Here is a 72089-nt window from a genome sequence, read left to right as displayed (position 1 = left end):
ATATGTATATGTCTTTATTTAATCATTCTCTTGTCTATGCAAATTTTGTACAATAATTCATTTGTGTACAAATATACAAAATTCTTATTCTAATTATCTTTTCTTATACAAATATTTATTTGTACCCCTACAGGTTTTACTTCACTTTATGTGAGTAAACTTATACTACCTGGATTGCGTCATATAATTTTGGTCAAAACTATATATACGTCGATAATTCTTGACCCGTTTAATATCATGATCCTTGCTTTCTCATATTAGTTTATTGCATATGCAAACATTTTGTATTGTCGACAATAATTCATAATATGATAATTTTCTCCCATATTGACATAACTTAAAGATATCTCATTATTTTCAACATACTTGTCAAACATGTATATGATTTATAGGTACCTATATAACCACTTTAAGGGCTTTAATTATTATCAACTTTGTTATGTCTATAACTTCTTTAGGGAGTCTCTTCTGGAGCACCATTTTTATTTAATGCTCAAATTATCAATACTTTATAACATTAAGGTATCTTTATGAGTGCCCTTTACTTACAACATCTTCAGGACGAACCAAATGAACATTTGTTTTCATAATTTTTACTTTTTGTTCACTTATGCTTCAAGCGTTATTAGACTCATTCTGACTCAATTTAAATAATATTGATTTGCAGTTGACATACATATATGTATGATTTTATCATTTTGAACTTCTAGTTCTTTCTTTGTGCAAGGATCATCTTTTAAAATATTTATCGATCCAACTGCAATTCTCTCCCCCTGATCGAGAGAATATTTTTAAAAAATAATTTAACCTTTAGGGATTTCAAACTCATATATATTATTGGGTCATTGGTTCAATAAATTGTGATTATAAACTTATTTTATTTTCAAGAATGAGTCATATACATATGTATGGTTGAAAATATACAAGCTTATAATTCTTGTAAGTTCATGATCATACGATCTTATCACATCGATAAAAAATTATGCAATAAAAATCTAATAATGATTCAATAATGAAAAGATAATATAATTAAACACTCATTATGAAAATAATATAATTTGTTCTCGTACATCTTGGACCAAATAAATAACTATATATCAAAATAATTTTTAGAAGATATAAAAATTTCAACTTATAAATAATTATGAAAATTTTGAGAAATGAATGCACTAACATTCTAATGAGTGACGCTTTTATAAATGATATAAACGTAGTAAAAAAATTTAACAATAAAATTGCACGAGTTAAAATATTTATAAACAAAACATCTGAAAACTAGTTGAAGTATATATTTTTTCTTTTAAAAATGCAAGATATTCAAATTTATTTTCATTTCCCGTATACAAAATATATATACATATTTTCTTGAGCACCATATAAGAATTAAAAAGAATCTTCTAGTTCTTCGTCTAAATTTAGGGAAATTTAAATATTTTATTACATATGATTGATCATTCAATTAAAGAACTTCAGGTTCACTATACTTTGTATTTCACTAAAATTTCCAACATATACATAACCACTATAAAAGTTTCACTTTTGTTCATATACTAGATAATTAAATAATTTCAATATCCTTCAAAACATATAATAGCATTGATTCTTCAAGAATCAGATTTCTCCATTTGATTTTTGTTATATATTATGTTTAACAACTTTATATTTAACAATTTTCTCTATCAAATGGTGTGCTTGCTTAAAAGCACAATTTTTTTTCAAATATAAAAAACTTTATCATTCATTCAAGTTAATACACAATGATAATAATCATGTTTATTGTAGCCAAATAGGTATAATCAAAATATGAATATATCACTTATATTTCTTTCTCAATTCTTTCCAACAAGTGGTCAAATTTATTAATGAAATAAATCATTCCTTATTCTTATGACTTGATATAATATGTAATTAAATGTACGACCGGTACATATTATAAGTCATTTTTGGCCACATTCACAATTATATAGAAATTGTACAAATGGTACATAAAATATGTTTAACTTTAGCTAACAATTGTGTTCAGGTTTCATCAAGAATATTTTCAAATAATCTTTGTGACTTTATAACACTTTGAGGAATGTAATTATAAAATACACTTTGATCAATGACAAAGTTCACTATAATACTAATAATTTAGACATTCACTTCTAGGAATGTGCAATGAATAATTGACATAAGTAATGAATCATTCTCTTTAAGGAATAACATTGAAAATACCGTACTTGCTTCTCGCAAGAAATATTGCATATATAATAACATGACTAATAATACTAATACTCTTTAAAATGAAATTTACTTTCTATCATTCTCTCCAGGGAATAACATTTAAATGTACAACAAAATTGATATACATGTTAACTTCTTTATTGTACAATAAAGACTCATCCAAGTCAATATCAAAGGTAGTTACACTTGAATTAGTTTATTCTCTTCATATTTGTTTTTCAATCTTGTTCATCATTATTTCGTATTTTAATGTTTTGATGCAATTTCTTAAAACTTTTGGGAGTGAAAAAAAAATCAATCACCAACCGCATCAATCACAATAAATTTCAATGCTCTTTAATTGTGTTCGTATGATTTTGTATAATAAACTAATATGTGAAATATCCACTTCAAGGAATTTAACTAAAATATCACAACTCTTTAGCAATTATATTTCTTTTTCAATATTGTTAAAGAACACATATACCTTAATAAATAATTATAATGATGAATATCATTTTCAATTTGCATAATCTTCAGGATATATGCCAGATCTTATTAAGGATCGATCATAAATAATTTTTTTTCTTCTCAATATGCCATGGGAGTTTACAATTTCTAATAGAAACATAATTATAAAATACATACTATAGTGAAATCAATATCAAACATGTGATATAATATTAACACATTTATAAATATAACCATATTTATGATAATAAGTTATTAAACCATCTCATACAATCACAATGGTAAAATAGCAACTCATATATATACAAGTCTTATCAAAATATATAATATGATAATGATATAAACATACATTCACAACAAAATATTTTTACCTCAATGAAATATGATGACTAGAGTTTTGATGATGATTTTTGATATCAACATATGATGGTGGCTGAAGATTGAATCATCAAGTTCAGATTCAATGAATGATTATGGCTAGAGAGCCGTGATAATATTTTGAACCAATAAACAATGGTAGTTAGAGAATCGTGTTGATAACGTGTTATAAAACTATTAAGAATACTGAAATGTAAAATATAAAGAAAAGAAATTAACAGAAAAATAGAGAGATGAAAAGAGAGAGTTAAATTTTTGTGTGTTATTTCAATAGGGGGAGGACTCCTATTTATACAGATACATAAGCCCTAAAAAATCGGGTAACTACTTTGAATACAATCAAGAATTAATGCAAATATAATACTTTGGGTAACCTAGTAATTCTTTATTATTATGGACATTAATATATATAATATTTATAACAATATTTTAGTTTAATATAATATTTCACCCAATGGATGCAAATTACCCAACTAATTGTATTTAATAGAAGTAATTTTTTTGCTGCAAGAAAAAAAAATAGAAGTAATTTTTTAAAATTTGAAAACCAATGCGAATGTAACTTTGTAGGTTGCCAAGTTGAAAAAACTATAATTAGTTTGTCATCTGTGAGTTTCATTGTCGAAAAGGATTTCAAACCCATCCTAACCAACACAAAAGTAAGCTCTGCAAAAAAAAATTAAAACCCACTTCCCTATCGATTCCAACATCACTGAATTATCAGGAGTAAATTTAGAAAGAAAGCTAAAAAAGAAAAAGAAAAAAAATAAAGCTAAAGAAAAAACAAGAGAAAATTGATATTTGATTGATGACTAAATTCACTAACTCACCTATTGATTATCACATTTCCTTATTTATTCCAACATCATTGAATTATCACATGGTTGATTTCGTCTTTAAAATGTCAATTTTATGCAGCATCGCAATAAAATAACAAATTGATAATTGATTGGTGACTTACTAATCTCATCTAGTGACCCAAACATTTTGATATTTTTTCGTGATAGGATTAGTAATCTCAATCTTCAAAGACTTAATCGTATAATTAATTTTGTTACTACTATATCAATTTTAGTTGTACCATTGATTTTGTCTCTACAATTAGTTATCTTGATCATCAACATTGATTTTGCCCCTAAGATTCCCATTTTATGCATTACAATGAAAAAATATTACATTGGTGGACGGTTGGGTGACTAAAGACTCTGACCTAACTTGTTGACCCTTTAAAGTCAACGCTTTGACACTAGTGCTACGATTAGTGATCTCGACCGACAAAGGATCAGTCTTATCATTGATTTTGTTATAATATTCTCATTTTATCCATCGCCATAAAATATTAACAAATTGATAGACCGATGGGTGACTAAATTCATAGATCTCACTCATTTACCCATACAAGTAAACATTTTTAACATTTTAATGGTACGATTAGTGATCTCGACCATTAAGAGACTAATTGCACTATTTATTTTATCTCTACTATGCTCACTTCATGTATCTTCATGAAAAAATAAAACATTAGTGGATTGTTCGATGACTAAAGCCTTTGATTTTATCTGTGGACCCTTAAAGTCCATGCTTCATTTATTTAGTGTCACGATTAGCGTTCTTGGCCAACAAAGGATTAATCGTATCATTAATTTTGTCTCTAATATATATATATTTGAATAGGTTACATATAAATTGTTATTTATTAACCTCTCGAAAGGATAAAATTTACATACAAAGTAAACTACTTAAACATCCAAAATTATGTCAAATAATTAACTATTTCACAAAACAATACTTTATATTTCTTCCTAGAGTCATTCACTAATATCTATGGACATTGCATGTGTTATATGTTGTGAAATCTGTTTATAAATCTCATATCACTGGAGACAAGAATATATATGTAGGGAGTCGCTGTTGTGTGTTTTTTTTTAGACGCACCGATACATTTTTTTTCTATTTTTATCATAGATCAGTTGTTGGTATTAAAAGAGCAAATTAGAGATATGCAGCGAGGAATAGACCATTTCTAATAATTATTAATATTAATCAAGATTATACATATATCTCTTCTATATAATAAGTGTGTAGATAACGGAAATTCTTGGTTTTAACGGTTTTTTATTTTTTTTTCCATTAACTTTAACAGAATATTCTTATATTTAACGGTAGATTGTAAACATGACTTCAATTTAAATAAAATTAAATAAATAATTAATTAATTAAACAAATTAAAATAAGATATTTTTGAGATATTTTACAATGATAATTATTTAAAAATAATAAAATCATATATTTTATAACTTAAATAAAATTTAATTGAACTTAAACTTAAACTTAATATTATATTAAACATATAATATATAATTTTTTATTATTACTACTAAATTCAAAATTAGAACAAAAATTAAATAAATAAATAATTAATTAAACAAATTAAAATAAGATATTTTTAAGATATTTTACAATGATAATTATTTAAAAATAATAAAATCATATATTTTATAACTTATGTTTAAATTAAAATAAAATATCATTTATCAAATTCACCAAAGGACATTGCAAGATACATTAGAAACTAAAAATAGTTGATGCATGTATACTAATGTCTACACTATGACTTTTTATATTCTTATTTTATTTCTAATATTAATTTCTTTTTAAATATTGTTGTAATTTATATATATACTAGGTATAAAATGCGTGCAATGTACGTTATATTTTATATTTTTTAGAAACGATGTAATATTCAAAAAATTAATTGGATAATAAATAACATGATTATTAAAATGTACAATATTATTTAAGTAGAAAGTTGTTGTCTACGTGAATAATTATTTTGAGACACATTTTCAAACAGTGATTGCTTCAATAACATATAATATTTTAAACATATAACTAGTTAAAACCAACTTAAATGAAATAATTGAGCTCGAAAAATTGGGCAAGAAGGATTTCGACGAAGCCAGTTAACAATACAGTCGACATGAAACAAATGTAAACATTGTGGCATATGTGCATAGCTCATTCTCACTTCAAATTCCTCCAAACACACAGGACAGGTTTGCCCTATCTGTTCATCACCTTCTCCAACTATGAAAGTAATAAAAATCAAATCCACAATCTCCATATTATTCCAATATGGAAACCAATCCTCAATTGCCATGTATGTCTCACAGTCTCAAAGTTCTATCTATCTTATCTATCTTTAAACATTCTTTTTTAAATAGTCACGAGACTCTGGTTAATACCCAAAACATAAAAGTTAGACTATGTTCAATAATAATGATATTAATAATTTATAAAAATTATTTTTTTAAAATAGTTATAAGTAACAAACTTTAAAAAGCACAACTAACAATTATTTAATTTAAACTGGTTGTTTGGATGATGCTGAACCTATGGGTTATTTATTTCTGATTTTATTTTCGATTTTGGTAAAAATAAAGAGTGGTCCCCTCTAATACTATATGAATGTCTAGCCACATCATATTCTTTACCTGCATTGAAAGTTTTTCTTAACTTATTTAAAATTCTTACTCCTAATTCACTACTCAGACCAAAAAGTCACTGTAGAATTTCATTCTCTCATATTGTTTGGCCAAAAATTTATAATAATAGGATGATGATTAAAACTATGTAATAGAATGTAGATACATGCATTACATTAATTTAATCTAGCCAATATTAGTAATTCTGTAAATGAAATGAAATCTTAGGCATTTAGGTTATGGTATCTAATTAATTATTTAAAAATCCATTTAAGCATACTTAAATATATTTTGCTTACATAAATAGTAAAATGTATCTTGCACAACTATTTTTTTCAATAAAAAACATCAGCATGAAGTACAGTACATCAACTAATCAAATTAATAAATTATTAATGAAAGAGTAGATATTATAAGTTGTTTTGATTTACTTAAAACTAATCTATAAATAAATTCAAATATTAGTAAATTTAAAAAAATTATATATATTTGTAAGGAAAAAAAACAAAACTAACAATTTTATGAAAAATTAATATATAAATTAATTATGATTTTAGTAATTTTAGATGACAATATTTTTAAATAAATTTTCTATATATATAATTATAAGTAACATAATTTAAAAAGAATAACAACAATTATTTATAAGAATTTTTTTAGTTCTTTTACAATCCTATAAAAGCTCCATCTCTCCAATTATTTCTCATTTTCTTATTACGTGGATTGTTTCTCTAAAATCACATCTCTCCTAATTAATTAAATCAATAATATATAATATTATTTCTAACCCATAACATTTACTTTTGTAATTATATTCAAATATTCTTTTGTAATAAATATTATATTCAAATATTACATTTTTTTAAGCAACATAAAGCCCAAGCCCACATTTTGTTAGGGATTTGTTTCTTCTCTTCTCTTACACGGTCAATTTCCTATAACAATTACACAGAGACTTTCACCACCTTTTTTCTTGCGATATCTCAATATGACTGACACCATTTCTATTTCCTTGTCTCCCTCACTCTGCCACCCTCTCTAGCTCGCCGCCTCCCTCACCCAGTCCGATGTACCCTCTCTCGTCATTGACCTCCTCTCGAAATCTCTGTCCAATGGCACCACAACATGTTAGTTTTTGCAAGTCTTTTTCCTCTTAAATCAAAAAATCAGTCGACCTCTCTCCATCAATTCGACAGTGTTGCTCGTAATCAAGAAGCATTAGGTTGTTGATGTAGTAAGTTTATTTCTCTTGTTCTAGTTTGGTTTCTCTGCTCGTGTTTTTGGGCATTTTTTATCTTTTCCTTTCTTTTTGTTTTGGTTTTGTCAGTGTATTCTTATTCTGAATTTTTGTTTTCCTAATTTTTGATGTTTTAGTGTTTTCTTTTGTTGAGTAGTTTTCTTTTTTTGGTTGTTGAGATTTCTTTGTTTTCAGGGATTGAGTTCGGGCTCATGTCTACTGTCACGGCCATATGCACTTCTCTCCATGGATTTGTGAGTATATCTTTCTTTGTATCTATCTCTTTGTGGTTAGTTTTGCAAATGATATGGGGACTTGGAACAAATTTTTATACTTTTTAAATTATTTTATCTATCGAACTAAAATTAATATCTTTTTAGTATATTAAAAAAAATCACTAACCTTTTGATTGTTCCTTCAAACTTTTAGAAAAGAAATCAATGCATTTCTTTAACACCAATGAGGAGAGAAAAATAGTTCGATGCATGAGTATTATGTTTTCTGAATTGATGATTGTACTTTTGTAAAAAACAATATGAGATGTAACTCTTACCTTTGAATTTAGTTTTCTATGTTTATGTAAATAAGAATTAGTTTTCTATGTTATATATATATATATATTAAATCACATACAATCATATTAGAGATTACCTCTTGTAGCCTATCAAGTGTCCTTAAATCTTTTTGTATAAGACCAACGATCTTCCTATCCAAGTTCTGAAAACTCACACCTTGATCTTCCATACCAATCCTCAAACACACAAGGACGTGTGTGGGCACGTAGGATTCAAAAAGTTGATTTATCACTCTTTTGATGTACTCAACACATGAGATCTAGAGAGGTTAAATAGAGAGGAGAGGAATTGAATAGTTTCAGGTTTAGGGAAACTATGTAACAATAATTTCTTTTTAGGTTTATAAAGATAATTAACCTATTTAATTAATCTTTATTTTATTAAAATAAAACTGATCAATTATAACCGCATTTAATTATTTAATTTAACTCATATTTAAAAAGAATAATTAAATAAATAAATTATTTGAAATTCAAACTCAAATCCCAGGGATAAAAAAAAATCCCTGTGTGATGCCACTTTAGGGTTTTCCCTACTTTTCTCATTTGTTTATTTAATTAATATTTAAGACAATATATTTATCCTAAAATATATATGAGTTAATTCAAAATTAATTTTATCTTAAAATATGAGTTTTAAATAAATAAATAAATTTCTTATTCTAAATAAGATAATTATTAATCTCTCTTTATATATTAATCCAAACAAGATTAATATTTATTTTAACCTATAGTTTTTCAAAATAAAAATATATAGTTAAATAATTAATTAATTCATAATTTATCACCCTACAACAAAAACGAGTTTTAGAGGCGACATGCCCTAAAAGTCGCCCCTGATGAGTCGCCCCTGACAAAATGTCCCTAAAAGGGAACATTAGGGACAACTCAAAGAAATGTCGCCCCAAAGATTTGAAAATTTTGAATCATTTTTGTCAATATGTCGCCCCTGATACTCCAGTAGTCGCCCCTAATATTTAATTATTAAAGGCGACGTGTCACCCCTAATACCATGATATGTCGCCCCAAATGTTTACACGTGGCATCTATATTAATCGATGTGTCGTCCCTGATATGTCACTAGTCGCCCCTGATATTTGATTATCATGGGCGACAGTGTCGCCCCTAATACTATTTTATTTATAAAAAATAATTAAATAAATTTTTAATTAATTATTTATCGAAATTATTATTGAAAATTTAAATAATTGAAAACAAATATATTAAAAATAAAAATATTATATTAAATATTCAAATTAGTTTATTAAAATAACAATTGTACATATTCATAATACATTAAGATAACAAATATTCATATTGTTCATATAATTTAACAATAATTAATAATAAAATAAACCTAATCTCCTAAATCAGCTGTCTCGTCCTCCCTATTGTCTTCTTGTTGCAGTTGTGGTTGTTGCGATGGTTGCGGTTGTGGTTGCTGCAGTGGCGGCATCGGCCAAGGATATTGGGGAGGTAATTCGGACGATCCAGCTCCATACATGTAGGGATACGACGGTTGGGAGGACGGTGGAATCGGCCACAGATAAGGTGTTGCTCCGTACATTTATGGAGGTACCATATGTTGAGACGGCGCTGCCCCGTACATGGAAGGATGGGTTGGAGCTGGAGGTTGAGAAGACGAAGCTCCAGAAATATTGTCACTATCAGGCACAGGCAGCATATGAACGTTTGGTGGATGAAATGAAGGTACAAAAAATTGAGATAAGAAATTAACTTGGTCAGTCAATTTCTGTAGATTATTCTCCAATTTTTCTATATATTCTCTTGAATGATGAGGAGGAACTTGAGACTCGCTGAAGTGAGAGTGTTGGGTAGATGATGACCCCGACCCCGACCCCGACCCCGACCCCGACCCCTTCAATTTGCGGCCCACTCCTCGCTCATGTCCACACCTTTGGCCTAATACTTTTTGTAGTACCTCCTCCTGATCAACTGCTGTCGAACTATCATTATTAGAAGCATCAGTGGATATTTGCTGAGTTTGTAACTCAAAATTAGCCTTCAGTTTTTCCTGTTTTCAGAAAATGTTAGACACTAACATTAAATATAACTCTATTAATATTAAAAAATATAATTCAAACTTACATAATATTGGCGAGCATCATCGTTCACGAAATCATTTGTTGCTTTCTTCCAATGATATTCCTTCCATGACTCAATAAGGTCCGGGTTCGTCTCAAAAATATAACTCAAATGTTAGAGAACATATAATTTAAAAGAACATAATTTTGATAATATTTTATCTTTCACTTACTTTTTCGAAACGGATGGCTGCCAGCGATTTTGTACCCTGCGTTGTAAAATATTTTTGTTTCTTCCGATTTTCCTTATTCTTTACGGAGCGCGCAATAAATTTTGGACTTGTAAATAACTGACAAATCTGCTTCCACTCCTCCTTGTTAACATCATTGGTTGGGTTGTTTAGAACCCTGTCCCAATCCTCCGGTCCATTGTAGTATTTCTCAAAGTGTTCGTGTCTTAGTGTTTTCCTATGACGGTATCGGTCTTTCATCTCTCGATCGATACTATCTAAACACTTTAAGAAATCCTCGCGGCCCGTTATTTGATAATAGTACTAAATTGAAAATTAAACATATTAATAATATATGTACTATATTAAAGACAAATTTTTTAAAAAATATTTAATACTATTTTTACCTGGATTATGCCAAGGACCTGATCCTTGTATTGTTTAGGCACTGATTCCCATGAATCGAAATATTCGGGAACTTTCGTTTTAATTTGGGTTCCCACGAGGCGGACAAAAGCAGCATGCTCGCCCCCAACAACCTTGTACGTTCGCGGGCAAAACGTTACTTCCAGTGGTTTTCTATTTTTACGCCGCCTCTCATCTAGATCTTTTCCAATAGCTGTGCCACGACCATTTTTCTTAGTTGGCATTCCTGTATTTTTTTATTAATAATACATATAATATTAGTATATACATGATAAACATATGTGAGTAAATAAAATAACAAAAAAATTACCTGACTCGCATGTAGTCGAGATCCTAGTAGGATCCGGTGGAGGATCACCGCCAGCGTCTCCACCATGAGCTCTAGCCACATCTGCTGACATCTACTAACACGACAGTAATTTAACCTATCTATTTTAATATTTAATTATTATTTATAATTAATTTATTGAGTATTATTTCAATTGATTAGGTAATTTGAAACATTCTATTTGGAAACGAACTTTTTATTTCTCAATATGTATAATACATTTAACACTAGATACAAAACTAAGTAGAATAGTCACTATCCTCACTAATTACATCAACATCTATCGGACACACATCATCAGTATTATCATCACTAAGGTCGACAATTAATTCATCCTCATCTTCTGCTTCTTCTACGCTGTCTGCCATATCATCTTCATTGTCATTAATAAATCCATCATCTTCTTGAACAACTAAAGAAGGTCGATGGGCCGTGTTGACTTGAGTCGCTGGTACATCAGATTGCTGAACAACCAACTCTCTGAGATCCACAGTCAAAACAAAATTCGATGAGTTAGTGTCATGTACAACATCAACCTCAGCAATCATATCTGAAGCATCTGGAAAGTCCCAAACTTGCCAATGATTCACCTCTTGGACAACTTTCCAATCTCGTCCTCTAACGAGATCATCGATGTAGAATACATGTTTTGCTTGACTAGCTAGTATGAACGGTTCATCTTTATACCATTCACCACTGACGTTGATACTAGTAATATTATTTACAGTGATGGTTTTCTTTTTTTTCAGATCTGTATTGAACCATTTACATCGAAATAATACCACCGAATAAGAACCACTAAAAGACAGCTGGAGTATTTCTTCAAGTTGCCCGTAATAGTTAAAACCTTCTGTTCCAGCAACACACACTCCACTATTTTGTGCAATTCGATTCTGATCTCGATTGTATGAAACAAATCGAACTCTGTTCACTATACATGCTTGGTAGGAGTAAGCCAATAGATCTGACCCAGATGCTAAAGCTAGTAATTCATCAGCATGCTCTAATGACCCAAGTTGGTGCAAGTCATATATCTAATAATAAAGAAATATATTAGAATGAGAATGTAATTTGTAGTATGCAATTTGCTAAGTACAAGTTACCTTCTTATGAAACCATGAACGAAACTCTTTCTTATGTATCAATTTATGATTGGCAGCCAGATCTCTGTGTTGCACCTTAGTTAGGTGTTCCCTGTTAATTAATTAACAATGTCAATATTGTTAATTAAGGAGTAGATTGAACAAAGAATAAAATGAATATTAATTTTGTACTTATTCTAAATACACTTCAGTTTCTGGAGAATTATCCAATATGAACCACCCAGCTTTATTCCGAGTATTTTCATCGAGGGGCACGGGAATTCCCTTACTAAGAGGACGACATTGAGATTCAAACACTGTGAGGTGTCGATTCACATACGGTGCATCTTCGTTACGATCAAGCTGATTAAATTTTGTTTCCACACCTTTGAAATACATTAAACAAAATGTCAAAGCCTCATCTGCAACATATCCTTCTGCTATAGATCCTTCAGGATGAGCTTTATTCCTGACATAGTTTTTTAATTTTTTCATGTATCTTTCAAAAAGATACATCCACCTCATAAGTACAGGTCCTCCCAATATTGCTTCATCAGGCAAGTGCAAAACCAGATGGATCATTATGTCAAAGAATGCTGGAGGGAAAATTAACTCCATCTTGCATAAAATTATAATCAAGTCATCCTTAGCTTTCTCCATATCTAAAACATTCAGTGCCCTAGAGCACAATTATTTGAAGAAATTACACAATTCAGTGATGGTAGTGGATATAGATTCTGGTAAAAACTTGCGAACACCTACTGCAAGTAATCGTTGCATTATTACATGACAATCATGGGACTTCAACCCAACAATGTTTGAGTCATTGTCTGTGACTTTTTTCTTTAGATTAGAACAAAAACCATCGGGCAAATTCACTCCTTTCAAAAATTGACAAAAATCTCGCCTCTGTTCAAAAGTGAACACGTATGGAGCATGCGGTTTCATTAACCTTTTATTGGCATCCTCGTAAATCCACAACGACTTCCTATCCCCCATATTCTTTAAATCATGTCTTGCGTTAGTGGTGTCCTTAGATTTATCATTATCTAACAAAGTCTCAAGGAGACTGTAGCACACATTCTTCTCAACATGCATCACATCTAGGTTGTGTTTTAACTGATTTGAACGCCAGTAATCAAGTTCATAGAAAATACTTTTTTTCCTCCAATTACTTTCCTTTGCACCTCGCTTGCACTTCACCCCCCCAAATCTGTCATGTTTACCAGACACTTGAAGCGGTAAAGCATTGACTTGATCTAAAACTTGTTGACAAGTAAACTGTTGTGGAGGATTTCTTTTCTCAACTTTGCCATCAAATTCTTTGTCCCTTCTATACTTATGATTACTCCTCAAGAATCGCCTATGACCGACATACGATGTCTTACCAATCACTTGAATGGAAGTGGTGTCTTCATTGCACGTTGGACATGCTTTATACCCTTGCCCGCTCCAACCAGACAAGCTACTACGAGCAGGAAAATCGTTAATTGTCCACAGAAGGGCTGCACGCATCTTGAACAATTCATTCCTTGTGCCATCTCTTGTGTCGACCCCGTTAATCCACAATTGTTTTAACTCATCCACCAAGGGTCTTAGAAATACATCCATGTCTTTACCCGGTGATTTTGGCCAGGAATAAGCAGAGTTAGCATAAAATACTCCTCCTTCATGCATAGCCAAGGGGGGAGATTGTAGTTCGTCAAAATCACAGGCCACATGCTGTATGATAAGCTCATGTTGCCAAAAGGATTAAACCCATCAGCAGCCAAGCCTAGACGAACATTTCTAGGATCTTTTGCAAAATCAGGATGGGTGGCGTCAAAGTCTTTCCATGCGGACTCGTCAACCAGATGACACATCACTCCATCTTCTATTGATCTCCCAGTATGATGCCATAACATGTCATTAGATGTATGCCTTGAACTGTGCATTCACTTTAATTTGGGAGTCAACAGAAAGTAACGCATCACCTTGTGTGGAACCTTTTTCCCCTTCTTCTTTTCATTGACCCATCGGCTACTCCCACACACATGACATGAATCTTTGCTTGCATGCTCATTATAAAATAAGGAACAATCATATTTATACACATGGATTGATTGATATCCCAACCCTAACTTACTCAACTTCTTTTTCGCCTCGTAGTGTGTTGGGGGAATTTTATTATCTTTCGGAAATGCAAATTTTAGTAACTTCAACAATTCATCGAAAGAGTTATTTGGCCACTTCCCCCTAACTTTCAAATGCATCAACTTCGCCAAAAATTTTAAGGATGATATCCAATCACAACTTAGCTTCAGTCTCATCAAACAACTCGTCATAATATTGTCCCATTCGACTGCCAAACACACCATCTGCTTCCTCTGCATTTGTCGATAAGAGGAAATCATCAACGACGTCAACCATCTCGTCTACATCTTCATTCTCCTCAACTACCTCATTGGCGACACTAGCTTCCACCTCACCGTGGTAAACCCACTTTTGATAATTCTGTTGAAAACCCTTGTCAAAGACATGAGCCTCCACTGTATCTATAGTTTGTAGTTTAACATTCAGTCACCTCACACACGGGCATAAAATTCTCCCATCGCAGTCTACGTGTTCTTTTGCCATTCTCAAGAAGGCTTGGAGACCGTTCCAATAAGCATCACAATTACGATTCCTTAATGTCGTCCAACTCTTATCGATCGACATCTGCGATACAAGAATAAACAATAATTAAAAATTATTGATTGAGTGTGTGTGTGCCCTAATCCACCTTTTCACTCCACTTATATAAGGGTAAAGAACCTATCCCATTCAGATTTGTAGTATACATATAATTTAATCTACACTCTTAAAATTGTTTCATTTGTGTAAAAATTTCGGCAGCACCTCCCTATAGTTCTCATAAGTGGGCAGACTAAAATTAAGTTTGCCCACTTACAAGAACAAATAAGGAGACACATATTGAAATCTCTATTAGCGAAACAATAAAATGAGTACTAGATCAAATTATAGGTACACAACAAATCCAAACTATCCATGCGGACACATACCGTCCTGGATAATTCGGAGAAGCATATTTAAGAGTTCTTACTGACTTAGCTTCACCGAACGGGTCTAAGGCTTTTCGTGATTGAAAATAATTAATAAAACATTATCACTAAGTGATAATATATAAAACTTCTATCCAATCTTTGGTGATCAAATTTTATCACCAAAGAAAAGCAACAAAAAAAGAAATATTTTTTAACACTAGATGTTTTATGATGTCTTATAGAATCTTATGATATTAAATTATAATTTTGTAATTTATTTTGAAATTATATATCTAATTATTTAATTTATTTTTAAATTACTAAATTTGTTAATATTAAATAAAATTATAATTTTTCAATTCATTTATCTAAATTTTTAATTTATTTTGAAATTATTTGTTATCCAAAAAACAGGCACGGGTGACGTGGCAGACTTTTTTAGCACGTAGCTGACACCTGGCAGAAGGTCTGTTCGACCATCGACCAGTGAGATTCCCCAGGCGTAACATTTGAAGCTTTTATACGACCAGCCTGGTCGTATACTCCATATATTTAGAGATAATTTTGTACAATTGTAATCATATCCAAGATTATCTCCCATGATCCATGATGATCCGATTATTTAGGAAAGAATATCTGTAACTGATTCATGTAATCCTCCTTGAGCCTATAAATAGAGAGAAATACCTTAAGGGAGGGACTTTTGGTTGATTTTTTGTTTACACTTTACAAGAGAGTTAAGGCTATTATCTTGCGATTGTATTGTTGATCTCTCTCAGGTCTGTGAAACTCAGAGAACCCTAGATCTTTGATCATTTCTTTGAGAATTCATATCAATAATAGCTTAAGTGGACGTAGGTCATTACAATTTTCGTGGGGTCAAACCACTATAATCTGTTGTGTTTTTTACGTGTCGCCCCTAATATTACACGTGTCGCCCCTAATATTAGAACATGTATCAAAAAATTTATTATCAGGGGCGATATGTCATAATATTAGGGGCGACACGTGTCGCCCCTAATATTTAGAGTTGTTGCCAAAAATGATATATATCAAGGGCGATGTGTATGAATATTAGGGGCGACGTGTCGCCCCTAATATTGAGGAGAAATATTAGAGGCGACTGCCAACCTGTCGCCCCTGATATTGCCACTTTTAGTGGCGACATGATGTCGCCCCTGATATTGTCGCCCCTAAAACTGGTTTTTGTTGTAGTGTCAATTGCCCATAACTATCACATTATTATTTCATTGCCCTATAAAATTAATTCATTTGCAATTAAGTCCTTCTCTCTACAAATCTTTCTTTTGACATCCTTACCCTTGACAGTGTAGGACATAGGTGATCTAAGGACCATGGACCTATAATACGAAGCTCCAATAAACCATATTATTAATCAAACTCTTTAATCTAATAATCTTATTTATTAATTCCATGATTATCCCACTATAAATATGGAATTGAACTCTAACTATTTATAGAATTATATTTTCAGAGTTTTCTCTTGTAGTCCATTGATATAATCATTAAATGTAGTTTTGTCCTCCATTTATTGGTTCGTTTATTAGAGCTGGTCAAGATTACCGTTTTACCCTTCTAATTACCTCTTGATTCTTAAGTACCATTAATTCACTAGCAAATAATTAATCTATAATTAAATTATAGATTTGAGCTCAATAACTATTCAGTTCCAGAATTAACCCTTAAGGGAACCAAAATTCGTTTCGATAGGAAAGTATGGGTTCAATTATTGTAATTCATGTTCCCAACCATTCATGATATTGAATATCCAAAACAAAAGTCATTGGCCTCATTATACTAAGAAACATTAACAGGTGAATCAAAAGATCCAAGAAACACAACATAGGAGTTCATGAATACTTAGGATTTAAACTGATCTACAAACGATCATCTTTTATGATAAGAATCAAATCTTTATGTCAAACGGTAAGTTTATAAAGATAATTAATTCTTATCAGTCTAGTCATATATAATCTCTATTATATACTGCACATTTAATAGGGTGTCTATCCACATCAGTAATCCGAATCTAGATCACTTGCATCTCGTATGCTTAGTAAACCGCACTAGTAACCATTCATTAAAGATTTCTTACTATAATATGTTAGTGACAATTTTATTCATTATATATGATCTTAATTCTCTTGGACTAATACAAGATCATATTCTCATTAATGAATAAGAAATTTTTATGATATTATCATATAATTAATTCAAAAAATAATTATAATATTCAAATATAATAAAATTATTCTTTTTATTTAATTCAATAAAATGTCTTTTCATGCTTTTAGGGCATTAAGCCTAACATCAATTGCAACCCAAATTTTTTTATATGGCAATATATATTGTAGTTAGTTAGGACATCCTCCAAATTTTCATGAAATTCTTAATAATTTAAAGTACCAAAATCCATATTCAAATACCATTTTGCATTCGTGCCTGTTTTTTTATACGCGTGTAAAATAAGCTATTTGAAACTCTGTTTTTGGCATTCTAAATTATATAGAATTTCCCAAAGATTTGCAGGATGTCCTAAATAACTACAGTATACACCGCCATATAAAAAAACTTAGTTACAATGCCATATAAATTACTCTACCATATTTTTTAATTGGATTTAAAAGTATATTTCGTTAAACATTTGTAATATTCTGTTAAAGTTAACAAAACCAATAAAAATAAATAAATATATACTTTTTATATTGTTATACCCTATTTTTGAAATAAATAATTATGCTCGAAAGGTCACCTCGGAAAGCATTATACTTGTTGACGCAGTTCTTCGCCAACAGGAAATTTAGAAAAGAAGAGAAAAGGATTAGTGCTAAAGGTGAACCGAAATAGATATATGATCTTAGGAAAAAGAAATGGCTACCCGAGACACGTTTTTTTCAGTGGTTCGAAGATTAAAATCCTTCTACTCCACTAGTCGATATTATTGCTATATTCAGGGGATACAATTATAGGGTGTTTTTTACAAGAGAGAACCCAGCCCCTATCAACTCCCAAGGTCTCCATATTTATAGGAGAAGGCACTTGGGAGTTGGTAAGAAGGCCATCCCGTGACCTTCTTACCCATCATGTCGACTCTGTGACATTCATGATTAATTCCTAAACCTGACACATAAGTGTGGTCAAATCAATAGGTCAGGGGATATTGGGCCGCACGGCCCATCCTAGTTGAGGATGTCTGAATACGCACATTCCTGCTGAGTGTCCGAAAAGTCAGGGATATATCAGACACGTGATGTCTGATATATGCACGTTTACCTTGCGTGGCTGACTTTATAAAGGGTCACAGCCTTCAACCCCAGCTCGTACTGCGGGCCGGATGCTTGACCCGACCTTCGGTCGTCGTAGCCCGGCCTCTGTCTTTAAGTTATCAGAGGCGAACCCCCAACCATCCTCGAGCTGAGGAGGTATGACCTTACGACGCAGCTCCGGTTGCGAGGGATGTCCGCGAGATAATCAAGGTTAGGCCGCAGCTCAGCTTGCTAATCAGCCCGTGGGAAAATCAGGGCGTACAATACTAAGCTCGGTTCTAGATATTATTATTGTCAGTTCTAGATATTATTATACTGAGTGGAAAGTATGGGAGGGGATTTTCAAAAATTATTTTTACCAGCTAGGATCATACATTTATATACATTAAATTAGCACATACAAGGATGTAGAGATTGCCTCTCGTAGCCTATCAAGTGTCCTTGAATCTTTTCGTTCACACCTAACCTTCCAAGTCGTTCCTCTAACACATAAGGACGTGTGTGGGCACGTAGGATTCACATGTTAATTTTAGGCTTTCTAGATATTCTCAGCACATGAGATCTAGAAAGGTTTAAGAAGAGAGAAGGCTATGAAAACTTCTAAAAATTTCAGGTTTAGAAATTTCTATCGTTTCTTTTCTTTGAGAGAGTCTGATAACCTAGAAAAACAAGTTCTTGAAAAGAATCGTTTCTTTTTAGGTTTATAAAGATAATTAAAACTATTTTAATATTCTTTAATAAATAAAACTGATTAGTTATAACCATTTTAACTATTTAATTTAAATATCATATTTAAAAAAGAATAATTGAATAATTAAACAAACAAATTAATTTGAAATTCTAAATTCAAATCTCATGGATGATTTGGCGCACCATTGTCTGGCACAATGAGTGGCGTGTGCCACTATTGTGGTATCCCTAATTTTCTCGTTTGTTTGCTTAACTAACTTTAAGACAACATATTTATTCCTAAAATAAATTTTAGTTAATTCAAAATTAACCTTATCTTAAAAACTATCAATTTTAAATAATTATTTTATAATAAGATAATAAGGTAATCCAAACATGATTAATATTTATTTTATGTAACAACCCAACGAATACAAGACCAAAACATGCAGAAATTTAAAACTTTTACTTTCAATCATTGTACTGAAAATCCATACAAAAAAAACTTTAAGAAAAGACTGTGTGCGCACAATTTTAGTTTAACAAACGGAATTACAACTACTATTCCACAGAGTTATAACAAAACAAATGCCATAAAAGAAATGACAAGCTCCCAACTTTTTCTTTTCAAAATGGTGTTCCATCGAAAACCTCCCCAGGTCGGGCCACATGTACATATCAGCAAGCAGACTTCGACGCTCACTGCTCCACTTTGCTTTTGCACTTACCTACAACATGAAACAACAAAGTAAATGAAACGCTTAGTAAGAATAGCCTTACAATACAAGTATACTAAACCTAGTAATGGGTCGACCTAAGGTAGATATCGCTACCAGTCATTAGGGTATTGGATAAGTTCCAACCCTATCATACAATTCTCAATAATAGCCATGTCAGAATCAATTACTTTGATTGTACCTAACAACCAATGTCACACATATCATAACAACCTGCACTCAGAAAATCTCAGACATTCAAGATATATAACCATATCCGAAATAAATACTCTGGTTGTTTCTAACAACCAAGTTTACACATATCACAATAACCTGCACTCAGAAAATTCTCAGACATTCAATATATACCACCATATCCAAAATAAATACTCTGGTTGTTTCTAACAACCAACTTCACACATATCATAATAACCTGCACTCAAAAAATTCCAAGAACATTCAAGATATATAACGCATATCATAACTAATCAATAGATTAACAACAAGGGATCCGTGCATCAACCCGGTTCCTGCATTAATGTTCTGGCTCCAACCCGGACTATATTACCATTGTCCTGGCTCCAACTTGGACTATATACTTTTACCATGTCCTAGCTTCAACCCGGACTATATTTTTACCATAACCTAGCTCCGACTCGGACTTATATTTTCTTTTCCATGTCCTGGCTCCAACCCGAACTATATTTTTAACATGTCCTGGCTCCAACCCGGACTTTAGCTTACCATGTCCTAGCTCCAACCCGGACTATATTACGCCAAGGTTCTGGCTCCAACCCGAACCTAATTACTATTTAGTTGTAGAATGCAAAAGCATTGCAAGAGTATGTATTAAGCATACCCTAGTCTTAATGACCCAAACAAACTAGTGTAATATACTAATACAAGCACACACTAGTATATTCATGTTGTAGCCAAGAAAGATAAATGCTAACTTACTTGGAGTCATTAGTTCCCAGCTGTATCTTTAACACTGCTATTCATTTTCCCTTTTGCAGTTACTGTAATTAATACAGTGTACTCGGATTAGAATATAACATATTCTAATAGCTAATATTCTACGATGGAGACATGAAATAAATTCTTAGAGACTCTATACTATAGCCTCGTATACATTTCAAAGTGTATAAGGTCGGATTTCGTTTCAGTCTTTACGGTATCATAAGAAAATCAGCCTCATCACAACACGCTCTCCATGTTGTGCATTTTAATATTCTTTAAATAAAGAAATCTCTTATCAGATAACTCGTATTTTGGTTTTAGAAAAAGGAGTTCTACACAACTCATATCTTTAGAAAAATACCAACTTTTTGCTCTCTTACGAAAGTTTTCCATTAGCTATCATTTACCAAAATACCACTTTTTGACCCTTTACAATTAATATCTAACAACGTTACCCCTTTCTCTTAAAGGTTCTACAAAACCCAAACTCCCATTTTTATCCACAACCTAGGTTCTCATTTTATGTTATTTTTTAAAAGAAGGGAAATTGGACCCTTAACTTATAAAATGGTAAAAAAAATCAAATTTAATTAACTTAAGCTATTGTGGAGATTGGTTAAATCTCCAAACCCTTAGTTATCTTTGCAATGAACTATTTCTTTTCATTTCCAAAACTTTACTTATACTATTTAAATTTAAAGTAGTAAAGTCTCACTTTTAAACTTTTTCCCTAAGTTGAGTTTTTGGAAAAAAAAACCCTTAAACTACCGTTCACGTATTCTGTGTCATAAGGACGAGAACTAGGCGAAAGTCTCGCGTCAAAACTTGTTTTAGGTTCGAAATTACTACTTTTCAGTTTTTAGGGCAAACTTTGAAAAATTATTTCTCATATACCGTGACACAGTTTTCTCTACAATTTTATAAAGATCCTTATTCATATCTTAAATAATTCCTTTAAAAATTTCATAAATTTTGGGATGGCAAAACTTATTCAAATATTTAAAATAATTTGGGCAATGCCTGCTGCCCAGAAGTTTTTTTTCCAGATTTTAAGGTAACTTTGAAATTTTATTTCTCTTACAGCGTAGCCCAGTTCTTTGTGAAATTTTACAGAGATATTTATACATATCTAAATTATCTTTTATATAAATTTCATAATTTTTGGAGTAATAAAACCTATTCAAATATTTGAAGCAATCTGGGAAGTGCTTACTGCTCAGAAGTTTTGTTTCCAGATTTTATGACAAACTTTGAAAATTTGTTTCTCTTAATCCATAATAAATTTTCCTCTACAATTTTACAGCAACCCTTATACATATCTAAACTAACATCCTAAAAAATTTCACAGCTTGTAGATTAATAATATGGACAGTACAAGCTGCCCATAAATTTTCTAGATTTACATTACAATGCCAAAAAGTGCATAACTTGGGTTTAAAAATACATTTTTATGATTTTCCAAAGTCTAACCTCAAGTACTCACAAATAACTATGCAACTACATAATTTATTTTCACAAACAGAGGTAGTATAGTACGATCTGACCCGTTGGAAGCCAGACCACGAATTTTGGCAGCATCCATTTTTACTCACACTTAACCACAACAAGCATTTCTAGCATAAACCCTAGCCACATGCATGCATGCAATTCATCATATCACACAACCTCAATCATAAGCATAAAAATAAGCTCAAAAACTATTGAAATACCCTATACATCCAGATCTACAAAAATCACTATAAAACTTAAGGAAAGCAACCATAGATTCTACCTTTTGAAGCCCTGGCTTGGAGTTGTGTTCCTTAGCTCTTCAAAAGCTTTCCTTGGTGCTCTAAACTCTCAAAATCGAGCCCCAAGTCCCACATGCAAATTTTTAAGAAAGCATTAGGGTAGGAAGAACTTATATGAGGGACAAGAACATGCAAACTTACAAGAAAACTCCTACCCTACTTTATTTGATCACAATGGTGTTCAACTTTGAGATCCAACTAGTAAAGGCTTCTCTTGAACCCTCTAACACAAGAACAAGGCCATGCATGAATTTTAGATTACATGCATGCATAAGGAACCTTAGGTTTCAGGTTTGAAGGAAAAAAGAAGAAAAAAATGTACAAGGGAACATTATACTTACAATAGACAAGGAAATCTCTCCTTGAAGCTTTTTCTTCTCCAATAGGGAAGAGGAGTACTAGTTCTCTCTAGGATTTTATTTTTTTACAGAAATGGAGGAGAAAAATAGATTTTATTCGGTTTTAGAGAGAGAGAGCTTGAGAGAGAGAGAGTGTTTTTCTTTATGAGAAATAATTGGTTTTCGCTTGTATACAAAGGTAAGAGACTTTTCCCATTCTTTAGCTTTTGGGATATGTAACCTAGCTTATGAGAGCCCTAGGGTCTACGCCCAGCCTTTCCGCGCATCTCTCTCTCTCTCTTCCCTTGGAAATTATTTTTATGCCATTGCTTATTTTACCTCACATATAAGGAACCCAAGAGCCCTTTGGGTATTTTGTGCTCTGATTTCCCTTAATTTTTAACCTATAGTTTTTAAATCTCCAAGCATAATTAAATATATAAATTTTTGACCAAAAATGAAATTCGTTACAATATCCAATAATTTTGTCGATTTATCACATATTGACCAAAATGCTCTTAAAGGCCCGAACAAGAAATTTTCATTCTTAAGTCTGGTTGATTGGAATTCAAACATCAATCAATTTTCTTAAAATTTATTGCCTCAACAATAAATTCTCAGTTACAAAAAAAAATTAATATTTGTATGCCATAGTATTTCCTATTTTATTTAATCTGAGATTTTTCTCCCATTAGGGTTTATCCCTTGGTCTGAGACCAATCTTTCTTTGCATAAAGCTAGATCATTTACCGGATCATCACAACAGCTACAAAAATTTATGAATCATCACAAATTCATATAATATCATTTATCAAAATAATATTCTACATAATTATTCATCGGCTCCAACCGGCTACTAACGTGTGTTCAAAACACGGGACATCACATTTTAACTTATATAAAGTTTTTCAAATAAAAACTAATTAGTTAATTGCCCATAATTATCACATAATTATCTCATTGCCCTGGAAAATTAATTCTTTTGGAATTTAGTATTCTTTCTCTATTAATCTTCCTTGTGACATCCTAACCATTGACAATGTAGGATATAGGCGACCCAGGGACCATGGACCTATAATACGAAGCTCCAATAAACCAGATTATTAATCAAACTCTTTAATTCAATAATCTAATTATTAATTCCATCATTACTCCACTATAAATTTGGAATTGCACTCTAAATATATATATAGAATTATATTTATAGAGTTTTCTCTTTTAGTTCATTGATGTAATAATCAATAAATGTAGTTATGTCCTCCATTTATTAGTTTGATAATTTGAGCTAGTCAAAATTATTGTTTTACCCTTATAATTACCTCTTGTTCATTAAGTACCATTAATTCACTATCGAATAATTAATCTATAATCAAATTATAGATTTAAGTTCAATAGTTATTCAACCCCAGAATTAACCCTTAAGGGAACCAATATTCGATCCGTTAGGAAAGAAAGAATTCCATTATTGTAAAATCATATTCCCAACCATTCATGATATTGAATCTCCAAAACAAAAGTCACTAGCCTCATTATATCAAGAGACCTTAATGAATGAATCAAAAGATCCAATAAACATAAACAGAAGTTCATGATTACTCAGGATTTAGAGTGATCTACAAATGATCATCTATTATGGTATGAATTAAATCTTTATGGCAAACGGTAAGTTTATTGTTGTCACTGCCAAATTAAAAAATTAAAACAAACATAAACTTAAATAAAAATAAATATATAAATTAATTTAAATAGAATATTTTAAAGATATTTTATGATAATTTAAATAATTAAATCATATTTATTTAAAATAATAAATGTATACATATCATTATTTTATCTTATAAATTTGTGTGGTTGTTTTTTATCAAGTGATTAAAGTTCTTTTTTTCATCAAATTCACCAATAGAAATTGTGATATAGATTATAAACTAAAAATAGTTGATGAATGTATATTACTGTCTACACTATGACTTTTTCTATTCTTATTTTATTTCTATTATTAATTTATTTTTAAATATTACTGTATTATATATATGTCATATAAATATATATCTATGTCAATCTTGTGTTTAGATGTCATATATGTAGAGATTATTGATATAAATTAATATTTATATATACTATAGAACTATAATTTATTCTATTATATATATTTATTTTAAATCAGTGAACCAATTTTTATTAAAATTATAGACAATGTTTACAACTTTAAAACTAAACAAATGTGCATTACACGTTGTTTCTACCTAGTATAAAAGATATATTTGAATTTATTTATTTCAAGAATATTTATTCTTTTAAATTTTTATTTTGAAAATAAAATGAATTTTTAAATAATAAATAAAGAAAACAAATATACTTTTGGATAATTCTATGGTAGGGCCTTCAAAAAGAGCCCTACCGTAGGGCTCTTTTGTGTTCTCAACCTGTGAATAGTTTTCGGCGCGATTTTTTTTATGATCATGGATATTGTAGTTATTTAGAGCATCCTGCAAATTTTCAGAAAATTTCGAATAATTTACAGTGCCGAAAACAGATTATTGCATGCGTGACTAATTTTTTTATGCGCGTGGAAAATAGCATGTTTGAACTTAGTTTTCGGCACTGTAAATTATTCAGAATTTTCTGAAAATTTGCAAGATGCTCTAAATAACTACAATATACACGGTCATAAAAAAAAATCACGCCGAAAACTGTTCAAAGGTTGAGAAACACAAAAAAACCCTACGGTAGGGCTCTTTTTGAAGGCCCTACCAAAGAATTATCCTATACTTTTAACCATTTTTTTTGACAAAATACTTTTAGCTATATTTAAATTAATGTGTAAAGCCCTCACAAAAAAAATTAACGTGTACAGCTTTTTAAAAATAATATAACATATGCCCCTGTCACCAAGTGTATTTAGAATATTAACATATATTTTAGAAATTAATTATTTTACAAAAATTTAAAAAAAATTACACTTGTTTTAAAAACTGAAGCATAAAAAACTTATTTTAACTATTTTTTTTTTTTTTAAGAAAACATCCTTTCATTAAGATGAAATTTTTTTCACTATAAAAAAATTAAATTTTTTGTTTAGCTTTTAAAATAATTATACTTCGTATATATTATTAAAGTAAAGCTTAAGCCATTAAATAAACTTGCACGAGTCCCAAAATAATCAAAAACCCGGCAAGAATAAGCTATTAAATGAACAAGAAGAAAAGTTAACATGTGCACAATCTTATATTACATCCATTGAAGAAGATATGTGTTGAATTCTTATTTGATGAAAAAGAGCCCTCATTCATACGGACTAAAGCAAGAGTCGTATAACATATTTTCCCAAAAAGTATATTGATAATTTATCTGTAAAAATAAAATTTTGGTTTTTGTTTATGAAAGGGTAAACTTTTGGTTTTTAAGTGTAAAAAACTTGAAAATTATTGTATTTTTGTAGTGTTCTGAAACTTCTAATAGAATTAAGTGTTTCAGAAAGACACGTGGGGTAATTATGTGTGAATAATTGATTTATGTGATTTATATGATTATACAATTGAGTATGCGTGAATATGTTTATTAAATGTGTTTAAAAACTTGTTTTTGTTAAAAAAATATGTATTTTCGTAATTTTGACTCATTGATGGTATATTTGTAATTTTTATGTGTTATATGTTTGAGACCACATTATTATGTGGATATTTGTGATATTCGACATGAGTGGGTCATTTCGAGCAAGTTTAGTGGAAATGTCACAACGAGAGTAAATACCTGGCTCGGGTCGAGCCTACGGGTATTTTGGGAATTTTGCATATTTTGGGTGTTGGAAATACTTATTGCATGATCTTTATTTATTTTCATATGATTTACATATTATAAAAAAACACATGCAAATTCCTAGAACATGCTCCTATGGAATTGATACAATTACAGAGTAAAGTAAAAACTTACATTACGTAGCGGAACTGGAACAACTCATCATTCAATCTCTTTAACCATTGATTTCTTTCTGTAACAGAGTATTATCAAGAGATTGAACAAGATCAGCAACACAATCTTCCTCAACAAACCTTTGATCAACCTAGAACTATTGTCGGCTGATTCTCAACACATGAGATAGAGATCTTGAAGAGAAGAAAAAGAGAGAGTGGCTAAAAAAGGTTAGACTGTCTAGGTTTTCACTTACCAATCAACTGAAACTCACTTCCTTATGAAAACTCTAGATATCATATTCCTTAAGCAACTTAATGGGTTTTATTTAAATTTAAATTTAAAGTAATTAAAAATAAAAGCCTTGGGCTGTCATAAATGGACTTGGCCCAATCTCTTTGTTTTGAATTTAAATCTCAATTGAGCTTAAATTCAAAACCTTTTATTATTATTATTTTTTAATTAATTAATTAATTCCTTATTCAAGTTAACTAATTATAATTTAAAACTTGATTTAATATTATTTATTTATATTGACATCAATTTATCAATATTAATAAATTTACCCAAAGATTCTTTTTTATTCTTTAAATCTCATACCTCTATAAATTTTCCAAAATTGACCTAGTCAACTTTAAAAATTATAATTGATAATTAAATCAATTAATTGAGACATTCTAGATGATTTACTCAAAGGTGATGCGGGGACCATGGATCCATGAAATCAAGCTCCAACAAGTTACCGTGAATTTATTTACGAATAATTTCAATACCTTATTAATTCTTCGTGACCCCACTATAGACTCAGAATTGAACTCTTGAATTCATAGAACGTATTTTCAAAATCATAAATACGTTATCCATTGTTATAACCATTACAGTCAGTCAATCCTCTATCGATGACTTACTAACGAGATGGGTGCAAATTGCTGTTTTACCCATCATCCGTATTTTATCATTAACTCCCACTAAGTTCCTTATAAATGATATTTCTGTAAACTTAATCACAGAAATGAGATCTCAATCATTTAACCTTTTGAACAAAGCAATTAAGGAAATCATCTTTTCACTTCTCATACAGAAGTTATAGATTTCATATCTATGAATAATACTCCCACTCAATTACACTACTAAATCTCCAAGATGTAAGTATGGGCTAGACCGTAGGGTAGGCTGGTAACGAACAAGTCAAAAGATTTAAATAATATAATTAGCATAATATTATCACTCAGAATTAAAATCGACTTAACATATGGTCAACGTTGATACATTGATTAGATTCGATAACAACGATACTTATTTATCAATCAATATCGTCCTAGTCTGATGTAACTAAATACATTTGATCTTATCTACTTGGTCGATGCCTTGAACAAGACATCACACCCCGAATGTGTAAGTAGACATATCGTAGATTGTCTAATCAGTGAAAATCCAATGCACTGATCTAATCTTAGGACTCGTTCTTTTGAACATATAATTACAACTATAATCCACTGTGACCTAGTCACTATAATTGTAACTATCCATATGTTTGGGATTTTATAAATGTTTGTATTATTTCAATAATCATGTAATAAAACAAGCAAGCAACACGGTTGTCAAAGTAAATGATTTCTACTACTTTTATTGATAATATGAAATCGTGCTACATGTCCGACATGGTTTTATAAGGGCATAAAACCCAGCATTGGAACTATTGGTAAATGAAATATATTGGGGGAAATGTTTATGTTTGAAAGATTACAGGATTAAATTGTGAATTTGTAATGACTCAAAATCACTAATAAGGCTTAAGGGCCTTGATTGGCGTGTCGGGAGGGCATAATGGGTTTATGTGTGATTTAAATGATTAAATGCATGATTATGGGATATGCATGATTATATAATTATATGAATATGTGAAATGCATGTTTATGAGTATTAATATGCATGTGGGCCATGTTTAGCGTATAAGGGCATATTTGTTATTTTGGCCCGTTGAGGGCATAATTGTGATTATACGTGGTGAAGTGTTGAGACCTCATTATTATGTGGATATATTTGCATTATATGGCTCGAGATGGTCCTAGTGGGCAGATTGGTGAAATAGTCACGGCGGAGATTTATACCCGACTTAGGGGAGCCTGGAGGTATTTTCGGGAAATTAGAAAATATATCGGGGAATTATCAGATATTGGATAAATAATTGGTAATTAATTGGATGACGAGATTAAATGGTAAATATTAGGAACACTCAAGGAGTTAGCGGGAATTGGGAGAAAATGACTATTATACCCCTAGATTGAGTAAATGATTAGTTTTATTTAGGAGGGCGAAATAGTCTTTTCCTAAGTCTAAGGATATACTCAACATTTTGTTAGAACAAAACACAAAGATATGGAATAATCTAAGGAAAAAGAAAGAAGGAAAAAAAAAGGCTCTCAGCTCTCTCTCTCAATTCTCATGATTCTTCTCTCTCTCTCTCACTCTCCATTGAGGGAACTTGAAGCTAAGGAATAAAGGGGCCTAGGCTTGTCTTTGGGGCTGGTGAGCTTTGATGAATTGGAGGGGAAAATCAAGCTGGAATTGAAGCTGAAAATAGGAGGGAATTTGGGTGATCATGCTAGAAATATTCAGAGAATTTGTGAAAAAATTTGGTGGCCACTTAAGGTAAGGATACTAGTTATAACCTTTGAATTTTGCTAAAACTATGTTGAGGATTAAGCTTGTTTAAAGTCTGGTTTTGTTAGTTAGTTTTGAGTTGAATTTGGGTGCTAGTGAGAGTGTGATTTACTGCTGAGTTGGGGTATTAATTCTTGTTTTATTGTTGGGACTTTTATGTTTAAAGTATATGATCTGATCTTGGACTCGTAGCTGGGTTTGGTTTTAATTGGAAAGCTTGTTGGGTTTGAGTTTTGAGGAAGATTGGCTGGAAAAGGTTGGAGAGAACCCAAATTTTCTAGGTTCAAAGGGGCGCGCCGCGACCTAGTCTAGGGGGCACCACAGCGCGTGTGGCCCTTCAGGCCTGGGTTGCTCTCTGACAAGGGGAAAGTGCGACTTGCTAAGCCAAGTCGCGACCCGCCTGGGAATTTTGGCCTTGGAAGTGTTTCAAGAATTGTTAGGGCTCGAGGATTCGAACCTAGGTGCTCGGGACAATTTTTACTACCCAGTTAAGTAGAAATTGAGGCCTCGAAGGATAGTTTCTGTCTCTTGGGTATTTTATTTCGGTTGGAAGTTGATGAATAGCAATGGCCCTTGTGACTAGGTTCATCTCCAAGGCTCGAAGCTAAGGACCGTGCTTGGAACCATTTCGCATTCTCCGTTCGGAATTAAAGGTAAGAAAACTGCACCCGTTTATGTGGTTATGTTGGGACTAAGGTTCCCTATATTCGAATACAATGTTGTATGATTATGACATGCCTTGTGAGCATAAAATAAATGGCCTAAGAGTGCCGGAATTGATATTTTCACACAGGACGTGGCTCGGCCACTAAGAGCTGAGGTTAGCTAAATAATCACTGAGCTCAGCCTAAGCGAGCCGGAGTCAGTGGGTTAAATAGAGGGTGCGGCCTAAGGGCATCGACCTTGGATGTTGTATGATGATTATGATGTGTTTACTGTTGTTAAGTTGTTGCCTATAGCTTGTTTAATACTGGTTTAAAAGGTTTAAGATTTGTTGATTTCTAGCATTGATTATGTGTTTGTCATAAGGTGTTGAATCCCCGGTTAATTGCTTTATGGATCATTTGATTATATGTATTGTTTATGCTCTGTATTATGGTTTTCTTGCTGGGCCTTGGCTCACGGTTGCTACGTGGTGCAGGTAAAGGCAACGATAAGGTGGACCAATCCTGAGTTGATGAGCTCTGGGGGTAGGATGTACATAGTTTGCTACTTGACTGCCATGACCAAGGGATAGTACAGGGACAGGAAAACCTAAAATACTTATTTTTCCATTAGAGTGGCTTGTGAATGTATATGACTTTTGAAATTTTGTAATTGTCCTTTAAACCCTGTTTTTGGGATCCCATGTACCAAATGTTTATCTAAATGGAAATTTATCTATTTATGACCAAAATCTTTTGACCCTAAACGACTTGATTAGCAAGTCTTGCACATTTATAAACACACAGTGTAACGGTCTTGATTATCCAGGACGTTACAGAATTTAAGGTATAATTTGAGGTTTAATGGGAATTTAAGCAAATGATTAAAATGCCTTGGGTTTGGTTAAAGGGCATATAGAAAGGAAGGTGTTAATGCAGTTTTTCGCCAACAGTGTATTAAGAAATAGTAAGATAGATTAATGCTTAGTATAAACCGTAATGAAAAATTGAAATGAATTCACAAGAACACAAATATTTTACGTGGTTCAGTGGTTAAAATCCACCTAGTCCACGAGTCTATATTATTGCTATTTCACTCTCTATTTTGGCAGAATTTTAGTATTACAGAATAATCGGTCCCTTTTCCTACCCAATATTCTCAGTATCTATAGAGAAATTCCATGGACAGGTTTGGGTAACCGCGTGAGTCAATTACGCATATACATATTTATTACATTTAATATGTATATTTTCCATTTATAATGGGATATGATTTGATCATACAGTAAATGTTCTCATAATATCTGGGACATTAAATATGACAATCTGGTCATAAATAACCGAATGTCATTTGAATATTATGAGCTCACACTTCACCACCTTCGTGTCTGTAGCTCGGGTTAAACCCAGGACACCTAACACCACATGTGCCCATGTGAAACTAGAGTTGCTTATGTGGATAACAAGCAGATATCATTCCCTTGGTTATTTCTCCGTATATTTATTTGCCAGCTGTACCCGAACTGAGTGAATGACTCAAGCTAAATTTAGGGTACAACATTTGCCCCCCAAGTCCCTGCTCGTGTTTCATGTCGTCACTTTCTGACCTACACAGTAGGGACTCTTAGACTTCTGTTGCATAAAACCACGCCTATCCACTACTTGAGTACAGGACCCGTGGCCTACCGAATTGGTGTCTGTTCGGGTTTCGAGAACTGCAATAATTTTCTTATCACCTTTTTGCTGTCTATTTGTATATTTAACCTTGGCCATTGGATCTTGAACTAACCTAAACAAATGGCCCAAATTAATTTACATAATTTACGTATAAAAGGAATGGCCAAGTTTCAAAACTCACCACCTTTCATTTAAAAAAAATTTCCTTTTTTGCGTTTCCAAACCTCTCTTTTTCCAGAAATCCCCAAAAATTGTTCACCACACCCAGTTTCTCTGACGTTTTTCAAGAACTTCCCTTTGCATAGTCTGTATATTATCCTCGAAGAATACACTGTAAGTATCTCACTCTTTAACTTTAAGAGTTTTTTTTCTTCTAGACTTTTATTCTTCACCATGTTCATCTGCAATATTCACTGTAGCCACTGTTAGGAAATTTATAAATGTTTTAGCGAATAGGATTTGACTTAGAATCAACGGGTGAGTCCAAAAATATCTTTAGAAATAAGACATTCATAAAACTGGGAATTTTCTGGGTAAATTTGGGTAATTTCAATGGTAAATTAATTTAAAGAACACCCATTCGGGGTAAAGGAGACAAAAGGTTTTTAGGGTTCAAACCAAGTAGCTTAGGGGTCACGCTTCTTGGGTGGTTTTGCACTAAACCGCCTCCCAAGGAAAGTAATAGTTTGGCAGTTTGACACACGGATCCCTAATTTTAGGGGTCTGTTAGGAAACCGAGGCGTGTAACTTAGGGTATCGCGTGGCATCATGCGATGGGGTTGAGGCTAACCTCAGCTCGTATAACAAAAGTAAACCTTCCCCCATTCGTACTTCTGCGTCAGTCTATAAACCATATTAGGTCTCCTACTAACTAGGTCGTTCTGCTCCTCAGGCGATCTAATGGCTCCTCACAAGAAAACTGCCCCCAAGAAGAATGCGCCCAGCTCATCTGCTCAGCAAAAGAACAAGGGGAAGCAGATCGCCCCAGAGTCTCCCATCCCCCACTTCGGTCCGGTGGTGGAGAAGGAGGTGGTGGTTGACCCCAACACCTACTTCAAGGCTAAATCCATCGTATCCAAGATCACGACCCAGGGGAGGGTGAATAAGATCATGCTGAGCCACAATACTGAGGTCGGGACCGAAACTCTCCTTGCCCGACTTGCATTTGAAGGGGAACAGAGCTGCTCCCCTCTCCAAGATGACTTTGCGGCTTAGAGCGACAAGCACTTGAAGGTGGGGGCCTTTCTTCCCTTGGATCAATATTTTGTTGACTTCTTAAACTACGTGAGGTTAGCTCCATTTCAGCTTCCCCCAAATTCTTATAGGCTTTTGGCGGGGATGAAATACTTGTTTTTGAAGCATGAGTGGGAGGTTCCCACTCCGGCAGATATACTATATTTCTTCTGCCTTAAAGCTAGCCCAGAACAAAAGGAGCGAGGTGACAAGTTCTACTATCTGACAAGATTTCCTAACTCTACTCCTGTCATCGAGCTTCCCAGTCATCCCAACGACTACAAAGACATGTTCTTTATGTCGAATGGGTTCCGGAATTGCGAGCATAGATACTTCAACCGTCCTCGTAAGTTTCTTACTTTTGAAACCTCAGCCCGTGACATTTTTATTCCTTTCAAGGTGTTTCTATTGTACATGTCTTAAATGAATTTATTTCTCGTGTAGCCATATTTGCGAGGACGGAGAAGTCTGTGACCCTCGGGGGTCAATACAAGAAATTGTCTGGGCTTCCACCCACCACGAAGGACTACCGCCAGGTCATGAATGACGTCACGATGCTGGCATGTAAGTTGATTGGCGAAGGTCAAACGTTAGCCTTAAGGACCAGGGCTACCCTTCCGGTGATCCAGGAGCTTCCATCCTCTCAAGAGGAGACCTTGCCAGCCACCGAAGGCAAGGGGGAAGAAGAGGACGAGCTGCCTCTTGTGAGAAAAAGGCAGGCTCCCAAGGCTGCCCGGGAACCTGACTTAGAATGAGTTGTGTCAGGGGCAACAGCCGGCCCCTCTGGCCAAGGTAATCCATACCCCTATAGGGAACTAGATAGGGTTGTTGCCGATTTTAGGTTAGTTCGGTTTAACCCAAATCAGCCCGTCCATCATCATCATCATAACCTAGATCGTAATATAACTTTGCTCCAATGTGTAGACCACCTAGTGGTGCGTCATGACCATAGTTACCCTAAGGGCACAGTTGTTGTTGACAACACTTTAAACTTTAGATCCGCCATTTTTTAGGAGTATGGAACCAACCGTAGGACTTGACCTTCTCTGCTACAGGGTGCCTTTGCCCCTGGATTTAGGAAATACGTAGATGTGTCCAGCCCTGAGGAAGAATCTGAGCTTGAACCTCCTAGGATCCCAGAAATACTAGTCTTAGACTCTCTCTCTCCTCCAGTAGTTCCAAGGCCGGAGGTCGTGATAATAGACTCCTCCCCCAACCCGGAGGGTAGGATTTTTATTTATTTTCTATCTTTGTGTATTTCTGACAACCTTATTTGCGAACTAATTCCTTTTTATTCTTTTCAGGTGAAGAGATGGAACAACCCGGAGCTTCTGACCTCCGAACTGCCTTTCAGACAAAGAAAACTGGCTTGGGCCCCACCGTAAAGAGGCTCAGGATCTCAAAGAAAACCCCTTTGCTGCGGACAACACCTCTAGGTCCCCTGCCAAGGGGAAAGACGCGAGCTCAACCCAGGAATCAGTTCTGGTGAGTACTATTACCGTTAGGGTTCCTCCTCCTCCTCTTCCACCTCGATTTGCACCTCCTTAGGCCCAAGTAATACAAGTTGATCCTCCAGCCCCCACCATTCCAGACCCCACCATTCGAATTCCAATAGATCCCCAGGATCTGGAAAAGATCCCTGAAGCTTTTTGGGGCATCATTTATGAAAACGGTGAGCCACATGGTGGGGCACGCCTATAAGGCCAGCTCGAGGGATCTAAGGACCATCGAGGAGCGTAACCCGGAGAATGTCTTGGATTCAGCTATGGGGATGAACCTCACTGTAAGTTATCTTTCCTTGGTGAAAAATTCCTTATTATTGTGATCACAGATATATCTCTGACTTGTTTTGTTATTTTGTAGTCTGTCCTGGCCCAATATCGCAGCATAGCCCGGGCTGAATTAAACACCACCAACACTGCCCTGACAGCTGCTCAAAAAGGTGAGCTGGCCGCCAAAGCTGCCTTGGCGGCCGCTCAAAAGAGTGAGCATGATGCTAAGGCTGCTCTTACCTCGTCTCAGGAAAGTGAGCAGGTTGCGAAGACTGCATTGTCTGCCCTCCAGGCTCAAACTGCACAACTTCAGTCTGAGGTTGATGAAGCTAAATCCAAACTGCTCGAGGCTGGGGCTGCAGTAAAAGAAGAAAAAGCAGCCTGATTGTCTTCCATGGAAGAGATGCTATACCAGTGCTGAGCCTTCAACCCAGATGGGAACTTTTCCTTCATGGAAACCAAGCTGTGGGATCCGCTCCTTGCAAAATTCAAGGCTCGTCTTTTGCAAGAACCATCAGAGATTGGTGAGGTTTCCAGGGCAACTGAGGGAGATGGCGAGGAGGTCAACTCGGCTGGACGAACTGGTGGAGCTCAATGATAGCTTTTTTAAAAAAATTATTTAATAGTTTTTTTTATTAAACAATTGCCATCGGGCTCAGTTCGAGGTTTTTCTCCTCGGGATAATTTTATTCGACATATATCTAACTTTTTATCTATTTATCATTCATTCACTCTCATGTTTATGACTCCTTAGACTTGTACATTCGAGATTTTAGGAATCGATTTTTAGATCGGAATAGATTTTTTGAGCTCGATTATATCCAAGTTTTGTGTGTTGATTTGTATCATACTTGTTAGGAATCATGCCTTGAACCCAGTTATATCCGGGGTTTCAAATAATTTAAACTTAGTTTGTGTTAGGTTTATTGATAACTCGAGCTTAAAAAAAACCCTTGATATTAATCAATTTTCCCGACTTTCCAAGTTTCAGACCTGGTTGAATCCAGGGTTTTTAAATGATTAAAACTTAGTTCGTGCTAGGTTTATTGACATCTCGAGCTTTTAAAAAGCTGTCGAATAATCAATTTTCCAAGCTTCTAAGTTTCAGACCTGGTTGTATCCAGGGTTTTAAATAATTTATACTTATTTTGTGCTAGGTTTATTGACATCTCGAGCTTTTAAAAAGCTGTCGAATAATCAATTTTCCAAGCTTCTAAGTTTCGGACCTGGTTGTATCCAGGGTTTTAAATAATTTAGACTTTTCCAGCGATCTTAATCTGGCCAACCTCGGGTTATATGCCCCCCAAGTAACTAGAATATAGAAACTTTCTCGGTTGCTTTTACAAACATTAATACACGAGCTAACACAACCTTAACAAGAAAAATTATTTAAAACCAACTTAACAAGGAAAATTATTTAATAATCCATCTATTATTTAATCAAATGGCTTTTATAGATAAGCCTTACATGGATGATGGTACTGCTGATAATACTTTTTCAAATGTAAGGCATTCCAAGTCCGCGGGACTATTTCCCCATTCAACCGAGCTATCTTGAAAGTCCCTTCATGCAAAACTTCAACGACCTGATATGTTCCCTCCCAGTTCGGGCCTAAGACACCATCCTTGGGATCCTTATTCGCCAGAAAGACCCTTCAGAGAACTAGGTCGCCCAACCCGAATCTACACCTCTTGACTTTAGAATTAAAGTAACGAGTGATTATTTGTTGATAATGTGCGAGTTGTAATTGTGATTCCTCTCGTTTCTCTTCAACCAGGTCAAGAGATGCATTAAGTAGTTCATCATTCAGTTCCTGGCTGAATGTCCCTTGTCTATGAGTGGATACCATGGCTTCAACTAGAAGGATGACCTCACTTCCAAAAGTTAGGGAGAAAGGAGTATGTCCCGTGGAGGTTTTGTGAGAAGTTTGGTATGCCCAAAGTACTTGCGAGAGTTGTTCAGGTCATAATCCTTTGGCCTCATCTAATCTCTTCTTCAGGCTCACCTTTAGGGTTTTGTTCACAGCCTCGACCTGTCCATTGGCCTACGGATACGCTAATGAGGAGAAACTCTTAATAATGCCGTATTTTTCACAAAAATCAGTGAAGAGATCACTATTGAACTGTGTCCCATTGTCTGACATGATCCTTTTAGGAAGCCCAAATCGACATACAATACCCTTCACCACAAAGTCTTGAACTCTCTTTGAAGTGATGGTTCCTAGAGGTTCGGCTTCTACCCACTTCGTGAAATAGTCGATTGCCACCACCGCATAACGAACTCCTCCCTTTCCCATAGGCAGGGACCCTATTAGGTCGATTCCCCACACCAAAAATGGCCACGGGGATGAGATCATCATTAGCTTGACTAGAGCAGCTCGGGCAATTATGGCGAAACGCTAACATTTGTCGCATTTCTGAACATACGAGATTGAGTCTTTTGTTAAAGTGGGCCAAAAATAGCCCTGCCTCAATATTTTCAGTGCTAGGTTTTGCCCCCTAGCATGATCTCCACAAAAGTCATCGTGCACTTCTTGCAAAATGGTTTTAGCTTCCTCGGGTAGAACACATCGTAGGAGAGGCAATGAATGACCACATCGGTATAATGTCCCATCCACTATCACATACCTCGGAGCTTGATATAGTATTTTTCTTGCATCCTTTCTATCCTCAGGTAGCCTTCTTGTCATGAGGTATTCCAATATAGGAGTCATCCAAGTCGGTCTTGTGTTGATAATCTCAACCTCTACCATTTCTTCTATCACGCTTGGACTCTCCAAGAGCTCCACTGGTACTACATTCAAGGTCTCAGCTTCTTTGGTGGTGGCAAGCCTTGCCAAAGCGTCAGCATTATAATTCTGCTTGCGAGGTATTTGTTCAACAGTATTGTACTCAAATTCGGATAGCTCTCCCTTCATCCTAGCTAGGTAGGTCGCCATCTTGGTACCTCGAGCTTGATATTCTCCCAATACCTGATTGATCACGAGCTGAGAATCGCTATAGCATTGGATGACCTTCGCTTTGAGCTCCCTTGCCACTCTTAGCCCCACTAGTAAGGCCTCATACTCGGCTTCGTTGTTAGATGCTTAGAATTTGAATCGTAGAGTTGTATGGAATCGATGCCCTTCTGGGGAGATTAGTATGATGCCAACTCCTAATCTGTTCTCGTTCGATGATCCATCTACGAATATCTTCCACTACTCCTGCACCGGTTCCTTCAAAAGCTCTTCTTGAAATCTAGTGCATTCAGCCACAAAATCAGCAAGGGCTTGACTTTTGATTAACGTCCATGGCACGTACAATATCTCAAATTGGCTGAGCTCGATTGCCCATTTTAAAAGACGTCTCGACGTTTCAGGTTTTTGCAACACCTGTCTTAAAGGTTAGTCGGTCATGACGTTAATTGAATGGGACTAGAAATATGGCCGGAGCTTCCTGGAAGCCAATATCAGATAGAACGCCAGCTTTTCTATTAGTGGATACCGTGATTCAGCTTCGAGAAATCTCTTGCTTATATAATACATTGGTTTTTGAGCACGGTCTTCTTCTCAAACTAACACGGCACTAACTGCATTTTCTGTCATGGCCAAATAAAGGAATAGAGGTTCTCCAGACATAGGCTTAGACAATACTGGGGGCTTGGCCAAATGCGTTTTTAGGTTGAGGAATGCCTGCTCGCATTCCTCAGTCCATTCAAATTTTTTGTTTCCTCTGAGAAAGTTGTAGAACGGCAGGCACTTGTCAGTGGATTTTGAAATAAAATAATTCAAAGCTACTAACTTTCCAGTCAGGCTTTGAACTTCTTTGCGTGACCTAGGCGAGGGCATTTCTAACAATGACCTAATTTTATCAGGATTCGCTTCTATCCCCCTCGTATTGACTATGAATCCCATAAATTTTCCCGATGCTACTCCAAAAGTACACTTCTGGGGGTTCAACCTCATGTCATACTTCCTCAAAATTTCAAAACATTCTTTCAGATCGGATACATGGTTACCGGCAGTCTTGGATTTTACAAGCATATCATTGACATACACTTCCATATTTCTCCCGATCTGATTAGTGAACATTTTGTTAACTAACCGCTGATATGTAGCTTCGACATTCTTCAGCCCGAAGGGCATGACTTTATAACAATATACGTTTGTTGGGGTGATGAAGCTAGAATGCTCTTGGTCCGCGGGATTCATCGCGATCTGGTTATACCCAGAATACGCATCCATGGAGGACATGAGCTCGTGGCCTGCCGTGGCATCTACCAACTGATCAATCCTTGGTAATGGAAAGCAATCCTTGGGGCAAGCTTTGTTCAGGTTGGAGAAATCAATGCAGGTTCTTCATTTTCCATTTGGCTTTGAGACCAGGACGGGATTGGAAACCCAGATTGGGTATTTTGCTTCACGAATGAATCCGCATTTTAATAGTCGAGTTACTTCTTCCTCAAGTTCTTCAGCTCGGACTGTTCCCAAATGTCTCTGTTTTTGGGATTTATTAGGCACGTTCTTATCCAAATTTAAAGTGTGCATGGTTACACTCAGGCTTATTCCCACTATGTCTTCATGCGACCAGGAGAAAACATCCAGATTCTCTTGTAAGAAATTAATCAGCTCCTTCTTCCTTTTATCATCAAGATTTTTTCCAATCTTAATGACTCTCGAAGCTTTTTTGGGATCAATTTTTACTTGCTCGAGCTCCTCAATAGCTTGGAGTTCTGACCTCTCTTCGCCCATTCGTGGGTTAATGTCTTCATGTAGGGCGACGTCACTATACTCTGCTTGCTGAGGTTCTTCCATCCCATAAGTACCTTCTACTCCTTGGGACTCCTCACCTTCGTCACTTATGACCATAGCTTGCTGCCCGGGTTGTGATTTTCCCTTCATAGAAACGCTATAGCATTCTCTAGCAGTGAGCTGATCACCTCTGATGGTCCACAGCTAAGGGGAATTTTATTGCTAGGTGGCGGATAGAAGTTATGGCTTCAAATACCATCAGTGCAGGTCGGTCCAAAATTGCATTGTACGCAGCTGGACAGTCGATCACCATGAACTCAAGTAACTTGGAGATAGTTCGTGAATCTTCTCCCAATGTCAACACTAATTCGATCGCATCGATGGCTGCTGATCCTTTGCCAGAAAATTCGTACAAAGTCATTGAGGTCGCCTCCAGTTCTGTGACAGACAACCCCATTTTTTCCAAGGTGGACCTAAAAAGTAGATTCATAGAAAAAAGTTATCTACTAGTGTTTTCCGTACCCTCCCGTTAGCGAGCTGAATGGTTATGACCAAGGGAACGTTATGTGGGAATTGGACGTGGCTAGCATCCTCTTCTGTAAAGATGATTGGTTGTTTTTCCAATCGCTGTTGTTTCGATAACCGATGTTCTGGGATGAATTCCACTCTATTGTGGGATTTCGGTTCGTTAATATACCTCTTTTGGGCTCCTTTGCTCGTGCCTGCCAGATGAGGTCCTCCCGAAATGGTGGTTATATCTCCTCTATTATCGGAGGAGGATTGTCCTGATTCAGTTGAGCTCCGGTTTGATTGATTGGAGCTTCGTGAGTGGATGGAGGGTGTTGTCCAGCGAGCTGATTAGGGACCACCCAATTTCGGGCATATTGGACCAAGGGACCTTCTCTAATCAGAGTTTCGATCTCATCCTTCAGCTGTCGACAGTCATTAGTGTTATGACCAATATCATTATGAAATCGGCAGAACTTTGAAGGATCTCTCTTCGCTCTTTGATTTTTCAACGGTTCTGGCTTTTTCCATGGAAGGCGAGTAGAATTTTCCAGGAAAGTGCGCTCCCTAGTATCCGCGAGGTCGGTATAAGTGGCGTAAACAGGCTTGAATTTCTCCCCATATTTATTTTTCTTTGTTTCGCTCTGGTCGCCCTCACCATTTCCCTTCCTTTTGTTACTCCCCCTTGGTTATTCTGGGTAACGGTTTGAGCCGTAGCTGCAACGTCCGTTACCGCTCCGATGGGCTGGACAGGGATCTGGCTGGTTCCTGCGACGGAAGCTCGTGCCTCTTCCAGGTTAATCCATCTTTGAGCTCATGCCAAGAACTCGTCCACACTATTAACTCCTTTTCTCTGTAATTATTGCCACAGGCCGCCTCCAACAAGGATTCCCGTCCTCATTGCCATGAGCTTGGAGCTGTCATCGGCATCTCTAGCTCGTGCAGAGACATTGGCAAACCTACTTAAGTATGCCTTCAATGTTTCGCCAGGTTGCTATTTTACATTGGCTAATGAATCAGCCTTAATCTGAGCTGTTTGGGAAGCCTAGAATGTTTTCTTGAAATCAGCAGAAAACCTCTTCCATGAGCTTATAGAACGCCTCTTGTACTATTTAAAACAATGCCTAGCTGGCCCAATTAGAGTTGAAGGGAATAAAATGCACCTTAGATCGAGTCTGACATTGTGGGTCATCATCATGGTGTTAAACATCCCGAGGTGATCTGATGGATCTCCGTCTCCGTTAAACTTGGACAAGTGTGGCATTCTGAAGCCCATCGGATATGTAGCCACCGCAATATTTGGAGCGAAAGGCTCGAGCTCATCCTCTGAGTCGCAATCATCTTTATCTTTTCCAGATAAAAGCTTCTTCATTTTCTCTTCCATCTAAGCTAGCCTCTCGAGAGTTTGGTCTCTGGCCCCTAGGTTATCGCAGGCTGTTCAACAGCTCCCATCCCATCGTACATGTTTGATGGGTTATTGTCCCTCCAAGATTGAGCTTGGTTTGGTGGGGCATTCCCATTATCACATACTATGGAAGGACCTCCATCTCGACGAGTATAACTAACATCCTCATCCTGAGCTGAGTTTCTTCTCTGTGAATTCAGATGATTACGCAGATCAGGTTGTGAATAGTATTGAGGGCTTTGGGTCAAACTCAGATGGTTTCTCAGATCGCCTTCGGACCTACCACTTCGAAGACTTTCAGTCCAATAACTTCCATCTGTGAAGCTTACAGCTTGCGGTTGAGGCTGAGGATCTGGATTTTCGACACGTGTCTGTGGGATACAAGTATGGCCAGACAGAGGAGGATTTCTCCTGTTGTCTCCATAAGCAGGAATGTCCTGTGTAGGATGAGGTGGCATCGAATGTCTTATGGGTGATGGGGGATGCCTAACTGGCGAGGCAATCCTTGTCCCATCAAGGCGAACTAAATTAGCCTGCCTTTTGTAACGACCCAAAATCGCTAATAAGGCTTAAGGGCCTTGATTAGTGTGTCGGGAGGACATAATTGGTTTATGTGTGATTTAAATGATTTAATGCATGATTATGTGATAAGCATTCTTATATGATTATATGGATATGTGAAATGCATGTTTGTGAGTATTAATATGCATGTGGGCCCTGTTTAGATTATAGGGGCATATTTGTAATTTTGGCCCGGTGAAGGCATAAATGTGATTATTTGTGATAAATTGTTGAGACCACATTATTATGTGGATATATTTGTAGCAATGACTCTTGTGACTATGTCTTTTGCCGAGGCTCGAGGCTAGGGATCGTGCTCGGAACCAGTTCACCTTCTCTGCTCGAAATCAAAGGTAAGAAAATTGCACCCGGTTGTGTGGCTATGTTGGGACTAAGAATTCCCTATACTGGTATGCAATGTTGATTGATTATATTGTGCCATGTGAGCATGAAATAAACGGCCTAAAAGTGCCAAAATTGATATTTGCGCACAGGACGTGGCTCGGCCACTGGTAGCTGAGGTTAATTATATAATCACTGAGCTCGGCCTAAGTGAGCCGAAGTCAGTGGGATAAACAGAGGGTGCGGCCTAAGGGTGTCGACCCTGGTTATTATATATGTTTTCTATTGTTAATCTGATGATTGTGGCATGTTAATTATCTGGATGATAGATTGTTGGTTTGTTGATTGATATCACTGATTATGTGAACGATGTGGTCTGCTGAGTACTTGATTAATGATTTATGAATTGTTTGATTACTGTTATTGGTTATGTTTTGTATATGGTCTTCTTGCTGGACCTTGGCTCACGGGTGCTACGTGGTGCAGATGAAGGCAAGGGTAAGCTGGACCAACCCTGATTTAGAGAGTTCTGGGGGCAGAATGTACATAGTCGACTGCTCGGCTGCCATGACCGAGGGATGATATAGGGACAGAAGACCCTAAAATGCCTATTTTTCCATTAGAGTGGCTTGTGGTTGTACATACCCTTTGGAAATTTTGTAAACTGTTATTTAACCCTATTTTTGGGAACCCGTGTATCAAACGCTTATTTAAATGAAGTTTATCTTTTATGACCAAAATCTTATTTAAATGAAGTTCAATAATGGTTTTAGTGACACATTTTTAATTAAGCAACTTGATTAGCAAGTCTTGCACCTTTATAAACACACAGTGTAACCGTTTTGGTTATCCAAGGCGTTACAACTTGGTATCAGAGCGGTTTAGGTTTAAGGGTTCCTGAAGACTGGCTGGACATGTACATTCGTCGCTAAAGACAAGCTCGACTCAAAGTTTGGTAACTATGTATACATGTTTATATGCCTAAGTGAATGGAAAGAAATACGAATGTTGTTATCTGATTGATTAATAGGGAGCATGAGATACTGATAGGGCCTGACCCTTGACTGTTGTGTGATGATATTAAGGCATGCTTATTAACATTGCTGTGCATGTGGATAAATATTTTGATAAATTGTTATATCTTGATTGCTTGTGATTGGTTGTGTTCCAATGGTGATGCGTGGAAAGATTGTTACCCTGTCATCATCAGTCTGACCGCTGAGTCATTGATTGCAGATTAACTTGGATAGCTAGCGTCCAAGGCGATATATACGACTAGCTGGCACTGGGCCCGAGGCTAGAGATGATGACCAGGGCCAAAACCCTCCGTCAGTCCCTGAGAACTGGCAGCAGATTATGGCAGACATGCAAGCTCGACTTCAGAGCCAGGATGAGCAGATCTGTCTTCTTAGACAGCAGGTTCCGTCAAGGAGTGTTGCATCTATTGTGCCACCTACTGTGGCACCAGTTGTACAGGCACAGAAAGTTGGAAACCGTTGGGAACCGTTGGGAACCGTTGTATGAGCGATTCAGGAGACAACATCCTCCAACTTTTGAAGGGGGACCAGATCCACTAAAGGCCGAACAGTGGATGAGTATGATTATCGATATCCTGGATTTCATGAGGGTAAAGGGTCATGACAGGGTGGTCTATGCCACATATATGCTGAGAGAGGATGCCCGCATTTGGTGGGAAGTGGCATCACAGACCAGAGATGTTACTACTCTGGGTTGGGATGGATTTAAGGACATGTTCAGCAGAAGTATTACAACGTTTCCGTCAGGGCAGCGAAGGTTAATGGATTTGTGGGGTTAGTTTAGGGCAACATGACAGTTATAGAATATGCCCTGAAGTTCGATAGGCTTGCGAAGTTCGCACCAGATCTTGTGCCTACTGATGCATCTAGATAGGACAGATTTATCAGAGGGCTTAATGCTATGATAGCTCGAGATGTGAGGATTACAAAAGTACCTAGGGGGAAGACTTATGCCCAGGCTATTGAGAAGGCTCTTATCGTTGAGGAAGCGAAGAACAAGATCTAGAGGGAGAATGCTGCGAGACAGGAGGTCTGTAGGGCGATGCCTCCATATTCTGGGTTTGGTAGGGGCGGAGGCCCCAATGATCTGAAGAGGAAGACCCCTGATACTTTTATCGCTGCTGGTCCTAATAGGAGGGGTCGGGGTGTTCAGGGTGGCCGTCAGGGAGGCTGTGACACATGGAGGAGCTATCTAGAGTGCACGAGGTGTAGAAGACGCCATCCATATGAATGTCGGGCTAAGGCCTGTTATGTGTGTGGGGTGGTGGGCCACCTCAAGAAGGACTACCCAACAGTGAAGAAAGGGGAAGTAGGGAAGGTGGACAGCGTGACTCCTGCTCGAGTGTTCACCTTGATGCAGGCAGAGGCCGAGGCTAGTCCCTCGGTGGTGACAAGTCAATTTTCTAGCGCTGGCTCTCCTTTTACTGTATTGATTGACTCTGGTGCTACACATTCATTTGTTTCTAATAAGGTAATTGATAGATTGTGTAAACCTAGTGAGTACTGTACTGCAGGGTTTGGGACTATATTGCTTACAGGGGAACTGGTAGTTTCTAGGAGGTGGATTATAGCACTGCCAGTGATGGTTGATGGTAGGGAGCTATCAGTGGGCTTGATTGAGTTAGGTATGGAGGACTTTGATATGATTTTGGGGATGGATTGGCCGGTTAGATACGAAGCTGCTATTGATTGTAGGAAGAAGATGGTGACCTTTGAGCCGGAGGGAGAAGATCCCTTTGTTTTCGTGGGTGCGGTATGTGGACCCCGCGTACCCATGCTATCAACGCTGAAAGCTAGAGACCTATTACAGGGAGGATGTATAGGTCTTTTGGCTAGTGTGGTGGATACTACCAGGGTTATGCCAACAGGGCCGGGAGAGACTAGGTTGGTTTGTGAATTCTTGGATGTATTCCCTGAGGATTTACCAGGGTTATCGTCGCACAGGGAGATTCAGTTCGTCATTGAGTTGGCACCGGGGACAGAGCCAGTGTCGAGGGCACCATATAGAATGACATCGGCAGAATTAAAAGAATTGAAGATACAGCTACAGGAGCTTCTGGATTTAGGGTTTATCAGGCCTAACTACTCACCATAGGGTGCTCCGGTTTTGTTTGTGAAGAAAAAGGACAGGACTCTGAGGATGTGCATAGACTACAGAGAATTGAACAAGTTGACCATCAAGAACAAGTACCCTCTATCAAGGATTGATGACTTGTTTTATTAGCTGCAGGGAAATACAGTATTCTCAAAGATTGATCTTCAATCTGGTTATTACCAGCTGAGGATCAAGGATGAGGATATACCGAAGACAGCCTTTCGAATGAGGTATGGGCACTATGAGTTTCTGGTCATGTCGTTTGGTTTGACCAATGCCCCAGCAGCCTTCATGGACTTAATGAACATGATGTTCAATGACTTTTTAGATCAGTTCATGATTGTCTTTATCGACGACATTTTAGTATACTCTAGTTTAGAGGCAGAGCACGAGCAATGATAGGATAGATTTTTAATACTTTTTAGTCTTAGTTTTATTATTATTATTTTATATTTTTAGTTCTTTTTATGTGTGGTTGTTGTATTTTTCAGGTTGTCATTTGTTAAATGAATATTTGAGAAATATTTCAAAATTTATTTGAAATATTATCTTCAATCAAGATAAAAACAATAAAAAGATATTTATTTGAATTGATTTGAGAAGTAAAGGAGAATTCAAACTTAAATTGTTGGAAAAATCTGAGATATTTTGAATCTGAGACAGTTTTGGAATTTTGACCATATCTCCCGATTCACTTATCCCATTTACGTGTTCTTGGTAGCGTTGGAAAGCTTATTCAAAGACCTATGAAAGCTTGTTTCACAAGAAAAGTCAAATTCAGACGTTTACGTGGTGATATTTGACCTACAAGATTACGCAAGCTAGAGTTACAGGATTTGAAATTCAAATAAAGATATTTTTGAGCATTATCAAGTAACAAATGGAAACATCTAGAAAACTCTTTTCACAACCTTATCACTATAAAAAGAATGCTTTAGACTATTTTAGATGGGGGATATATCTCTCTCTTTCTTCTTGACCTCTCTCTATTCCCTCTCTTTCTTCTCTTATTTTTTTTTTCTATTCTTTTCCATGAACTAATTTTCTTATCTAGGGTTTAATTTAGTTGCTTGGATTTCTATTTAATTTAATTATGATGTTCTATTGATTTTTCTTCTTTATTCTAATCTATATAATGTGTGTTTAGTGCTAGTAAATACTTGATCAATATTTGCTTGATTTATGATTTTGATTCAAAATTCAAAAGATGAGAATTGAATATGTTATCATTATACAGACATAGGTTGCATATTGGACGAAAGTACCTGTATGACTTGTGTAGTAATTAGGTTTCAATACTTAATGTCTTCTATATGTTTAAGTTTATCACAGATATGTAGCAAACCTGCATATAGGCTGAGATCTTATATCTTGTAAAAGATAGGAATCGATTTATGTTAACTAGCTATTAGAATAGGAAGAAAGAAATCTAGAATTTATTAATAAAATTAGTATAATGAAAAGTTGATGAAATTAACACCCTAGGCCTTTTTAATATTGATTTCCATCTTTAGTTAATTTTGTTCATAATTATATATAATTTTAAAATTAAAATTCATTCATCTAAACTTTGTTTGCCAAATAGAAATTAAAAGAACAATTGTTGGTAATTGGAAAATAGTCTTCGTGGGAACGATACTCTATTTATCATCTATATTACTTGAATCGATTGCGTGCACTTGCGTATCATATTTTCACGATCAAGCAACATCTTCGACAGGTCTTGCAGAGGTTAAGAGAACATCGGTTGTATGCCAAGTTTAAGAAGTGTGAGTTTTGGTTACCAGAAGTGACATTCCTTGGACACATAGTTGGTGAAGATGGGATTAAGGTGGATCCATCTAAGGTGGAGGCAGTGAGAGATTGGCGAAGGCCAAGGAACACCTCAGAGGTTCAGAGTTTCCTCGGGTTAACAGGTTACTACAGATGGTTCGTGGAAGGGTTCTCAAAGATTGCATCACCGATGACAGAATTGACACGGAAGAATTTGAAGTTCGTCTGGTCAGACAAGTGTGAGAACATTTTTCAAGAGTTGAAGCAACGACTTATTACGGGACCTGTGCTAAGTCTTCCTTCGGAGGAAGGAAAGTTTGTGGTACATTGTGATGCATCGAGGTTGGGCTTAGGTTGTGTGTTGATGTAGAACGAGAAGGTTATAGCTTATGCATCACGACAACTGAAGGAGTATGAGCAGCGGTATCCTACCCATGATTTGGAGTTAGCAGCGGTGGTATTCGCACTGAAGGTTTGGCGGCATTATTTGTATGGGGAGAAGTGCGAGATATACACCGATCATATAAGTTTGAAGTACTTCTTCACGCAGAAGGACCTGAATATGAGGCAGAGGCGTTGGCTGGAGTTGGTAAAAGACTATGACTGTGATCTTCTTTACCATCTAGGGAAAGCCAACGTAGTGGTGGATGCATTGAGCCGGAGGGGCTCAGGGCAGTTATTTAGTTCCACTCAGATTTCGAGGGAGTTGGCTGATGAGATGTCTAGAGCGAGGATAGAGTTGGTGGTGGGCCGGTTGGCCAACATTACTTTGCAATCAACCTTACTAGAGGGGATTAAGGAGGGTTAGTTGGTAGATGCACAGTTACAGGAGGTTAAAGAGAATGTCTTAGCGGGGGTAGCTAAGGACTATTCTATTTCTGAGGTTCGTCTGCTACGGTATCAGGGTCGGATTTGTGTTCCGACTAATGTGGGGATTAGATGAGAGATATTGGATGAATCACACACTTCGCCATACTCACTTCATCCGGGTACCACAAAGATGTATCAGGATCTACGGACGTTGTATTGGTGGCCCGGGATGAAGAATGATGTGGTAGAGTACGTGGCGAGGTGTTTAACCTGTCAGCAGGTGAAAGCTGAGCATCAACGACCGGCGGGGTTGCTTCAGCCATTGGGTATTGCCGAGTGGAAATGGGAGGATGTTACAATGGACTTTGTGGGAGGTTTACCCAGGACAGTAGGGCTTCATGACTCGGTGTGGGTGATAGTGGATAAATACACCAAGTCAGCTCATTTTCTTCCAGTGAAGATGACTTATACGGTGGATCAGTATGCAGAGTTGTATGTGAGGGAGATCGTACATCTCCATGGGGTTCCTAAGTCTATAGTGTCAAACTGGGATCCTATCTTTACCTCCAAGTTTTGGGGTAGTGTACAGAAGGCTATGGGGACTCAGTTGAAGTTCAGCACAACCTTTCATCCTCAGACTGATGGACAGTCCGAGAGGACAATTCAGGTGTTGGAAGATATGCTTAGGGCATGTGTGATTGACTTTGATGGATCTTGGAGTAAGTATCTCCCGTTGATTGAGTTCTCATACAACAACAATTATCAATCAACGATTGGAGTGGCTCCATATGAGATGTTATATGGGAGGAGATGTAGATCGCCCATTCATTGGGATGAGATGGGTGAGAGAAAGTATCTGGGACCGGACATGGTTCATAAGACTAATGAAGCTATTGAGAAGATTCGAGCTAGAATGCTTGCTTCACAGAGCAGACAGAAAATCTACGCTAATCCTAAGCGTAGAGACGTGGAGTTCCAGGTTGGGGATCACGTGTTTCTGCGAGTTTCACCATTGTAAGGGGTGAGGAGGTTTGGGAAGAAGGGCAAGCTGAGCCCTAGGTTCATAGGACCTTTTGAGATCCTGGAAAGGATTGGATAGGTGGCTTACAGGTTAGCTCTGCCACCGTCGTTGTCAGAAGTTCATGACGTATTCCATGTTTCTATGCTTCAAAAGTACATCTCAGATAAGACACATGTGTTGAAGTATGAAGACTTAGAATTGCAGACAGATTTTTCCTATGAGGAGCGACCGGTTTAGATCTCAGATCGAAAAGATAAGGTTCTACGGAACAAGGCAATTCCTCTGGTTAAAGTATTATGGAGGAATAACAGGGTCGAGGAGGCAACCCGGGAGCTTGAGTCAGCAATGTGGGATCAGTATCCCGAGTTATTCAGGTAAATTTCGAGGACGAAATTTTCAGTAGGAGAGGATAGTTGTAACGACCCAAAATCGCTAATAAGGCTTAAGTGTAACGACCCAAATTCGCTATTAAGGCTTAAGGGCCTTGAGTAGTGTGCCTGGAGGGCATAATGGGATTTTGTGTGTGACTTTAATGAATTTAATGCATGATTATGATTTAATGCATGATACATGACTATTTGATTATTTGAGATGCATGACTATGTGAATTAGTATGCATGTAGACCTGATTATCTTAGAATGAGCATAATTGTAATTTGGCCATGTTGGGCATGACTGTGTTGATATCTGTGATCTATGACTCGAGACGATCCTAGAATGAGCGGGTTAGCGGAAAAGTCAAAGCGGGAATCTATACCCGGCTTGGGTTAAGCCTAGGGAGTTTAAATGAGAATTTGGAAAATATATTGAGGTTAACCTTGTTAATAAAGAATGTATATTTGGTGATTAATCAGGTATTGGGTAGCGAGCGGGAATTATTAGGAACACTTGAGGAATTAGTGGGAATTTGGGTAATATGACTAAAATGTCCCTTTATGGGCATAAAGGTTTAGAATTATTAAGGGAGGACATTTTGGTCTTTAGGCTTGTAAGAGATGATTTAAAGGGGGGCTTTATACTTAGTGGATTTTGTAGAAAAAGGGTTATAGGAAGAAAAGAAAGAAAGAAGGAAGAGAAAAGAAAAGAGGGAAAACAGAAGGGTTTGACTTTAAAGAATCGGTTTGTGGCTCTCCCAACCATTTTTCCTTCATTTTCTTGGAGATTAAGCTCAGTGGAGAGCTAGGGTAGGCTGAGCATCAAGGATCCTAAGCTAGACTTGAGGATTGGCAAGGATTAGCAAGATCACCTCAGAAATTTGAGGTAAGTTCTTGGGGATTTCATTTTTTAGGGCTTGACTGGTTTGAACTGTGTTTTTGAGCTAAATGGATGGGATTTTTGGGGAAATCAGGTCAAGGTTGTGAAGGTGCAAGCTAAGGAGGTCTAGGGTTCAACTCAAGGTCGAATTTCCATCCACGGTATGATTTCTAAGGCCTTATCTTTGTTGTTTGAGTAAATTTATGGTTTTTGGGTTCATTATGGTAGATCTTGAGTTTTGGGTTTCTTGAGCTTGGGGTTGAGTTCTTGGGATGCTTGGGATGAGTGTGAGGTGTGTATAAGGTGGTTTTTGGGCTTGGGAAAGATTTGGACAAGTTTGGGGTTGAAATGGTAGAAGGAAATCGCAAGAAGCGATTTTCGGGTTTGGTCTGGCTGCAACTAGCGCTACAGCGCTAGTCAGGGGGTGCTGTAGCGCTAGCCCCTGTTTCTGGAGGGGTGGTTCTGCTTGTAGCGCTACAGCGCCCTCTTTAGAGCGCTGTAGCGCTGCACTGTTCACAGAGGGGATTTTTGGGCTTTTGTGAAGGGATTTTGACCTAGGGTTCGGGGCTCGATTCCACCACTTTGTTTTGGGGATCTAGGACTTCCCGGGGGCTCGAGTTTGGTCCCGAGGCTAGGTTTTGGACTTGAGGTTTGGTAAGGACTTTGACTTATGGATGTTGCTTACGTAAGCGCTAGGGCTCGAGTAGGATCGTGCTCAAGGAGTCAGGTTGATCAAGGCTATCAAATTTGAAGGTAAGAAAACCGTAACACCCGGGATCAGGGCATGGGTCCACAGTGTTATTGCAGGGCATGGCCCTAGATTGTTTTACTTGCAAATGTATGACCTTGGATGAATTATTATATGTTTGAACAATTATTTCGAAATGTATTATGCGTGCGATTATAATGAAATGAACAGCTAAGGCCGAGAGCAGCAAAGGCCGGGTACGGCCTTGGGGCCGGAAGTAACACTCAGCACATGGGGTGCTTATAGCCAGGGTGGGACCCAATGGATACATGAGTTATCCTTACGGTGAGGACCGAGACCCTAGGCTTTGGTAAGGCCTTTGGGGCGGCATGGCCGTGCTTGATCAGTCTGATGGTTTTCCTATTTATCAATGGATTATATGTCAGCTATATTCTGTGCATATGTTATATACTGTTTGGGTTTTCTTGCTGGGCTTCGGCTCACGGGTGCTCTGTGTGGCAGGTAAAAGCAAGGAGTCAGTCAACCGGCCATGAGTATGGAGAGCGTGGGGGCGGCGCGTACATGTTCGGCCTGCCCGACTGCTTTGGTTGGGGGCATTTTGTATATGGCTGTATTAACTCATTCTTTTGATAGTTAACCTGGTGTAAATCTATTTTTGAGTTGTAAATATTTTGTAAACCTTATTTTTGGGATCCCAGATGTTTGATACTTAATGTTTTCAATGAAGCTAAACATTTTCAAAGAGTACAGCCTTAAACTCTGGTTTATTCACACTTTTGGTTTTAGAAACCACTTAGAGTCAGTCAAAAGCACGATTTCTGTTTTAAACTCACTAAGTAACGACTCTAAGGTAGTAGGGCGTTACATTAAGGGCCTTGATTAGTGTGCTGGGAGGGCATAATTGGTTTATGTGTGATTTAAATGATTTAATGCATGATTAAGTGATAAGCATTCTTATATGATTATATGGATATATGAAATGCATGTTAATGAGTATTAATATGCATGTGGGCCCTGTTTAGATTATAGGGGCATATTTGTAATTTTGGCCCAGTGAGGGCATAAATGTGATTATTTGTGATAAATTGTTGAGACCACATTATTATGTTGATATATTTTTAGCAATGACTCTTGTGACTATGTTTTTTGCCGAGGCTCGAGGCTAGGGATCGTGCTCGGAACCAGTTCACCTTCTCTGCTCGAAATCAAAGGTAAGAAAATTGCACCCGGTTGTGTGGCTATGTTGGGACTAAGAGTTCCCTATACTGGCATGCAATGTTGATTGATTGTATTGTGCCATGTGAGCATGAAATAAACGGCCTAAGAGTGCTGAAATTGATATTTGCGCACAAGATGCAGCTCAGCCACTGGTAGCTAAGGTTAATTATATAATCACCAAGCTCGACCTAAGTGAGCCGGAGTCAGTGGGATAAACAGAGGGTGCGGCCTAAGGGCGTCAACCCTGGATATTATATATGTTTACTGTTGTTAATCTGGTGATTGTGGCATGTTAATTATCTGGATGATAGATTGTTGGTTTGTTGATTGATATCACTGATTATGTGAACGGTGTGGTCTGCTGAGTACTTGATTAATGATTTATGAATTGTTTGATTACTATTATTGGTTATGTTATGTATATGGTCTTCTTTCTGGACCTTGGCTCACGGGTGCTACGTGGTGCAGATAAAGGCAAGGGTAAGCTGGACCAACCCTGATTTGGAGAGCTTTGGGGCTGAATGTACATAGTCGGCTGCTCGGCCGCCACGGCCGAGGGATGATACAGGGATAGGAGACCCTAAAATGCCTATTTTTCCATTAGAGTGGCTTGTGGTTGTACATACCCTTTGGAAAATTTGTAAACTGTTATCTAACCCTATTTTTGGGAACCCGTGTATTAAACACTTATTTAAATGAAGTTTATCTTTTATGACCAAAATCTTTTAACCCTAGTTCAATAATGGTTTTAGTGACACATTTTTAATTAAACAACTTGATTAGCAAGTCTTGCACCTTTATAAACACACAGTGTAACGGTCTTGGTTATCCAGGGCGTTACACCTTTGTTCTGTCCCATTACTCCTAGCTCTCTGTGCCTGACGATCCGATTGTGCCGTAGGAGGGTTTGCTGGAACATTTTGTCTCTGTGACCTTGTCCCAGCCCTTCCTTATGGGTTGCCATGGACATTCATAGGTGCTTGTGAAGGAGGCACTGAACTTGGGGTTGCGGTTCTAACTGATCGACTGATATGTTGATGACCCCTACGAGGGCCACTAGGATGGGCATTCTGGCGGTCTCATCCTATAGGCACAGAACTTGGGGTGGGCGTTCTGACTGATCGACTTGGTTTGGATCGGTTATTCCTGTGGGACTTGTGAGACCCACTTTTCCTCTTTTCGACATTAACGTCGGTTGTGAGATGGGGTAATCGAGCCAAAACCTACTCAATTTGCATGTTTGCCTTAGCGAGATGGCTTCTTAACTGCATATTTTCCAACTCAACGGCAGTTAAGTAGTCTGGGTTTGGATTCGGTGGTAATGATGTTGAACTCCCAGTCTCACCATGACCAACCGGTTGTTTTCCCGGACGTTGTTGGACTTCAGGGCCATGCTCGTTCGAAACAGCGGTATGATGAGCCTCCTGCCCACCAGGCTGTTCTATCTCATTGTCGTGCATTGAGCGAGTGAGCACCATGATGGGGTTCGACTGGGATTTTGATGAAGCACTAATTTTCCTCTCAATGAAAGCACCAAACTGTTAACGCGGTTTTTCGCCAACAGTGTATTAAGAAATAGTAAGATAGATTAGTGCTTAGTATAAACCGTAATGAAAAATTGAAATGAATTCATAAGAACACAAATCTTTTACGTGGTTCAGTGGTTAAAATCTACCTAGTCCACGAGTCTATATTATTGCTGTTTCACTCTCTATTTTGGCAGAGTTTTAGTATTACAGAATAATCGGTCCCTTTTCCTGTCCAATATTCTCAGTATTTATAGAGAAATTCCATGGATAGGTTTGGGTAACCACGTGAGTCAATTACGCATATACATATTTATTACATTTAATACGTATATTTTCCATTTATAATGGGATATGATTTTATCATATAGTAAATGTTCTGCTAATATCTGGGACATTAAATATGACAACCTGGTCATAAATAACCATATAATGGGATTCTGAGTCTCTAGGGATCCTTGAGTATGCAATACATTCGAGTTAGCACGAACTGAACATCTCCTCCAAGCTCGTATTTCGAATGCTGTTTGAATATTATGAGCTCACACTTCCCCACCTTCATGTCTATAGCTCGGGTTAAACCTAGGACGCCTAACACCACATGTGCCCATGTGAAACTAGAGTTGCTTACGTGGATAACAAGCATATATCATTCTCTTGGTTATTTCTCCGTATATTTATTTGTCAGCTGTATCTGAACTGAGTGAATGACTCGAGCTAAAATTATGGTACAACAGAAGGGTAGAATAGTCACTTGACCAAGAGATTAGACAAAAATGGGCACCAGCCCGTGGAGATAGCCTATTCACGTTTTCTTTCCCTCTCCTTCTCTCTTGGTTTTTCTTCAAGTGGCCAACTACCTAATTAGCAAGTTAAAGCAAACTTTGGGAAATTAAGCAATTCTAGAGGATGTTTGAGGTGGATTGGGGATAGGATCTGCTAAGGTTGCCATCTATTAGCTTGGAGTTCAAATTTTTACAGCTGAGGTATGAATTGCTTGAGTTTTTTTTAAATTTTTTTTTTTTTATGTTCTTCAACTTCTTGATGAATTTTTGAGGTTGAGGTAAATTCTGAAAGGTTGATGCTTTTAAGGAGTTTTTGGTGTTGCTGTTTTTGGTGGAAACATAATTGGTAGTTGTTCTAAGCTTGAGATTGAGTTGAAACTCAGAAATTGGGCTTGGATTCTCGGATTTTGGGTAAGTTTTTAAGTTTAAAACTCAAAAGTTGTAAATTGTGATTTTAATGTGTTTTTGGTGAGTTATGGGTATGATGATGTTGTATAGTGGTTATGTTAGTGTTTTGAGGTCTTTGATTTGTGTTTAAACTGCTGAGAATTGACTTTTGGTCTGGATTTGGGTCTGAAATCGGAGGGGAAAATTGTAGATTTCTAGGCTTTTCATGGTGGTGTTGTGGCACACACCCAAAGGCGTCGTGACTCTTTAGAAGGGCGCACGCGACACTAATGCCTTTTCAGGGTACAATTTTTTTTCAGGATTTTGGGAGTTAGGCTTGGGGGGGCTCGGGGGACGATTCCATTACTCGATGGGGGGTGGAATTGGAGATCCCGAGAGCTCGGGCTTAGTCTTGGAGCTCGTTATCAGATATAGTTCCTAATAAGTGTACCATTTATGTTGTGACTAGGGTTTCCGCAAGGCTCGGAAAAAGGATCGCACTCGGGGTCGTTCTGTTTTCAACATAGGACTCGGGGTAAGAAAACTGGCACATGCACCGTGAATAGGACAATGGCCCCGACTGTTGAACGCGGTTATAACCATGTGCTGATTCTAATTAGAATCATATATTCCTGTTATTGTGATTGCATTAGTTGTATCTGTTGTCATATATTTGTTTGTGTGTGATCGACAAGAGGGCCGTAATCAGCGATAATCGTGTGGAATATAGGTCGTTATGGCAGGGCCAATACAAGGGTGCAGTATGCACCTATTTGGCATAGTCTAAGTTTATTTATAATATATGAAACATATATTTGATGTTGATGCTTAATTGAATACTTGTTTTGCCTAGTTGAGTTTTCTTGCTGGGCCTTGGCTCTGGGTGCTTTGTGGTGCAGGTAAGGGCAAAGGAAAATTGGACCAGCCATGAGTTGGAGGGCTCTATGGCGGCGTGTACATACTCAGTCTGCTTGGCTACCACGATCGAGATATATTTTGACACACTTAGGGTATAAGTCCAGTTTTGTCGCTTAGGTTGGCTATTTTTATAACCTTGGTTATAATGTATTTTGTTTGAAAATTTTTGGGATCCCTTATATATGTTTAAACTTTTTAATGAAAAGTCTAATTCTTGTGACCAAAATTTTTAGTACCTAAATCATTATTTTTCGTAATTACACTTTTGAGTTCAAATGACTCGCTTAACGAGTTAAACACCATTTTAAACACACAGTGTAACGGTCCTGGATTAGTAGGACGTTACAATTTCAAGGGGACAAATTTCCATATATTAATATTAGGGATATTTGCGGCAAAAATACCAAATGTTTAGAGAATGTAGCATTTAAATATCCAAACTTTTTTTTGACGAAAAAAGTACCAAAAGTTACTAAAATATAGTATTTAAATACCCAAACTTTTTTTATAGCAAAAATACCCAAAGTTACTAAAACTTTGTACTTTTACTACCCAGACAATTAAAAAAAATGATTACAAATGTATTTTAAGTTATAAAAAATCATTAATATTAAATAAAAATATAAAAAATAGGTCAAATTAATTCTAAAATTAAATAATAGTTTTATTTAATGAAAATAGTAAATAAATATTTTTTTACTCTATTAACATTTTTTAATATTTTTTTCTCTTTTTAATAATATTTTAGTTATTGATTTTTCTTTTAACTATTTTCAATCAAAAATATTTTTTTATTAAATAAACTATTTTTTTTAATTTTAAAGTTTATTAACTGTCTTTTTAGCTATCAACTAAGTAACTAAAAGTTATAGAAAATGCAAGAAGAAACACATGGATTTTATGTGGTTCAGGTTATTAATTAACCCTAGTCCACGGGGCACTTGTATTAGGATTTATGAAGCTTGAGAGTGTCAATCTTCAATGGAGGTCAGACAACATTTTAGCAATGCTCTGAATACAATAGTTTGGAATCAATCAATGATCTTTTACAAAGTGTACCCTAACCCCTATTTATAGATGGTTGAGGACAATTAATTCCCTCAATGAAGATTTACTTACAAAGCTCTCTCCCTTCATGGGGCATTACAAGGCGTATATCCTCGGATCCACTTACTAGGTTGCAACCCACAACTTTTTGGGGTAACACGTTCTTGACAGTGTCGGGGGTAATTGCACGTTTTCCTATGTCAGGTGGCGTCGTGAGGCATCCTGCTTGTCGCTCGTACGAACTCGACACCACAACTAGGGTAACAGTAACATGTCAAACAACTTCTTGTGATCCAGGGTCTCTATGCTTAACACCTAGCATTATACTCTAAGCCTGAAGGACGGTTCTTGCAGGCCTAGAGTACTGAGCAGAAAGGATAGGGAAGGCATCATAACTGTAAGTCCTTGAGGTGTAACTCCCCGGGGACATCCTTGTCCGAAGGTGGTGCATGATTAGGACAGATAGGCTTGCCTTCCCAGGAGTTCTAGGCGAGCTCACTAGGGCTTCATTATCTTTCGTGAAGTTTAATTACTCTGTAATAATTGTCATGTGTCACTTGGTGAAATCACAGGTAATAGAGTTAATTTAAGTTATTTTTGTGTATTGTTATATAATTTTAATGATTTTCATAACTTAAAAAATATTTTGGTAGTATAAGGGCAACATTTTAGAAACTGTAAGTATTTTTGTCATTAAAAAAATAATTAAGTATTTAAATGCTATATTTTAGCGGATTCGACTACTTTGGGTACTTATACTAACTTCCGTAAACATGGTGTATTTTACACAGATACCCCTTCATATTATTATATATCCGGTAACTTACCTGTTTACCCATTTCTCCTTAATAAAAATAAAGTCTTTCCCCATAGAAATCTCTAGGGTTTCACTCTCACTCGCTCTCCAACCAAAACAAATACAATAACAAAATTTATCAGATTTGGCGGGAGTTCGAGAAAGTCTGAGAAAGTCGAAGAAAGTGTGCGATTGAGGTTGAGATAGGGAAAACGAATTATGGGGAAAGACGAGGAGGAGATGAGAGGAGAGATTGAGGAGAGGTTGATCAACGAGGAGTACAAGATATGGAAGAAGAACACCCCTTTTCTGTACGATCTGGTCATTACCCATGCCCTAGAATGGCCTTCTCTAACCGTCGAATGGCTGCCCGACCGAGAAGAGCCGCCGGGGAAGGACTACTCTGTTCAGAAGATGATTCTCGGCACTCATACTTCTGAGAATGAGCCCAATTATCTTATGCTCGCTCAGGTCCAGCTTCCTTTAGAGGATGCAGAAAATGATTCCCGCCATTACGAGGATGACCGCACCGATGTCGGTGGATTCGGCTCTACCAATGGCAAGGTAAGCTTTTGGTTTTTAGTTTTTCTCTGTTTGGTTTCCAAGGAAAGTTAGGCTCGGCTTGAAGGGGCAGGAAATTCTGGTTTATATTGTAATTATTTTGGGGGAAGAGTTCGGGTTTAATTCAGAATTCGAAAAATCTGCTGAAAATGTAAAAATAAAAATTAAAAAGGAACATAATACTGAACTCTTCCAAACCTTTTTAATTAGGTTTGGAATAACTCGTTAGATATTACGAATTTCCATTTACTAATATTTGTATGCATTTTTGTTTATAAGATTTTTCTTTATGCATATGTTACTGAATCGTTTCCATAATCTGTGGACCACAGGTACAAATAATCCAGCAGATAAATCATGATGGAGAGGTTAATCGAGCCCGCTACATGCCTCAAAATCCATTTGTCATCGCTACCAAGACAGTTAGTGCCGAAGTTTTCGTCTTTGATTATAGTAAGCATCCATCAAAGCCTCCATTAGATGGTGCGTGCAGTCCTGATCTGAGGTTACGGGGGCATAGCACTGAAGGATATGGGTTGTCTTGGAGTAAATTTAAACAAGGTCATTTACTGAGTGGTTCTGATGATGCTCAGATATGCTTGTGGGATATTAATGCTACTCCTAAAAACAAGACCCTTGAGGCTATGCAGATTTTTAAGGTGGTTTTCTCGGTCTTTGTTGGCTATGTTTAGAATTTGGATTTTAGGATTGAAGTAAAACAAAATCCAAGAGATTCTACTCTCTTGTTTTAATTTAAACAAAAAGTGAGCCTTTTTTTCTCATAGCTAAGAATGAGAGTACACTTTGATGTAATTATATAGTATTGAGAATTTTTACAAATAGAATTGAAAGGAGAAAACCTCAAAATATGTTTTTATTTAATTATAAGGAAACATTAATTTTCTTTTCAAAATCTAAGTTTCAAACAGTCATTAGACATTTTTTTTCTTGTTTTCTATCATATTGCCTCTGTTTGCAGATTTCTATCATATGGAAATTTACTTAATATGGTTTGATATGTGAAATTGACGCTTGCTAGATGCTTTTTAGAACCCATCTTTACTACTAGCATTAAACATGAATTTAAAGCTAATGTTAAATGAGATAGCTCCTTAAACATGTAAAGCTTTTAATCTCTTAAAATGTATTGCTTGTTTAGTTTACATAATTTTGTTTACAGATATTATGTGATGTCACTTTCTGTTGGATGCTTACCTTGATTTATTTAATTGCTGGAATAGGTTCATGAAGGTGTTGTTGAAGACGTTTCTTGGCATTTAAGGCATGAATACTTATTTGGTTCGGTTGGTGATGATCAGTACCTGCTCATATGGGATCTTCGAACTCCATCTGTTACCAAGCCTGTTCAATCTGTAGTTGCTCATCAAAGTGAGGTGAGTGTATAATACTCGTGTGGATTTGACATCAACTTTTAAAGTGTTCCTAATTGGTAAATTTATAGTTTTAGTGATTTGATGGCATTTGCATGTTCTGAAATAAACTTGGAATAGATTCTCTATTCATTTTTCTTTCAATAATCTAATTGAATTGTTTTAGCTAGCAAATGTTCCCACTGATTACAAATAAGGCCTATTGATTAAAATGTTGGTTTAGCTAGCTCTTTTTTAATGCTATGTATTATGCTTGAAGAGAAATTTTTTGAGCATGTGTTTTTGATGCTGAATAATTAGCAACTATTGCCTTTCTTATCTTTTACTTTTGGAAAATTCATTTACATATCTCTATATATAATTATGAGATTATGTTACTTTATAAGTTGTTTGTTTTATTATATATTTATACTCTTTTGTTTTAATTCATACCAAAAGACATCCCTATCTTTGATAAATCATATTAATTTATACCTTATGTCAAACAAAATTTTATTAAGACCATTATGTCTTTTATTAAATACCTTATAAAAACAATTTTAGAATATTAAATAAAGAGCGTTATGGTCTTAATTGAGTTTAATTTGACTAAAGCCGAGCGTAAGAAATAATTTAATACTAATTTTTGAATACATGGTTATTTACTTATTTTTATCAACTAAACTAGAAAGGTGTAAACAGATAATGAAGCAAACAACATGTTAATAAAGTAGTGTAATTCTATAATTATATATAAATATTCTTCTTTGTAAGTATATTTACCATTCTTATTTTCATGATATTATGTTAGGTTAATTGTTTAGCGTTTAATCCCTTTAACGAATGGGTTGTTGCAACTGGATCAACCGACAAAACTGTTAAACTATTTGATCTACGCAAAATCAGTACCACGCTTCACACTTTTGATTGTCACAAGTAAGGACTCTTTTATCAATTTGATTTACTGAATAATTTTTTCATGTTTGGTGCTGCTATCCTTTGTTACTGAATAATTTTTTCATGTTAATCATTTTAGGGAAGAGGTTTTCCAAGTTGGATGGAATCCTAAAAATGAAACTATCCTAGCTTCTTGTTGCCTTGGCCGGAGACTGATGGTGTGGGATCTTAGCAGGTATTTCTGAAACAACCATTTTTTTTACAGAGTATTTTTATTTTGATTTTGCAGCTGTATGTGCTATGCAATACAAACTTATGCCTAAGTGGATGTATTATCATTCACTGTTTTAATGTTTTTCTTGCAAGTTTGGGGATCAACTTCGTATTTTTTTTTCTTTTTCAAAAGTTTTGACAGAGGTCACTTGGTTTTTTAGGTGCTATCACAAACTATCATAGACATAGCCTAGCTCAAAAGTCAAGTCAATCAGAACTCTGACTTGGGAGAAAAGTAAGATGTAGATGTAGAATGCCATTTCAACTCTAAGAATAAGCACAATTGAATCATTGAAGGCTATTATGAGCAAGGATAGGATAAATTTTTAAATTAGCAAAACTGGTTTGGTTTTGAGTGTGTTATAACATCAGTAGATGGAGAAAAGAAGTGCAAAACACCTAAAATCATATTAGTGTCCATCCCTTACTCCTATTAATTCACCCAGGAAAGGAAGAAAAATTGAGCACAACCAAATTGATGATTCATAGCATGCAACTACAGGTTAACTAAAGGGTTGAGCTGTAATTTTTTTAAACGAAAATACTTAATAGTAACTATGTTTCAAGTTTTATGTTTTTCTTTGGCTCATTTTTTTTTAAAATTTTGCTACTCACTACCTTTTTGAGTCCTATATTAGAGTATTATTAACCATAAAGCGCTAGCATATATTGACACTGCTCCCAGTAAAAGTGAGTGCAGTAATTTAAAATTGAAAAACTGAAGCAAGATCTCAACATCAAGCAGTTGTAAATTATAAATGTAATTTTATCATAGAAGCTTATTGCCTGCGACCAACTTAGATCTGATGCAACTCTGTTTAATTCCATGATTTATTCGTAATCCTACGACCAACTTAGATCTGATGGAACTCTGTTTAATCATGTTTGGTATTGTAACAATTGGTAAGTTCGTGTTCTGATTTATTTTGTGTTGGCATTATTAATTGTTTTTCTTTTGGGTTTGCAGAATTGACGAGGAGCAGTCAATAGAGGACCAAGAAGATGGTCCGCCAGAATTGCTTTTCATTCATGGTGGTCACACAAGTAAAATATCTGATTTTTCGTGGAACCCATGTGAAGATTGGGTTATTTCTAGTGTGGCTGAGGATAATATTCTTCAGATCTGGCAGATGGCAGAGAACATCTACCATGATGAAGACGATTTACCAGAGGAAGCCACCAAGTCATCTTAGAAAAAAAAAAGTCCCATTTTAGGTTGGTGAAATTGAGTAGTCAAAAAAAGAAAAAAGAAGAATGATTAGCAAATGGCGGATCTAGGGGTTTTCTTTATTTGTCTTTGTAATTTTTATTTTTCTTTCCCTGACCCTTTCATTCACCCTCTTACTAGTTATATCATGAATGTGAAAAATGGTCTAATGTTGCTTAGGCAGTAGTGATACAATGACTTGTACTGATCCTTGTATGTTTATTATATGAGACTGTTGATTTGAGCTTCTCCTAATATTGTTGGGTGTGTCAGATTGTCTTGTTTATACTACCAACAAAGGTCAAATATGCAGTTCTCAAAATTGATCGAAGATTGACTGACTAAGCTAGAGGTAATAATTATTGTTTTAAGTATAAAACATTGACTGTACTGTAGTGTGTATAGGATTCATCCGTTTTGCTGGAGTGTCTTGATCAAGCTACCTCACCTAGGCTTTAGGTCTGTTGAACTACTTTAATCGATTGAAAATGTAGCTGGTTTTATCAAGTTCCAGTTCTGGTTGATATGATGAAACTTTAAACGGTTGGTGGCAGTAGTTTAAGAGCAAGAGCTATATTCATTAATGCAATATTTGTCGTTACTATCTCATCAAGTTTTTTTAGTTTTAATTTCTAATAAGTTTCCTTCCCTAGTCTTTCCTCTAATTATTCTTCCCTGTAAGCCTGTATTTGGGAAGTGGAACAACCAGTGTCAGAACTTTCTCAAGTATGAAGAGGTATAGAATCATATTTTTTCTAAAATGTTGGATAGTTTATTTAAAAAAAAAAAAATCTTTATATATAAAAAATGTGCATCTAACAGAATTTTTACAATAAACATTGTTAAAACAACTTAATTAATTATGTAGTAGCCTAATAACATTATAGTCAAATCTCTAAATTAATTTTTTTTATTTTATTGTTTATAAGAAAAATACCATTTTGAGCCTTATGTTTTTTCCGAATACGCTATCGGTTCCTGTATTTTGTTAAATGAAAATTTAGACTCTGTGTTTTACAAAATAGTACCCTAGACCCAATTTTTGTTAAAATATTTTTAATTATAAGATCAATTATTGAGTTGTTGAGAGATGAGATTAGTTCATAGTAACAGAGAAAGTGGTCAAGGAACTGAGAATGAAATATTATATTTGAAAATATTTTGACCAAAATCGGGTCTAGGGTACTATTTTGATCTATTTTGTGAAACACAGGGTCTGAAATCTCATTTAACAAAACACAATATCCGATTGCGTATTCGGAAAAAATATAGGGGCTAAACTAGTATTTTTCCTTGTTTATATTATATATATTTGTGTATAATTTTTTATAAATTTAAAATATCTTGAGATAAATAATTGAAATATAATTACATCTAAGTTAATAATTTTATATAAATTATATTTTATATGAGATGTTTAATAGTGTGTACAAAAATATAGTTTTTTTTTTCAAAAAAAGTTAATCTATGGTTTTTTTTTAAAATTTTCACTTTTACGAGTTTATTTTCCCATATTTTTGTATAAAGTTGGTTTATGTCATAGTTTTACTCGTAATAAAGTTTTATTAATTTGGAAGGGCATGTTTGTAATTTGATTATTATTTTTTTATAACTAATTTTATATTAAATTTTTCTTTGGTTGTTTTGTAATTTTTTTTTAATATGAATTGTGTTTATTATTATAAACATTTTTTTTTTTAGATTGTACGTTTCTTTTCTCAAATCTTGGGTAAGATAAGCAGTTACTTGATTGATCTTTGACAATTATGTAAAAAAAAATATCATAGAGCTAGGTTAAATACATATACCAGGAGGAGTAACAAGTTACCCTGAGAGGAGTAACCTTCTGCCATAAGAGGGGTAACCAATTACCATAAGAGGGGTGACATGTTAGTCATATTAAATATAAAAAGAAACATCAAATTTGAATGAAAAAGAAGAAGAACACTTCATTAAAAAATGAAGAAGAAGTAACTATGATTTTAGTAACACAGGTAACCAGTTACCATAAAGAACTCAGAAATATACACACACATCAGAACGTGAAGGTAACCAGTTACCCCCAGAAATATACACACAAGAGCGTGAAGGTAATCACTTACCACAGATCTGAAGATAGAAAAAAAAAAATCAGATCCACCTCCTTTCCCTTCTCTCCCATCTTCTTCATATAATTTTTTTTTTCTAGAATTGAATGTTCCCATCAGGGTCTCTGGTTACACATTTTTCATATTTTTATTAGTTTTCTTTCCAAATTTTGGTGTTCCTAAAAGTGTTACAGTAAAAAGAAAATGCTGAAAAAATTGATATGATTTTTTTTACATATAGTGGAAAAAACTAAAAAAAAAAATTACAATAATAAAAGATAGTAAAATAATTATGTAATATTAAAATATATGTGTGAAAAAAAAAGAAAATGGAATGAGAAAAGAATAAATACAAAAAATGAAGAAAAAAGAAGGAAAAAAAACTTAGGAAAGAAAACTAAAAAAATATGAAAAAAAAAACAAAACAAAAGAAATAATGAAGGAAAAAAAATTGATGAATGAATAAAAATGAAAAGAAGAAGAAGAAAAATAATGAAAAAATGGAAAGAAAAAAATTGGTAGAAAAAAAGAAAAAAAAAACAAAAAATGAAAGAAGAAAAAAAGTTAATATGTGTGAAAAAAGAAAAAAAAATGAAAGAAGAAAATAATAAATACAAAAATGAAGAAAAAATAGAAAGAAAAAAATTAAACAAAAAAGGGAAAAAAAGAGGAAAGAAAATTGAAAAAATATGAAAAAAAATAAAACAATACAAATGAAAGAAAAAAATAGATAAATAAATAAAAATGAGAAGAAGAAGAAGAAGAAGAATGAAAAAATACAAAGAAAAAAAAGGATGTTGGAAAAATTGGTAGAAAAAAAAAAGAAAAAGGAAAAAATAGAAGAAAAAACAAGTAAGGAAAACAAGAAAGAAAAAATAATTACAAAATGACAGACAAAAATAAAAAATTGAATAAAATAAAATAAAATTACCTTCAAAATCAAAGAAAATATAACTATGCTAAAAATGTGGCATTTTCATATTTTAGTTAGCTACTAATTGTGTTTCCCATACTTTAATTTTTTCTTTAATAAATTTTCTCTAACAAATTAAGAAAAAGTATAATTCCCATATTTTTATACATTGATGTATAAAAGTCATATTTTTGAAAAATTTCCTTCATTTAATTGAAATTCATAAGAACTTTTTAAATATAATACAAGGTATTTAATTTAAAATTAAAATATACCATATGTTATATGTCATATGAATTATAACATAAAAAGTATAAAGGTATGCAAATAAAATTTAAACAAGTAGAACTATATAAGTGAATTGTGCAGGGAGCTAAGATATTTTGTGATTTTTAATTTTCAATTATATCCTCATTTTATTCGTTATTTTTAATCTTTTATGTTGTTTATAAGATGTGTCGTTTTATTTATGTGATATGTTTCGATTTTATAATTTGTCGTTTTCATCTATTGTGTCGTTTTAGGTTGTATGTATGTCATTTCTATAATTAGTGTCGTTTTCTTCAGTAGGTATCATTTTAAAAATTGCGTTGTTTTCTATCATTTATGTTGGTTTGCCTTATGTGTCGTTTCTTTGTATCTTATTTTGTTCCGTTTGTGATAGGGGTGAACATTTGACCTGAAAAACCCAAAAACCCGCCTGACTTGCAACCCAAAAACTCGATTTTTTGTAAAACCCATCGAATTCGGGTGAAATTCGATCTGAACTCGACATGGTTCGGGTCGGGTTTTGAAATTAAGGACGCACGTGTAACCCGGACCCGAACATAATTAAAAAAAATTAATTTTCGAAAAATTATTGCTTTTTTTAAAAAAAATTACTAAGGCCCAATTTGTAAAAAATCAACACTACAAAACTAACAACAATGTTAAAAAAAACATGTGAAAAGTAAAAAAAAATTAAAAAAAAGTATAAAAAAAATTGTATTTTTGAATTTTTTTTAAGAAGGCCCATTTTTGGCCTAAATCCCATTTTTTGACCAATCCCACCCGAAACCCGACTCGACCAAACCCGAAACCCGAAATCACCCCAAAACCCGAAAATTTTGGACTAGATTCGGTACCACTTTCCTCCACCCGAAACTCACAAAATCCAAACCTGATGCACCCGAAACTCGAAAACCCGACCTGTGTGCACCCGAAATCTGAAAACCTGACCCGTGTGCGCCCCTAGTTTGTGAGAAAGGAAATGAATGGACTTGGTTGGTAAAAGGAGGGATGCTCAAGTGATAAGAAAATCAAACACAAACGATTGGATTGGGTTTTTCTTCTATTGGGCTGAGGATGGGGTCTCTTTTTTGAACGGTCTTGTCATTGTATATAATAATTTTACAAATTTACCAACTATTTTATTTGCATATAAAAATGAGATAAATTAAAACTCAATATTTTCACATTACATTATTTATATTAATTTTATCTAAATACCAGATTAAAACTCAAAATTAAGGAAAAAAAACTTAGAGTTGGGTCTTATAATAATTATAAAAAAAAACTTGAAGTTTGGAATATTTGAAATGAGTTGAGAATCGTAGTACTTAGTATGTTAGTATTGAAAGTTAGCAATTGAATAAAGATTTTTTGTGTTTTAGTTTAGAAGACTTTTTCAATTTGTTCGTTTGATTATTATATATATTTATACGAATTTACTCATATGGTATTTGTGTTTTACCGAAGTATAGCTTATGTACCCTCTATTAAGAATAATACTAATATTGTACCTTGAGTTTGCAAAATTGGAATAAAATGGTACCTTAAGCTCAAATTTTGTCACAAATAGCAAGGTACCAAATGAGTATATTCTCATGAATAAGAGGATACCATTTTATACTAATTTTCCAATTACATGGTATCTAATGACTATTATCGAGAGCACATGACCATTTTATAGTGATTTTCAAATTACAGAGTACTTGATGATCATTATCAAGAACACATGATACAAAAATTATATTTTGTCAAAACATAGGATACCTATTTATACATGAACAACATATCATACAAAAACTAAATAAATAGTTTTATAAGAATAAAATGGGTAATGGTATGATATTTTAAATAATAATCCTACTATTTAAAAAAAAAATCGTATTCTTATTCTTGTATTTGTAACAAATTAGAAGGTAAACCTACATAAAAAAAAAACTTAATTCACGTATGTGATTTTTTTATAGGAAAAATTTCAAATGAATTGAAGTTTTTTTTCTTCTAAATATATGATGATTGAAAATAATTATATATATATGGGACTATAGTGTTCGATTTGAGCCTTAAACATAGTCGTTGTGTACTTACTTCAACTTCGACGGTAAACAAAGCTACTGTGTTCGTGTTCATATTCGTCACCCACGAGAAAAGCATAAACGAACCTATGTGGTGCTTATATGGACCTATCGCACCAATGAAGATATGCCACGTCCTAAGGTGTCCACCCTAGTGTGCTTATAACAATGCTCTTACAAAAATGTAAAAAGTTGTTTAAAAATTTACAATTGTGTTTTTCTCTTAGATAAAAAAGTATTAATTCATACATTTAGTAATCAACAATAATAATTAAATTTATTCTCAACATTCAAAATAATAACAATTATTATATTGAAAGGAGGACTATTAAGCGTGGCTTGGTGCTGAGGTTTTATGGTGCGATAGGATTTAGTGTGGCTTGGTGCATCAACAACGATTCCAGGGTCCTAGGTTGTCTTCCTCAAATGGTATTTGTCTTCTTAGTGGTCGAAGGATGTGTGATCTTGTGTTCATGGTGTGGCTAGTGGTGCACTGATGAGTGCATATTTTATGCACTCATTTATGTCTCTTTTATCTTGATATGGTGTGCTTACTTCAAGTTTTTATGTGGATTTGATGTATTATTGTTAAAGTATGCATGAATAAGCTTAATTGATAATTTTGTGGGCAACTTGGAACTTCAAGTCAAATTTTGACTATTATTCCTTTATATTCTAAAAAAACTATTATAAATAGAAGCTGTATATCTTTTTCTCAGCTTTTTATAGCTCTTTGAATCGTTACATTTGAATTTGGATTAAAAAGTTATGCATGTTTTAATAATCAGTGTCAAGTCAAAGGAAAAAAAAACGAGAATCAGGCGATGCGTCGCCACTTTTGCCACAAAAGTAGGGATTTTTTATTTTTCACATGTTTTTGACCCAAATTAAAATTAAAGTCGGTCAAGGATGTTTCTAGAGGCCAGGGCACGCCCAAAAGACTTATATAAAAAAAATGAAACACAATTTGAAGGAGAGAAACACATTGGAGGCAACTAGAGAGTAAAATTCAAGAGTTTTCATCATTCTTCTTCATCTTTTCTCATCTTTTTATTTTTCTTAGAGTATTGACAATATTTTGTGATTATAAACTATATCATGAGTTGCTAGTTTTGTTATTTGTAAGGGTGTTGATGGATCTCTTATTATGATTCTAGTTTTATATTATAATGTAAAGTTTATTTTAGTTCAATATTGCTCTTGTGCTCTACTTTGATTCATTGATGCTATATTTATGATTTATATATTGTGATGCATTATATGATTGTAATTTTATTTAGATTGTGAAAATTATTACTTGAGATGGGAACATTTAAACAATCCGGCAGTGGGTAGAACAACTTAGGTTATGTGAGGTCGAGAGATAAGCATGGATCAAAGTAGCCGAAATAGTTCTAGATTGTGAAATTGAGAGGTGAAATATTTAGAATTGTTTCGAGAGCGGAACTTAATGAAGGTAGGGATAAATGGTCGTATAGAGATATATGCTAGGTATCACTTACACATTCTTTATGCGGCACTCGAGAGAGGGTATAGAGATAAAACAACGCTCTAGGTTCATGAGAATATTGGATTTATTTAGGCACGTTAATGATTAGGATTATAATTATTAGAGAGTGAAATTGAAACCTTAACAATTGTCAATATCTTGTATTTTTCCAAACTAATTTTAATTTACTTTTGTAATTTATATTTTCTTCCAACATTCTAAATTGACCACTTAGATAAAATTAGGAATTAGTATTCACTATATCTAGTTTATTTAATTCAATTTTAATCCTTGTGGGACGAGATCGATCTCTTGACCACTTTATTACTTGTTCTACTTGTGCACTTGCAAGCATATCTATTATTTTTCGCAACAAGTTTTTGGTGTCGTTGCCGGGGATTAAATAAGTTAAATTGAATTAATATAGTGAAGACATATTTTAGGTTAATCTAAGAATTTGTCTATTATTGTTTTTATTTTTTTTCCAATTTTTTGTATATTGTTGTTTTTTTTGCTGTTGTTCATTTATGGGCCGTGTTAGAAGGTTTAATCTTATATGATGGATTATTCATGTTATTATCCAACCACACGTAGAGAATTCTCAAGAATTTGACTACTAGACAAATGGGCATGGTTGAATGAAATTTAAAATGAATGGGCAAGGTTGGATGAAATTAAAATAAGGTGGATTATTCTTGTTACTCTCCAACTATACGTAAAGAATTGCAAAAAATTAGACTGCCAGATGAATGGAAATGGTTGGATGAGATTGAAGATGCAATCATATATGAAAAAGAGTCACATGAGCAAACCATACATGTCTCTATTCCAATAGAACAAGAGATACCAAAAGAAGGAAATTTGTTGGGTGGAGTAGAAGATGCGCAAATAGAAGAAAATGTGACGGTGATAGGCAAAGAAATAGAAGATTCTATATATGCATGTAATTCTACATTAGAAGAGGTTAAACTAAATTTGCAAATTTCTTATTTTGTATTACCTAAATTGCAAATTTTCTTTTATTTTGTAGGTGTTGATGTACTGTAATTTATGATTAATCGACTAGTCAGCAGCAATGTAGTGCATTTGACGAATGAAACACTTAACCATCGGTTAGGTGTTGGATAGTTTCATTTGAGACTATGATAGTGACGCCGCTCCTGATGGCGGTGGGAGGACCGGCCAGTGACTCTTTGATTGGTCGGGAGGTAAGTTATTTTTCCCTTTTGAGTTGTTTTGCAAACAATGAGGACATTGTTTAATTTAAGTTTGGGGGAAATAGTTTTTATGGTTTTTTTCTTTTATTTTTATTCGGTTTGGTAGAGTCTAAGTATGTCTATATTGTTATTATGTGTAACGTCCCAAAGTTCCTAATAAGGCTTAGTGCCTGGATTATGGGGTCATGAGGGCATTATTGGATTATTATGTGTTAATATGTTATTGGATATTTATGTGATTATATGAATTGCATGAGTTATATTATGATATGACTAATTAAGTATGTTTAGGTGTATTAAATGTGAGAAACATGCCCGCTTTTATTTATAGGGGCATAATTGTAATTTTGACCCGTTGAGGGTATAATTGTGATTATATGATTGAGACCACATTATTATGTGGATATATTTGAGATATTCGGCAGGAGTCGGTCCTTTTGAGCAAGATAACAATTTAGTCACAATGGGGATTGATACCCGACTCGGGGTGGGCCAAGGGGTATTTTGGTAATTCAGTGAGTTGCCGGGACTCATTGGAGTATGAATCGTATTTTGGGAGAAATAGTGATATACCGAGATTGCTAGAATTAATTGGGAATCATAAGTGTAATGTGAGACAGGAGTGTAAAATGATGATTTTTCCCTTAGTGGGCTTTGATAGGAAAGTAAGTAAGTGGGGGCATTTTGGTCTTTTGGACCATTTGAATGTATAGGCTAGTGACTAAATTGATAAACTAAAAAAAATAGAATCGCCTTCCCTCTCTCTCTCCTCTCTCACGTATCCTCTCCCTCTCTCTCTAAGTTATGAATTTTTGAAAAGAATTGTAATTCTAGAGCTTGGAAGCAAGCTTGCTAAGGGATTTGGAAGCTGTTAAGCTTAGGGAAACAGCTGGGGAAACTGTTTTAGCAGAAGTAATTATGTTTTTCTTAAGCTTTTGGCTTAGTTTTAAAAGTTTTGAAATAATTTCTTGGAGGTTGAGTTTTAGTTAGTTTTTAAGATTGTTTATTGTGTTTCTGAGCTGCTGGGACCATTATTATGGTCAAAATTGTGTTTTGGGATGGGTTTGGGGTTAGTTGCGATTTTTGGAATCACTGGTTTTTGAGTTCTTAGGGCGCCCCAAGAACAGTGCTGTGGCCCAGATGAATTCCATTGCCTCGAAACGCCTTAGCTTCGCGGCGCAGGTGTAGGGATTTGTGGGCTCTCTGCCTAGTAGAGCGTCACGACTCTTTGAGGGGCGCACTGCGAATCATAGGGAAAATTGAGGAAAAATGAGTTTTGGGTTATGGGAACCCAAACCTAAAGGCTCGGGAATGGTTCTACTACCTGGTCTAGTAGAATTCAAGGTCCCAGAGGCTAGGACTTGGTCTGTAAGCTTTTATTGGTTCGTTTCATAATAGTTATTCCTTGTTATGGTTGTGACTAGGGTGAGCCGTTAGGCTTGGGAGGAAATGATCGTACTCGGGGCCGTCATATGCTATTCACACAGGACCTGAGGTAACAAAACTGCACCTGGATTGTGGTTAGGGCTCGAGCCCTAGTTATCGAACATGGTTATAACCATGCTTAAAATATTTTATTAAACATGTTGATTGCTCTGTGCATACACGTGTTAAGTAATGACTGATTATCTGTTATATTTGATTGAAAAGCTCAGCTTATAAGTCGAGG

General features: G+C 35.1%; 1 protein-coding gene across 1 annotated transcript; it reads left to right on the top strand.

The window, feature by feature from the left end:
• Positions 1 to 58120: 58120 nt before the first annotated feature.
• LOC133802471 (WD-40 repeat-containing protein MSI1) lies at positions 58121 to 62627 on the top strand. Its single transcript, XM_062240786.1, has 6 exons — positions 58121 to 58628; positions 58958 to 59284; positions 59867 to 60019; positions 60807 to 60931; positions 61032 to 61127; positions 62133 to 62627. The coding sequence occupies exons 1-6, from the start codon at positions 58284 to 58286 to the stop codon at positions 62356 to 62358; spliced, it is 1272 nt and encodes a 423-aa protein (XP_062096770.1). The 5' UTR covers positions 58121 to 58283; the 3' UTR covers positions 62359 to 62627.
• The last annotated feature ends 9462 nt before the right edge of the window (positions 62628 to 72089 follow it).

Source organism: Humulus lupulus, chromosome 9 (genome assembly GCF_963169125.1).
Source record: "Humulus lupulus chromosome 9, drHumLupu1.1, whole genome shotgun sequence".
Taxonomy (NCBI): Eukaryota; Viridiplantae; Streptophyta; class Magnoliopsida; order Rosales; family Cannabaceae; genus Humulus; species Humulus lupulus.
This window is presented reverse-complemented; position numbering and strand designations above follow the sequence as displayed.

Bases quoted from the DNA above. Each gene is read 5' to 3' on its own strand.
- LOC133802471 (XM_062240786.1), top strand. From the start codon at position 58,284: ATGGGGAAAGACGAGGAGGAGATGAGAGGAGAGATTGAGGAGAGGTTG. The intron at 60,020-60,806 runs GTGAGTGTATAA...ATATTATGTTAG, and splicing joins TAGTTGCTCATCAAAGTGAG to GTTAATTGTTTAGCGTTTAA. The intron at 60,932-61,031 runs GTAAGGACTCTT...TAATCATTTTAG, and splicing joins CACACTTTTGATTGTCACAA to GGAAGAGGTTTTCCAAGTTG.